Source organism: Diplotaxodon limnothrissa, linkage group LG11, assembly GCF_057381915.1.
Source record: "Diplotaxodon limnothrissa isolate DT_005_m linkage group LG11, D_limnothrissa_male_GT1.1, whole genome shotgun sequence".
NCBI lineage: Eukaryota > Metazoa > Chordata > Actinopteri > Cichliformes > Cichlidae > Diplotaxodon > Diplotaxodon limnothrissa.
In genome coordinates this window covers 39651191-39707415 of record NC_140606.1, presented here as the reverse complement: position 1 = coordinate 39707415, position 56225 = coordinate 39651191, and the positions used below count along the sequence as shown (strand labels likewise).

Below are 56225 nucleotides of genomic sequence, written 5' to 3'. Positions count from 1 at the left end.
CAACAAAAAAGACAGCTTCCAGTCCCATGGTTAAGTCACCTTTGCATTTTGGGTCTATTTTCAATAGTTACTATCGGTACACACAAAAAGGACAATAAAATCAAATTCTTAAGTTATTCCCTTCCTGAGTGCCTGAACAAACATACAACACAGCAAGCATAAAGTTTGCCTAAAGATAATTGCCCTGACAAAATAAAATCCAACCATCTCAGCCTAAAACACGTCCCCATGATTTGTCAAAACCCTCCCTGTCATCATTAATCTTAGCCAAGAATTTTTCGTACGACACCATTTCAGCATATTTTCTTCCCCCCTATTATAGAGATGGTTCCTCCCACACACTGAGAATAACTCGGGCCGCTGCGATCGCCCCCACCTTTATAACCACAAAATCATATTTTGAAACCCCAGGTAACACCGACCGATCCCCTAATAAGCACAGTCTTGGTGACAGGGGTATCATCAAACCAATCCACCTTCCTATTCTGTCCAATACTTCTTGCCAAAAGGGACAAACTTTCCCACATTCCCAATAGCATGCATAAATGTCCCAGGATCTGAACTACATTTCCAGCATATATTACTGGGACTGATTCCCATTCTATAAAGTTTGGACGGAGTGAAGTACCACCTGTGTATTAATTTGTACTGAGTAAATGTACCCCTGACCTCTCTTATATATTTATCAGAGAATGACAAAATTCTGCACCAGTCTTCTTTAGAAATTACACAACTCAGATCTCGTTGCCATATAATCCTCAAGTTCTCACAGATCCCTTTTTTTGGATTGTTAAACAGAGAACAGCTGCTCTGTGTGCTGAACTGGACAATTCTAAAAACTCCACCACCGTATTTGAGCTTTGAGTAAATTTTCCTTTACCCTTATTTGTAAATATTTCCAAAAAAGTTTCTCTTATCAAACCACATTTTTGGGTTATTTCAGTGAATGACGTAAACCCTCCTCCTGAGTAAAGATGACTCATCCTGTGTATGCCTTTGACAAGCCAATTCCTTCCAGAACACCGTGTCTGTACAGCAGTGTTGTTCCATAGCGATATAAGGTTGTCTTAAATGAGATGCCATTTATCTTATAACCTGACAACCTTGAAAATGACTCAACACATGTGAGTAGCGCTGGCAGAGACTGCATGGGATCCGTTAGTACTGCTAAGATGTCGTCAGCATATAGAAATAACGTGTGCTCCATACCCCTGCATGAACACCTCTGACATCCCTGTTAGCTCGAATAGCCAAGGCCAGTGGTTCCAGAAATATTGTGAAGAGCAGCGGGGACGAAGAACACCCCTGCCGGGTCCCGCGAGTGAGATGGAAAAACTCTGACACCAATCCATTTGTCAAAACTGCTGCCCTTGGACTTGCATATACAGTTTTGACCCAGTTACAAAACCCAGGCCCGAACCTTGCAAGGGTTGTCATAAGGAAGCCTTCTCGGCATCAAGACCACAACTGGGGCTAGATTTGCTTCTGTGCATGAGATGAAGAAGTTTAATGTTATCAGCTGAAGACCTATTCTTAATAAAACCAACCTGATCACCATTGATGATATCTGGTAATATGTGATCTAAGCGGAAGGCCAAAACCTTCGTCAAAATTTTGCAATCGACTCCTACGAGTCTTATTGCCGGTAATTTGCCGGGTCGTTAAATGTACTCGGTAAGGAGCCTATTTCTAGTGCATCAAGATAAACTTTATCAAGACTGGAGCTAAAATATCAATATATTTCTTATAATACTCAATCGGGAAGCCATCCAAGCCTGGCGATTTCCCGTTTTTCATGGATGAGATCGCAGCTCTGACCTCTTCTTCAGTTATAGTCTTGTTTTCTGTTCCTCAGAAAGAGTCATTGTAGAGCTGAAAAAATGTCCTCACCTCCTCCTCATGAAGTGCACCAGCAGAGGTGTACAAATCTGATAAAATGATTTAAAAATTGAATTTATTTCTTTTGATGAGTAACCACTTGGCTGTCTTTCTTAATCAAAGATATATTATTTAAATTTTCTTGCTGCTTCGGTTGCCTCGCTAATAGTCTATCATTCTTTGTTTTAAGCCTAAATAAGGCATATTCCGCCTTTTTGTTATAAATGTCATTCAGCTGGTATTTATCATTTGAGTATTGTCTCGCTAAATCCTTCTCCAATTCGCGTATTTCTTTATGTAAAGTTTTTTCCCGTTCTAGATCACGTTTCTTTTGTCGCATATGCAATTATCTTTCCTCTTATATATGCTTCGGACGCTTCCCAAACTGTGGCTACTTTATCTGTGGAGCCCATGTTGATTTCAAAGAAAATTTTAAGCTCGTTTGTTAACTCCTCACTAACTGTTGTTCTGCAACAACATCGTGTTCAGCCTCCAGAGACCCGTCTTTGTTCTGTCTGTGTTTAAATCCATTTGCACCTCTATGATCACTAACGGCAATGGCACCAATCTCACAGTCGACAACTGAATCGACCAAAGACTTTGATATTATGGCGAAATCTAACCTTGAATACTTTTTATGACAATTGGAGTAAAATGTATATTCCCTTGAACTAGGATTAACTAACCTCCAAATGTCCACTAGGCAAAGACCCTCCATCAGTAATCGAATAGCCTCTCTGTCCCTGGGTTTGTTCTTATTGATTATCTCCGGCCAGTATTACCTGCCCCTCACGATCACACATCTTGTTAATTCTGTGAAAAAAATCTGGCTCTTCTTTATTAGGTGCATAGAAATCACACAAAGCCACTCGGACCCCACTGATTAAAGCTTCTTTATCATTATATTTTTCAGCAACACGAAGCTTAATTTTGTATTAATAAGGATCAAAACACCATTTTGTTTACTTGAATATGAAAAACGGAAATATATTCTGATGTTATTTTATTCAGAACATACCTTTTGAATTTTCAGAGTATTATTATATAAGTATATTTATGAACCCTTGAGAGAGATATGTTTACCTGGTTACTCGGGTGGGGGGTGTCTCACAGGAAGTCTGTGTCGAGTCTGCGTGGGTTCTCGCCCACAGGTGTGAGAGTGACTGGTTGTCTCGCTGTGTTAGCTTTAATATATAATAACATTAGACCATATCAAATGTAACGATTGTGTTAATTAATATGGCGAAATAACGAGACTGTGGAATTTTGTTGTTGTGGTTGAGGGCCGTTTAAAATGATTTTATTTTGAAAGGGTTTACCGGAAGCTGTCGGCGCTGTTGACGCCAATTGGCTGCTTGCCTGCTGCGGCTCGTCGGAGCAGACGGACAAACATGGACGTCACATGTGAGAGAATGACCTGATCATGGACCGTAGAGCCCGCCGCGGGAACAACCAGCACCGACACACAGGTACCGGGGACCGGAGGGGCCGAGGAGAACGGGCCGTGTTTCACGCGCGACTCGGAGCGACCGCCGCGCTAGCTGCGGGTGGGACTAGCTTAACGGAACCGCGTTTAATGTCAACATCTACAGCTGCCCGGTGTGCGAACCGGGAGGAACGGAACCGTGCTCCAGCGGGCCTCGGTGGGCTCGCCGTGATCCCGCTGTTCGCGAAAGCGGGTCGCGTTGCGGTAAACGCGCAGAACGGGACTCAAAAACGAGCGCACCCAGGCGGCCATTCTCCGTCCGATAATGGAACCCGCGTCCAGCTGGGGCCGCTCGGCGCTCCGGCGGCGGCCAGCGTCGGTCCGCGGGCTCAGAGAAGGCCTAACCCGGAGCTATGTGGTGGTTTTCACCGTTCTTCAGTCTCGAACCTGTTTATTGAAGCGTGGAAGTGACGCGTGCAGAGCCCTGTCCGATAATGGAACCCCGCTGGGATGTTGTGGAGGAGGTTTTGGATGTCCCGCAGCTGATGTCCCCCCAGCACCAGCACCTGTCTGCACACCTGTCTGTCTCCTTGTTGCACCTACGAGTCATGTTCAGCGGGGGACAAATTAAAGGAAAAGCCTGCATGAAGGAAGCTGCTGCTGCTTTCTCTTCTGCATCACTCCTCCAGCACTGAGCTCCACCATCATCCTCAAACTCTTGAAGGTAGACAGGGCCCTCTAACCTGCAACCACAAAGCCTGAGCTCAGGTGAAATCCACGGAGGCTCCTTCCTCCTCAGTCAGAGCCAAGCTCACCTTCCCGTTCTTTTTCCTTTAATTTGTCCCTGTCTGTGTTGTAGGTTTGCTTTCATGGAGAACGAAATCATCAGATTATTAAAACGGACAAATCAGAAATCAGCACGGTGAGCTCGATCATCTGATCATCTGGTTGCCGGTTCGAGCCCCGGCTCGGACAGTCTCGGTCGTTGCGTCCTTGGGCAACACGCTTCACCTGCCGCCTACTGGTGGTGGTCAGAGGGGCCGATGGCGCGATGTGGCAGCCTCGCCTCTGTCAGTGTGCCCCAGGGCAGCTGTGGCTGCAGCTGTAGCTGCCTCCACCAGTGTATGAATGTGAGAGTGAGTGAACAGTGGGATTGTACAGCGCTATATAAATGCAATCCATTATTATTTATTATTATTATTAAAACTGATCAATACCGATCGATCAGTTTGCTGCTGATACAAACAGCAATCAATAGATTCATATTTTCATTGTACGGCAGGTCAGCGATTAACAAAGGAGGAAAAGTGAACACGAGCAGCAACAATCGAGGAAATAAAAAATAAATGTATTTAAAATTCAATAAAATATAAAAAAGAACTCAAAATAACTCGAACTGAAAATGAAATGTTAATAATTCTGATGTGAAACCAGCTTCATGCAAGTCACATGACTTCCTTCCTGAGGCCTGGCTTGGATGTGATTGGTCCGTGTGACTAGAACAGGTAAACGCAGCAAAGCTGTGGCGGCGAGGAAACCTGAGACGCCCGCAGGACGTGTCGCTTCTTGCAAAGAATTTGTAGCTGCAGAGCGAAGCCGCGGTCATGTGACGGATCACAAAGAACAGGAGCGTGTCAGACGCTGATAACATACCTGCTGCACACCTGAAGGCTGAAAACCGCCCAGACTGTGTGATGTCATCAGAGGGCGTGGCCTCGTAGCAGTTATTTAAATAATAATAATGGATACTTTATTGATCCCCATGGGGAAATTACTTGTTTTTCTCTGCATTTGACCCATTCACTCAGTGAAGCAGTGGGCAGCCCACTAAGCAGGCGCCCGGGGAGCAGTGTGTAGGGACGGTACCTCAGGGTAGCCGTTAAGTGGATTCGAACCGCCGACCTTCCGATCATGGGGCGACCACTTTACCTACTGAGCTATCCCTGCTCCTGATTGGACGTCTGTGGTTTTTTTGCTGACACGCTCCTGTCTCGTGTTAGAAATGAGACCTGCTGCTCAGGGGGCGTGGTCACATTCATCACATTCATCTTCATAATCTGACCTTCGGTGTACCACCTGGATGACCTTTGACCTGACTAACTGTAAATAGTGATGGACTGAATTTGTGGGTCGACTCTGAGACCCGGTCAGGAGCTGGTTTAGTTTTAGTGGTTTGTGCATGAGGACTGGTTAGTGCTGGTTTTAGCACTGGGTGGTTTTAGGGGTGCAGAATGTGGTGGGATGGGAGCGTTACGAGCCGACTGGAGCATAAACTGGAACGCCGCGTCTGCAGACTTGGGGCTCAGCATTCTTCCTGTGATGCGTTCACTGCCTCCGCGCTGAACTGGGACGCGTGAGCGACTCTGTTTCCAGGACATTACGCAACGACTCAGCCTCCATTTGGACGGTTTCATGTCCCGAACGTTGCTGCGGGGCGTGAGCTGACAGTTATGTAACGGGACTGGTCGGGCTGACCTCTGACCTCTGTCCTCCTGTGATGGAAGTGTTTTTGAACGGTCGCCACACGTCCTCGTTTGTAAAAAGGCCTCGGAGGTTTCCTGAAGCTGAAGTCTGCAGGGACTATTTTCAGCAGTGGATTGATCCACAGTCAGTGCAAGATGACTTCCTGTGACTGAAGTGGACTCAGAAGGGGGAAGCTGAACTTTGACCTCTGACCCGTTAGCTGTGCGTGTTGTCATGGATTCAGCGGTCTGAGCGTGCTCTGCCATGTTGGCCGACGTCCAGAGTTTTTTCCTTTTTCCTTTAGAATAACACGAGTGAACTTGAGATCGATTTAGTGTGGCCTTTTAGAGCAGAGTCTGAGAAATGACCTCTGACCTCGGTGGGGAGGTGGGTGTCAGCCATGTTGGAACAACAACATGCAGAAGACACAGCGTGCGTGTTGTTGAGGAAAACGCCTGATTGGTCTGATTCTTGTGTTGCTCTACAAGGCGCAGTTCCTGCCCAACGCGCACGCTGCACGCTCCCGTGGATTAGCTTGCTGCCCCATATGTGGAGTAGACGGGATCGAACCAGCGACCTACAGCATCACCAAACAGAGGTCAAAGGTCATTTTTAGTCTGTTGAACCATGCAGGAGTCGCTCAGTCAGGACGATCACACCGCACACTCGGTGTTTGCCTGCAGCTGTCGTGTTTTGAATCTGTGGTTTTATTTTGAAAGGGTAGCATATTTGTTTTGGGCTGGTATAACTTCCTGTTTTAGGGCAGACAGGAAGTCTGACTGCTGGCTCGGAGGAAGCGCAGGTTTGCTGCTTGGTGACGGTCAGCTGTTAGTTTCGTGCTCTTCAGTTTTTATTCTAGCGGCTCACCTGTGCACAGGTGCGTCAGCTGCTCTGTTTGTCCTTCAGTTTATTGCTGAGCCTCCAAACCTTCAACACTAAAACACACACACAGACACACACAGACACACACACAGATCCTGTTTCAGGATGTCCTCTGTAATCCATTCCTGTCTCCTGCTGCTCTCTCGTGTCCTCCATGTTTATCCTCCGGTTCAGGTGCTCACCTGGACTCACCTGACAAATATGACACTAACAATAACAACATGATCTGATGACTGTTTGTAAGCAGCAGACACTGTGATGAATAGCGTTTTATTTCCTGTGCTGTCATTGGTGTTTCCTGATGTCATCACTGTTATCCGTGATGACATCATCGTCCTATATGGGACCAGGAGCTGTGGTCTGAGGTGTGACTGAAGCAGACGCCGAAGCTTCGTCCTGCTGCCTGTTTGTGTGTCTCGGTTGTTCTTCTTCGTCACGGTTGCTGCATCATCATCATGTGACTTAATTTTGGAAGCTGGCAGTGTGTCCTCGGAGCTCCGGCGCTCTGTGGACAGACTAAATTTAGCCTCGTGTATCTGGACCTCCTTCCGTGCTGTCTGTGTGAGGAATATTCTGGATGCCGGTCAGAGTTTAAGGAGCAGCCGGAGCGTCGCTGACCGTCCCGGGCCTTTGTCACGATGCTTTAAATAGCTCGGCTTGCTGGGGGATTCTAAGCTCCGAGGGCCGAGGACGGGTTGGGATACGAGAGCAGCTTCAGTCACACGGAGTGAAGGCGACTCAGAGTAACAGACAGAGTTCTGGGAAATTTCAGCTCCCTGCTGTCATCAGATCGAAGAATTCATTTAATTATGGACTGAATAACTTTGCTGCTGTGGATTCTGAGCGACGGCGGCTGCGCTGTGGGGCTCTGAAGGAGCTGAGAGCTGCTGAGCTCAGGCGGCCGTAATGAAGAGTTTTAGTGTTTGTTTTAAAGAGACCACAGAAGAAGAAGGCCGGTGCAGTTGGAGTGACAGGCACTCAGTGACATCACGATGATGATGATGCCGGTCGGCTTCACTGAGGTTGTTCTTCAGAAAGCTGCACATCCCTGAAGCTCCAGAAGTGTGGAGCAGGATCAGAAGTGCGTCCTTCACTGTGTCCCCGTGAAACCACCTGATGACCCGATGACCTCACCTGTGCCTCAGCGAATCTCACGCACACATCAGAGGTTCTGGGTGGTTCTGAGGGCGGTCCCAGTAAGCTGCTCAGGCAGCGTGCTCGTTAACCTCTGATGCACGCTCTGTGGTTTTGTGCCGCTGAGTAATCACCTGACATTTTTCGAGGGTGCAGAAAGCATCCAAGTAAAACTTGAGTGGGCGTGGTTCAGGTGCACATCAGCCCAGCTGATCACCGACGGTCAGGGTTAAAGGTCGGGGTTTTATCCGGGTTAAATGTGTTTACGGTGTGGAGGTGAACTACTGAGCATGCTCGTACGGTTCCCTCGGTCTGCTCTCTGCGGCGTTCGGTATGACTAACGTTAGGTAACGGGCGCCGCGGCCTCGGAGCGGTGGACGGGGGGAAGTTTAATGGTCTGACAGGAAATAAAAAATAAAATGCCAGACTGGGACTGGACGCTTCCTGATTGGACACAGGGTCACATGCTCGTCCTAACAGACCAATAACAATAGTGTTCTCGTCACCGACGCTCACGCAAACACACGACTCTTCCTGGGCTCACGCCCTTTTCCTGAGATCTGATTGGTCAGCAGGTGATGGTTTCTTACCTGTCGATCTCTAATCTCGAAGGTGTGCGGCATTGGTTACCATGGTGATGTACCTGGTAAGAAGTGAAGCACCTTCGTAACACCCAGAGCCTGATGGGAAAATGTGAGCGAGTGACCGCAGCCGCAGGCAGTCATGTGACAGTGACGTCACTGAGGCTGCTGATGCCAGTGAGTGACTGCAGCGTGACGCCCCGGGAGACACAGAGGCGCTGTGATTCAACAAACCCCGCCCCCAGTGGCTAGTACCAGTTACCAGTTAACACACACACACACAACCCCGTTCAGCTATCTTAGTGAGGACCTTCATTGACATAATGGTTTCCTAGCTGCGAACCCTAACCATGAATGAACGCCTGACCCTGAACGTAAACCTAATGGTCACCCTGACACTAAAACCACATTTTGAGCCTCAAAAATGTCTTCAAACGTGTGAGGACCGGGCACACACACGCACGCACGCACGCACACACACACACACACACACACACAGACACACCCACTTCCTGTTTGCTGTCACCTCTACTTCGGGGGAAACAGCGCTGCTTTCACACCTTCCTGCCTCGCCGCTCGCGCTCACACTGGAAATGAAAGCTCTATTTTTCTCCCTCGCTGCACCGCTCACTTCCTGTGGCAGCCGCTCGCTCTAACGCGCTGCAGCGAGCGAGGCGTGTGACTGACAGCTCGTCAGCCTGGACGCACGGACCGATCCACGATCGCAGTAAGAGCCCGTTTGTGTTTGTTCGTGTGTTAGGCTTCGTCGCGCTCGTGGTCAGTAAAACCTCGCCGTCGTCTTAGCTCGGCACCTCGGCACGGTCCCGCCGGAGCTGCCAGATTGGTCGGTTTGGTGATCGATGCGTCGCTCAGCAGGAAGTGAAGCGTGCAGTCTGTGGAAGCTAGAGACCCGAGCAGAGCTCAGACACTCCTCTCACACACTCACGCTCACACACATGCAGTGAGGGTAACCTCTGGGTTCGAACAGAACAGCACACCTGAGCCTCACCTGGGCGGAGTCAGGCATCGACAGCTCAGGCGTTTGGCCCAAACAACACACCTGACATGTGGCTCACATCACCTGAGTCAGGTGTGACAGGTGATCAGCTGATGTTTGGTTTGCACAGGTGCAGATGTCTGTGCGGCGCAGGACGATGCTGGGATAGGAGCAGATGGAGGCAGGTGATTGGCTGTACCTGTAGGTCAGGTGACCTCCTGCTCATGGTTCCACGTTTGTAGTACATAGTTTCATGTACTTTGGTGACCTCGTTACACACCTGTGTTACTTTCCCTCACGCCGTATCATCGCAGCGCTGACCTCTAACCAGCGTCAGGGAGCGTGAGAAAACCAGGCGCTTCTTCAGGTGTGCGAGACAAACCGCCGCTCGCAGCGGAGGAGAGGTTCCGGTTTCAGCTGCGATCGGGATTATTATTAACCGTTTCACTTCCTCTTAGGTGCTTCACTTCCTGCTGCGCTCGAACAGTTTGTTGAAACTGTTTAAAGGGTCAGAGGTCAGACTGCTGCAGAGGGAGGCCCGACACCGACAGCCCCACCGTGTTTGTGCCGTTTGGTGCGTTTTAATGACAACGGGCTAGGCGAGCCCAGAGAGGCGGAGCTCTGGTTTGATGAGAGGAGTTTGCTCCACCCTTTTGTCCAAACTGCTGGAGACGAAAAGCTCAAATGTAAAAAGCAGGACCTCAGGAGTGACTTAAACCAGCGGGTGATGTCTGTGTTCCGGAGGTCAGAGGTCAGAGTGTGTGGTTGCCCCTCACGCTTGGCAAGGGCGGGGTTTTAAAGGTTTGAGTGTTTGATGCTGGTCTGTGAGGAAATCTAACCCGTCTCTGGGATTTCCAGTGTGTGTGTCTGTGTGTGTCTGTGTGTGTGTCTGTGTGCGTGTGTGTGTGTGTCTGTGTGTGTGTGTGTGTGTGTGTGTGTGTGTGTGTGCGTGTGTGTGTGTGTGTGTGCGTGTGTCTGTGTGTGTGTGCGTGTGTGTGTGTGTGTGTGTGTGCGTGTGTGTGTCTGTGTGTGTGTCTGTGTGCGTGTGTGTGTGTGCGTGTGTGCGTGTGTGTGTGCGTGTGTGTGTGCGTGTGTGTGTGTCTGTGTGTGTGTGTCTGTGTGTGTGTCTGTGTGTGTGTGTGTGTGTCTGTGTGTGTGTGTGTGTGTGTGTGTGTGTGTGTGTGCGTTTCCACTGTTGCATATTAAAAAGGGAACTGACTGATGAAAGCAGCTGTTTCAGCTGAAATGTCTGTGATAACTCAGCAAACACAGGCTGGTGCGTTTGATTTCAAGACCAGGGCGCGCCTTCTGATGTCACATTTTATTTAACCAGGTCGGACCCCTCAGGTGTGTGCAGACAGCAGGCGACACGAGCAGATTCTACCTGTGAATCAGCTGCTGCTCGAGCTCCGCACCCGAGCCCGTGTTCACCTGGTGCAGACTGGGTTTATGAACTGGTGCAGACTGGCTCAGTGTTGGTTTGGACTTTCAGCCCATGCACGTTCCTGTGTCACGGAGCTGAGTGGGTTTGTTTCATGTTTGATGTTAAACTCGTGTTTCAGGCTCACCGCGTGGGCCGGGCCTGGTCTTGGTCTGAAGGTGTCAGGTAACGGTGTTCGGGGGTTTTCCTTTCCTACTAAACGGTTATTTTGTCACCGGGGGAAGTTGTGTCGTATCTGCACAGGATGAAGTATTTTAGTGTTTACCACAGCAGCTGACTGTGACTCACTACAGCTCAGTTTCTCCTTTTCTTATTCTGCTTTTAGATCAGCTCAGGTCCAGCTGAGGCTTTTCTGACTCTTACACAGAACCTGGTGACAAACTGGGATTGTGCTCATGGAGGCTGGTTTGGTTTTACTCTGGGTTGGGATGGGCTCATTTGGGGTCTGATTCATCTTGGACCTTGGTTTTGGACCAGTTTCAGGCCGGTTTAAACTGGTCTGGCGAGCTCCTGTAGGCGGGTCCGTCTCTGATGCTGGGATGGAAACTCCTCGGTGGGCGGTGTCGTGTGTGGATGTGCAAACTGCTGAGGGGGTGGAGGTGTGCTCGGTGACGACGGACAGCAGGTTTGTGTTAAAGAGATAACGCCGTGTTTTATCACCTCGCTGCGTGACGTCATTGATGAACAGGAAGCAGGTCGCCTGTCCGCTTCCTGTTTGCCAGCTGACCTCTGACCCTCCGATTGCTGAACTTCCTCTTCAACTGGTCCCTCTCACTTTCACCTTGCGATGACAGCGACGAGCGCGGCGCCGCCCTGCGCGACTGAATATCTCCTCCTCACAGAACAGGAAGGAAAGCAGCTGTTTGGACGTCTGCTGACATAAGCTGTAAAAGTTTAAATCGCGTCTGAGCTGAGGAAGCGGCCGTGTCATCAATAAACCATGAAGAAGAGTCGCTCTGATATTCTCAGGTGAAACGGAGACGCTGAGCGTTTATGCTGAGGTGGAGCGCGACTGAAAAACGCTCGTTTTAAACTTAAAGCTGTGATCGGAGTTTGTCCGAACGCCGTCGCTCACGCTGGAGTTTCCCGGGTTTCCCGAACGCAGCGCTCAGCTGGTCTGTAATTCATGTTTGATGTTAATATCAAATGATTGTTTACCTTCGCACGGCGGTCATGTGATCATGTGCCTTTTAAATCGATACTAACCAAACTCGGCACACGGCTGTGCCCGCTGATGGAGATGTCTTCAGGTTGCCTAGCAACCAGCTAATCACAGCAGTGTAACGTGAACATTAGGGACATCAGCAGAATCAGTAAAAAGTTTTTATTTCACGTTTTCCTGTCATTTGTTTGTTTTTTCTTTTTAGCAGATTAATTTTCTGATTATTGTTTATTTGGATTTGATGGTCTGTTCACTTCCTGTCCGTTCACTTCCTGTCCGTTCACTTCCTGTCTGATCTGAATGAGCAGTGATGTGTCGAGATGACGTGAAAACATCAGTGAGAGGCTCCACAGCCAATCAGAGGAGAGTTTACAGTTAGAGAAGACTGATTTGAAACACACACACACACACACACACACACACACACACTCTTCAGTTTAATCGCACGTCGTAGCAGAATCAGCGTCGGTGTTTACCGTCACGCTCCGTCAGGGCGGATCCACACAGCAGCCTCTCTGCTGCTCTCTGATTGGTTGATTCGGGGCTGCGAGTCATCGTCCCGACCTCCAGTGTGTGTCAGATTCAAGGTCCAGTAATAATCTAACTATTTGAAAAAGTAATCTATTACCCTGGAGCATATCAGAGTTGGTGTAAATACCGGCGTTGGGCCACGCCTGCTGGTGATGTCACGTTTGCAGTAATGTATTTGGTGTGACTGACTGTATTTTCTGCTGCTGTTCATCTGCAAGCTGCTTTGCAGCCCGCCTGCTGTGGTGACCTGTGCTCTCTGTCCTGCAGTGGAGGATCGACAGGAGGCATGACCGAGGAGAAATGTCCCCAGCTGGTGGACTACTTTGTAGTGGCTGGCCTGGACCCCGCGGGGCCGTGGAGGCCCCTGGACGAGGATGGGAAGGCCGCCGCCTCCTCGACGACGTCCTCGCCTTCTTCCTCGACGGGCCGGGCGGCAGAGCCCGTGACGGACCTGGTGGTGATCGCCCGGGGGCTCGGGGAGGACGTTCCCGAGGGCTTCACCTGCATCGAGAAGACGCTGGGCGGACACTCGGCCGAGCTGAGCGCCGGCCTCATCAACAACCCGCACCTGTACCTGTGTTACCGCCGAGGGCGGGACAAGCCGCCCATCCTGGACCTGGGGTGAGACGCACACACGTTTGTGGTTATGAGCTGTGATGTGTTTAAATCCTCAGACTGGTGCCGGCACGATTTCCACCTGAGAGCCGACTGATTTTGTCGATTCAGAGTTGAAGCTGAATGAAAAAACGTTTTCTTCGTGAGAATTTAACGTTAAAAACATTCGACGTGTTTTATTTTGCGTCAGCTGTATATCAATAAGAAATCCTCGTTATTCTTTTTCATCCAGCGCTCGTTTCGTGGTGTCTGTCAGTAACAGCTGGAGCGTGCGAGGCTCTGATGCAGCTGCAGGGTCTCTGGCTCGTGCGGTGCTTATTAAAGCCGAGGTTATGTCATCCACAGGATTATGTAACACAGTGGGCAGGCCGTCGTGCTCGCCTCGTTAGTTTACACTCAGTGTTGGGAAATAACGAGCTTAGTCCTTTCAGATTAGGTGGAGCTGCAGGTTTGGACAGACCTCCAACCTCGGAGGGAACCCAGCCTTGTCCGCCTCCTGTTAGCAGGATAGGTGACAGTGGGGAGGAAGAACTGTGTTTAAACAGGAAGGACAGTCGTCTGAGGGCCTGGTTGGGGTGAGGGAGGGAGAGGGTGAGAAAAGGTGTGAGCAGCGTTCCTCCCTGCGGCGGTTCAGGCTGTGGTTAGCGATCATCGCACTGATGGTGCGACCGATGGAGGCGCTCTGATGCACTGCCCTGTCTGCAGGGTTCTGTACGAGGGGAAGGAGCAGCTGAAGCAGGGCTGGTACGTTATTGAAACCACGCCGTACAGCCGCTCGGCGAGCCTGAGCGCGGGCGGCGCCCCCACGGCTCATCGGGTCTTCCTGACGTACCGCCGGGCTCCGGACTCGCAGGGCCTCCACACGCTGGGCGTCACCGACATCGCCCTGCTGCTGCCCAGCAAGGGCGAGGTGGCGCCGCACACCTTCTGCAGAGTCGACAAGAACCTGAACACGGGCATGGTGAGTGCGGGGAGGCGGGGGTGTTTCAGGGGTTTGAGCCCCCTGTGAGTGCTGCGTCACTGACCCTGTCGCTGTTTGTGTGTCTGCAGTGGGGCCCAGCACTGCACGTGTGCTACAAGAGAGCCGTGGCTACAGCCAACGCCCTGGTGTTCGAGGCCGGTGAGTACCCGCGTGACCCCGTGTGTTTTCAGCCTCCTGCAGGAGGCGAGAGTTAGAAACGCTGCAGAGACACGGGGAGGTTCCCCCAGTCTGTGCAGCACAGCTCCCAGCTGCTCACATGGGTGATGGTTTTCATCATATGGAGCTCCCAGTACGCTCCCAGTGGAAAACCAGAACTAAGGGTCGCAATAAAGCCAACAGGAAAAGTCAGGATCTGTGCTGGAGTAATCAGAGTATCGCAGGATCTGTGCTGGAGTAATCAGAGTATCGCTGCCCGCAGATCTGATCAGCCGCTACCCGGAGGAGGACCTGGACTCGTTTCCTCTGCCCGAGTCGGTGCCGGTCTTCTGCCTGCCGATGGGCGTCACCGTGGAGAGCTGGCCTCAGAACACCAAGTACCAGCTGCCCGTCTTCTCCACCTTCGTCCTCACCTCCGCCTCCGGGGACAAGGTGGGTTAGCTGGAACCACAGATGATCAGCGGGTGGAGGTGATCCGTTGTGTTGTTTACTGTGCAGTTACAACTTTGATGCTTTAAACCATTGTTACACAGAGCAGCGAGGTCGTCTTTCAGTCCGACCTCTGAACCATAAACTAGCTCCTAACTCGAGCATGAACCGCTGTTACGTCTCCATCTTTGCTTCGTCCCTGCAGGTTTACGGCGCCGCCATCCAGTTTTACGAGTCGTTCTGCAGAGAGCTGCTGTCGGAGCGGCAGAGCATCCGCCTCGGTCTGCTGAGCGTCGTCGACCGGCGGCCCATCACCAACCGCAGCCTGCAGGTGAAGAAGAGCATCTGCGTCCTCTCTCACTGGCCCTTCTTCACCGTCTTCCAGAAGTTCCTCACCTTCGTCTACAGATACTCCATCTCCGGGCCCCACGTGCTGCCGATCGAGAAGTCCGTGAACCGTCTTCTCTCTCGGTCAGAGGCCTTCACACCGGCCTCTGACCGATAAACGCCTGCCAGCTGATTAAAAACACGTTATCACGTATGATCTGTGCACAGAAGCGATGTGTGCTGATGTCCGTTTCCTGTTTTTTTTTGTTCCCCTCCTGCAGACACATCTCCAGCTTCATGCACAACGTCCCGTTTCCTTCCCCGCAGCGTCCTCGAATCCTCGTTCAGGTAAGACCCAACGAACCGACCGTGCAAATGTTTCGCCTTCTGAAAGTTCACAGCGCTGTCATGTTGTTCCGCACTGATACAACAAACCTGACGCAGGTTTGTGTGAGCTGGAGCAGGAAGTGTTTGTCCTCCAGGTCATTGCATTTGCATTAGATTTCTTCCTGCAGAGCGCCTCGACGCTGCACGGTGGACAAATGTGTTGTTTGTGTGACTGCTTCCTGTGGCAGCTCTTCCTCCCCACAGTTGCCAAGTTTTCCCTCTGATGGACGGTGTCAATAAAACTGAGATCAAACGTGACTGACGTTGTGTAATTATCCTCACTTTGTAGATCGGATCGTGTTTTTCTGATGAAACACGTAGATGGACGAAAACGCTGTGACTTTATTCTTTGCTCCCTCCTGACAGGACGTAGGAGGCGATCTGTTTGCAGAACAAACCGGGTAACGGCGCCCACTCAGAGCCTCTCCATGAATCACTCTCATCCTGAAATCATGATTTTTAACAAGAAACAAACCTGGGTGATGATCAGTGAGGGCTTCACGTGTGATTTTACTTGATTTGGATTAATCACGTCACAGTCGCTCGTTTATTCCTGGACTTTACCAGTGCGGCTTTGCATGAGTCACAGTTCAGAATAATCCTTCTTTGTCTGGTACTCGGTTCAAAGATCCTTTTAGTTCTTGAGAAGATGGTGTGTGTGTGTGTGTGTGTACTGATGCCAGCTGTGTGTGTTCGCAGCTCTCGCCGTACGACAACCTGCTGCTCTGCCAGCCTGTCTCCTCGCCGCTCCCGCTCAGGTGAGTGCCAGCTTTATCCAGACGAACCACAGTACCTTTACCGTCACGCCTGTGTTTGACCTTTGACCCCTGTGTGTTTACGATAGTGGCGCGAGCTTCCTGAAGCTGCTGCAGAACCTCGGCCCAGAAAACGCCTGCACGCTGCTGCTCGCCGTCCTCACTGAACACAAGCTGCTGCTGCACTCGCTCCGACCTGACGTCCTCACCTCCGTCAGCGAGGCCCTCGTCTCCGTAAGACGCGCACACGCCCTCATTCCAAATGACAAAAGTCCCAATGCTTCATCTTTATTCTCGTGGGCCAATTAAAATGAGGGCCCCCGCTGGCCCCTGAGCCACGGATTGAAAACACTGAATCCAAAGCAAATCTAGAGTTTGTTCCGGGCGGGAGGATAAATCTTTCCTTGTGATCCCGTCAGCAGGTTCATGGTTTGCAGACAGGCCTGAATCTGTCCTGGAAGTTTGTAACTCCGGTTTCTGTGTCCAGATGACGTTCCCGCTCCGCTGGCTCTGTCCCTACATCCCTCTGTGCCCGCTGCAGATGGCAGACGTGTTGCTGGCACCGATGCCCTTCATCGTGGGCGTCCACTCCAGCTACTTCGACCTGCACGACCCCCCCACCGATGTGGTGTGTGTTGACCTGGACGCCAACACCATCTTCCAGTGAGTCTGACGCCACCTGTGCACCGAGCCCAGGATAGATGGTTAAAAAGCTCCCTTTATTCGTATCTTCAGCAGTCTTCTTCCTGCATCTGCTCTGATAATCTTTGATTATCCACAGGAACCAAACAGTTTGTGTATCCGGCTGTAAACATGTTTATTTCTGCTGAATAGTTTTAACACGGGAGTCTATGGGGCTGCCTCTCTGCTGCCTCTGCTGGACGTCAGAGGAACTGCAGCATTTGATGTTTCAGCATTATCTTCATTGGAGAAAACTTTCCTCCTCCTCTTCCTCGTTTCAGGTCAGATGACAAGAAGCCACTGTCATGGCGTTCGTTACCCAGGAAACACGGCAAGATGCTGTTCAACGTCCTCACCAACCTCCACAAGACGCTGGAGAAGAGTGAGCGACTGCAACGGCTGAACACATGAACCAGTGTGTAAACAGGGTTGCGTCATTTAGTGACTCTCACTTCTTGTGGCTGCAGTTTGCACTCCCGGCCAGGAGGAGGCGACGCTGGAGTTCCTGCTGACCGACTACGACCAAATCTACAGGCGTCAGAAGCAGCTGGAGCTGGAGATCCAGGAGGCCTTCCTGCGCTTCATGAGCTGCCTGCTGCGAGGCTACAGAGCCTTCCTGCTGCCCATCACGCAGGCGCCGTCCGACACCACCACCGACTGCAGCTCCCTGTTCAACCTGCAGGGTGCGCCCTTCGTAACGTTGGCGGCTTTTGTGTGCAGAGCTGTGAATCGGGGCGTGTGATGCACACGCTGTGAGTGAAGCTGCGCCTCTTCCTCTTTGTGCCGCAGGTTTCCTGAAGTCTCGCGATCGAACGCAGCAGAAGTTTTACACCCAGCTGACCAAGACGCAGATGTTCACCCAGTTCATCGAGGAGTGCTCGTTCGTCAGCGACCGCCACGCCTGCCTCGAGTTCTTCGACGAGTGCGTGCAGAAGGTCAGAGCGGCGATGCTTTCTCGCGTTGCTCGGCTAGCGCCCAGCTAAGGTTTTGATTGGTGTTCTCTTGCTAAGCAGGTGGACGTGGAGAAGCCGGAGGAGGTGAGGCTGATCGATCTGGACGAGACGCACAGCGGCGAGCACACCGTCTTCATCATGCCTCCCGAGGAACCGCAGGAACTTGATGGGTCTGAGTGCCCCGCCCTCTACAGGTACAGCTCCGCCCTCAGGGGCCATGGAAATGGGTGGGGTGGCTTGTTTGCTGTGGAGGTGGGAGGATGGTCAGGATGTTAACCCAGGTGACCCGTTTCCTTCTGTATGTTAGCCAATGAGCTTCCATCCTTCTGCCATCACGTAGCGTCTCGATGTGAACAGACCGTTTCAACACTTTTCATTAAACACGTTTTTATTTGCTGCGTGCAAACAGACTGAATGGCGTCCTCTCGGGGAGGAGGAGCCACGTCAGCCGTACCACCTGCTCACACTTGTTTCCCTCTCACCTGTCCAGTTACGAGACCTTCCCCACCCTCAAACTAGAGCTCTTCGACCAGCCCCAGGACCAACTCCGCGTCCCAGCCAAGGGCAGCGCTCCCAGTAGCCCCGCCCCCCGCCGCACCAAACAGGTAAGACAAAGATACTGAGCAGAAATGATCTGGTCCCGTGTTGTGTTCATTCGTGTGTACAGAGCACGCTCCGACGGGAGCAGCGATGCGTTCAGGGGAGCGCCGCGCGTGGAGGTTTCCTCCCGTCCTCTGAGCTGAAGCTAGCTGTGACCCAGTTTCCCTCAGAGTGGAGGCGAGAGGAGGAGCTTTAACAGGCGTCCATTCATCATTGTAATTTAATGAACTGGTATCAATATTTCAGCACTCATTAAACATGCAGAGGCCACAGACGGCGTGACTGAGAGCGGCACAGACGGTGTTTTCTGATCTGAGCAGGAGGAGAGCATGCTGGGAGGATTTAGTCAAGTACACATCGCAGCAGTGCTGTTAAAGCTCCTCCTGCAGGAGAGCTGCAGTTTCATCAGTGGGAGTGAATCTCATTTCTACTGCTCGCTGAAAACCGTCACAGCCTGCAGTTCCTCCCATGTCCACTTGAGGCTCCACGCCTAGCCTCAGCCCGCTCTCTGCTGTCGTCGAGCTAACTCACTGGACGCTCTGCAAACACAGACGACAGGCATCCTGATTAAACTAATAGTCATAATATCAGAGCTGTGATTGGTTCCTGTGAGCGATGCTCCTGGAAGTGCTGACACTCTGTGCGCAAAGAGCTGCATAAGAGCAGCGTGCTGCTGCGACGCCGGTCAGCTGTTAGACCGCTAACATTCAATAATGCGTCCGATCCTCAGCTGGACTCTGAGTGCTGTGAGTTTAAAGTCTGAGATTATGACTCAGGTCAAACTGTCACAGGTTTGTAGGCTGGCGTCGGTGCTGGGAGCAGAGGAAGGGATCCTGATTCTGCTGGTCGGAGACCAGTGCAGGCTTCCACTCTGTAAACCCTGCAACAGACTCGGGACCGTGTTCTGATCTGGAGCTCCACAGGGTTCTGTCTCGGGACCCCGTCCTGTTTTCTTTGCACGTGCTCTCTGCAGGTCGATCACCAACATTTACAGCTGTATTTAGTAGGGCTGCAACGATACACAAAATTCACGGTTCGATATTTTTTCAATACAAAAAAATGTTCATGCCTTTTTAATTTGTCATTTATTAAAATTATAAATATATATTTTAACTCAAAAGTACAGTTTTTAAATGTAATGTTGCTGAAACAACAAAGGGATAAAAAAATAAATATCTGATGGAGGAATCACTCATCTTTGGAAAAGAGAGTTTATTACAGAGAAATGGCTCTTTCAAAATAAAAGCTCTACTATTTTAAAGTCATGATTCAGACGCTGAACACCTGCTCTGACCTCCTCCTCCTCCTCCTCCTCCTCCCTCCAGGAGATCAAGTTGGCTCAGAAATGGGCCCAGAAGTACTCGGCAGTGCCGGACATGTGGTCCAAGTGCCTGCTGGGTCACTGCTACGGCCTCTGGTTCATCTACCTGCCCACCTTCGTCCGTGCGGAGACCGCCAAGGTCCGCGCCCTGCACACAGCCTACGACGTCCTCAAACACATGGAGAACCGCAAGGTGGTGCTGCCGGATGAGGTGAGGCTCAGACGGGGTCAAAGGTCGCTGCTGTGACATGTTTATTTGACTTGTTGACCTGAGACGTTTAGAAAAATCCACCCGAGTTTCAGCTGTGACAAACTCGCAGATCGTTGGAGCCCCGAGTGCTGACACGGAGGACTCGAATATGATGATATGAGCACCAGGTTACGCTGTGTGTGTGTGTGTGTGTGTGTGTGTGTGTGTGCGTGCGCGCGCGCGCAGGTGTGTTACCGGATCCTGATGCAGCTGTGTGGTCAGTTTGGGCAGCCAGTCCTCGCCGTCAGAGTCCTGCTGGAGATGAAGAAGGCGGGAATCACACCGAACACCATCACCTACGGATACTACAACAAGGTCACACACGCACAGACACACAGTGACGTGGCGAGGACGGTGCGCGTCACCTGTTCAGGTGTTTTCCTGATGTTACGGCGTGAACTCTGAACGTCCTCGCTGACGCCGTTCTCTCTCCTCAGGCGGTGCTGGAGAGCAAGTGGCCGTCGACCAATCAGGGCGGGCGTCTCCGCTGGGCCAAGCTGAGGAACGTCCTGCTGGCTGTGGCCCAGTTCAGACAGCCAATCAAACGGCGGCAGAAGAGCGGCTCCGTGGGTTCGCGTGGAGGTCAGACATCTTTAAGTTTATGATTTTAATTTTCAGACGGCGGGGAGCGTTGATGGCTGACCCCACCATTACGCAGGAAGTAGCCCTGACCTTTCATTTATACGTTTGGTTACAGAAACGGCGGCGGAGTTTGACCGAAGGCCCCGCCCCCACTCCTCTCTGATTCGTCAGTCCAGTTGGAGCGGTCTGAGTGAAAGCTCGAGTCACGAGTCTCTGACTGGCCCGCTGGTGAAGAGCAACAGTCTGAGCAGCATGAAGATGGCGAGCGACAGTAAGAGGCGGCCTGCTCAGCTTCGCCGCGTCCTCCTCTTCCTCTGTGACATCATCGTCTCACTAATTCTCCTTTCTGCCCCACAGAGGTCAAACCGGGTAAGAAGTCCGTCCTCCGTGAGGCGGGGGCCAATGGCTGCGCAGACGCCGTCTCCCGTAAACCCCCGCTGGGACGGCGGGACACGTCCACGCCGCCTCCAGCGCCCTCCGGTGGAGCTCTGGTTCAGCGGAGTCAGGTCTGCCTCTCCAGCTTCTACAAAGAGTGCGTGGAGTCGGCCGACTCGGAGCTGGACTTGCCCGCTGAGGCAGACAGACGGTCAGTTTCACCTTCACCTGTCTGACATCGATTCTGGCCTCTGATTGGACGTTTCTTCACCCGTGTGCGTGTTTGATCCTCAGACCTGCCGACGTGCAGGGCTCGTCCGGCAGGAACAAAGCTGTCGATGAGAACTACAACAACGTCTCCTCCCCGAGCCGAGGAGGACTGGCGGGCAAACTGCAGCAACTCCTCACGCCGACCAAACACCGAGTGTCCGTGCGACGAGCCGCCAGCGTGGGCGACCGGCGCCCGGGAGGAGGGGGAGGAGCGGGAGGAGGAGTGATTGGACGAAGAGTGTCGGACCAGAGGCCGTCGAGGAAAGGTCAAGTGGCCGAAACTCTCCTAAAAGCAAAGGAGAAGCTGGTCAACGCCACATCAGAGGTAACGGCGGCGTCTTCGCGTTTGCTCGTGTCAGATCGTTGCTCGGAGGTGTGTGATGTGAGCCTGCAGCTGTTTGCTGCTGTTGATGGAAGTCTGTGTTGGTTCGTGAGCATCGTCTGCACACATTCCAGTATTAAAGTGTTCCTTGTTTTTGCTCCTCGCAGGTGTTAACAGACTCTCTGTCACTAATCTACTTCCTGTCTTCTCAGAGCTCGCTGTCTGTAGGAAGCGACCTCGACTTGATGGATGTGCCGAGTCCTGCGTATCCTCTACGCCGGTCCTGGGACGCCAATCAGGAGGGGGTGGGAATAGAGGTAAATGGAGCGTGTTTAGGAACGCTGCAGCAACTGGACTGGTCCCGTCGGTTAACCTGAGCCCCTCCCCCCGTGTGTCCAGGTGTTGATGTCCAGCTGCTCGCTTTGTCGTAGCTGCAACTCGCTGGTTTACGACGAGGAGATCATGGCGGGCTGGACATCGGACGACTCCAACCTGAACTCCTCCTGCCCGTTCTGCGGCTCCTCCTTTGTTCCCTTCCTGAACGCCGAGATCTGTGACCTTGGACCCGTCAGCAGGTACAGCTGGTTTAGCACGTTGCTGTGGCCTAAGGTAACCAGAGGTGTTCCTGCAGGACGGACGGCTGCTGGTGGTCAAACTCCAGAAGCATAGATCGTTTATGCCGCATTGACAGGTGTTTCCTTTCCGGAGCTGACTTTTCTTTGCCTTGTCAGTGCGGACCGCTGCAACTGGAACCTGGAGGACGAGGTGGAGAGTGCCGTGAGGCCCCCCAGTGGTCACGAGGCGTCCGTGCGACCCCAGTGTAACGGGCTGAGCGAGGACTCCAGCTCCGAGACCAGCAGCTACTCCGAGACCAGCAGGACCACCACGGTAATGCTCCGCAAAGCCGTTTCTCTCACACATCATCCTCACCGGACGTCTCACTCACAGACTCCACCCCCTCCATCAGGGTTCGTCAGTGGGCGGCGTTCCCCAGGTGACCGTGGCCTACCTGAGCCCTCTGGTTCTGAGGAAGGAGCTGGAGAGTCTGCTGGAGAACGAAGGCGAGGCGGTCCTGGCCCAGCCTCAGTTCCTGGACAACCACTCCATCATCTTCTGGAACCTGGTGTGGTACTTCCAGCGCCTCGGCCTGCCCAACAACCTGCTGCAGCTGGTCCGAGCCTCACCGCTGGTCAGCCAGTTCACACAGGTAACACAGTTAGGCGAAGTTATGGCAGCCAGGTGGGCGTGTCCAAGAGGAGAGAAAAACAAAAAGGGCAAAATGAGGTCGACTGTGGTGAATGTGGGGTCGGCTCGGTGCTGTGTGCCGGCTGGGGTTCGATGTTGAATTTGAAGCCTGCACTTTGGCATCACGTCCACCAGCAGCGTGGCTTTTTTGTCTGCATCGACAGACTGTACAGGACACCTGCTAATCAGTGACATCCCAATAAAACCTGAGCTCACGCCGCGGTGACCTCACAGCAGGCATGTTATCGGTTAGATGACGCCTGGCTGACTCTCGTCGTTTGTGTTTCCCAGTCGGAGAACTCGGCAGTGAGAGTGAGACTCCTGTGGGACACCCTGACCCCCGACACAGACCAGTGGCCCCCCCTCTACGTCCTCTGGAGGATCCACAGTGAGATGAACACACGTTTATTGTTGAGTTGTTGACTTTTTAACATTTAAGCATTTAAGCCGCCATCCTTCTTTCCTTCCAACAGGTGGCGTCCTGATGAGAAGCTACAGCTGGCGGAGGCACAACCACCCGTTCACCCTGTCCTTCCTGGAGGAGGTGCTGCGGTGGGTGGGCATGAATGAGGTGCACAAGGCCGTCACGCTCTTCCTGGACACGCTGGCCAAACAGCCGGGAACCCCCAGGATCCAGAGGTGAGCCGGCAGGCGCAGAAGTTTGTGAAACGGAGACGGGCAGCAGCGAGACGACCTGAAAAACGTTCAGCTGAGGTTTTACTTTGATGCGGTGAGATGTGAATTTTGTGTTTTCTGTCTGGCAGGAGTCTGTACAGAGAGTTCCTCTTCCTCACGCTGGCAGCCATGGGCAAAGATCACGTCGGTAAGAACACGCCACAGGCTAGCAGCTAGCATTATTATTATTAGTATGTTCTGCATTCGTGTTTGTGGGCGTTTCCTGTGAAGCTGATGTCTGTGAATAAATTACAGACATGGACCAAAGGAAGAAATGTTTAGATTTTGGAGGTCAAAGGTCGAGGCTGCCCGCCCGTCCATCCACCCAATCCACTCATCCATCCACCAATACATGCATCCACCCACCCATCACTAAATTGATGGTGCGAACTCTTGGAGTCCACCATTTAATCTCCTAACATGTCATCAGGAGGTGGAGCCTGGTTTCAGATGATCGCCACACAATCAATTTAACTTTATTCATACAGCGCCAAATCACAACAACAGTCGCCTCAAGGCGCTTTATATTGTACAGTAGATCGTACAATAATATAAAAAGCAACAAGAGTACAATAACCTCAGTTTGATCTGAATGAAGAAGCAGAAAGTTAGCGGCCGTCCGGGCCTTTATGTCTTTAAGACACTCAGGGAGTAAGAGCCAAACCGTGAGGCCCTGCAGGGCTCGAAGATCGCTCAGGTCCATCCTCCTGTCGTGTCACTCTGCAGTATGACTGCTGAGCTCCTCACGGCACCATCAGCAGACGTGTTCATGCTGCGTGGAGACTGCTCCCAGCAGAACAGAGTAACTGGTCAAACAGTGTTAAATCAGGAAGCACACGACTTTGACGGCTGTTCCTTTACATGGGTGTGGTCTGTAGTTCAGTCACAGACTCGCAGATTTTAACCTTCGACATCTTTGAGGTCAGCTGTTCGATGGTAACTCCTCCTCCTCTCTCTCTTACAGCGGCGTTCGATAAGAAGTACAAGACGGCGTACTCTCGGCTCAGCGGTACTCTGGGTCGGGAGGAGCTGCGGAAGAAGCGAGCACAGCCTCCCAGCCCGAAGGCCATCGACTGCAGACGCAGCTTCCACCCGCCTCTCGAATGCTGAAACGGGTCCTGGTGACGTCCCCCGCGCTCGTTCATCCCTGCGAAGGGAAAACGGCGAGCCTTTGGATCCCCGCTGCCTTCACCTGCTCGTGTTCTTCACCTCTCTGCTGCCTCCAGGTGGAGGTCGGAGTGCCGCACTCCTTCCTGTCCTGTCCTTCTTTTGCCTCGTCGGTGTGAATCCAGACGCTCTACGGCTCCATCAACGATCCTGAAAGTAGATCCGGCAGCAGGAGACAAAAGGAACGCACTTCTCTCAGCAGCACTCTGAGCCGTGATTGGTGCAGCGTCGAAGGCGAGGGCTGGTTAGAAGCTCGGGCCGGGCTGCCTGATTTAAAGATGCACTGCATGGTCACGGGCGAGCCTCACAGTTTGTTTTTAAAGCGTGGTCGAGAAGGACTTTCAGACGTTTTTTATTAGTGTTTTTGAACGACTCGTTGTGCTGGGAGTCGTCCAGAAGATGGTCGGCCTGTCACAATGAAGCTGCAGTTTGAGTCTTTCCATGTGACCACAGAGGCCAAGGTTAGGACACAGGAAATGGCAAAAAACCCAAACCTCTCACATCCTCCAGTCACCGCTGGATTCCCTCTGCAGCTTTGTGGTGCTGGTGCACATCAGCGAAGCACGACTGAAGCAGGTGACCTGACACGAGCTTCCACGGAGGCGGAGTGAAAGTCTCGGAGAGCGAGTTAGCAAGCTAAGTACAACAGCGGTCACCTGTAAAACCCGACCGGCGACAAAGATCACCGATCATAACGAGTAGAGTAACCTCCCCCACACACGGCTGTAATCCTCTCATCCACCGCCCGCTGCCTGACCTCCACGATGAAGCTCGAACTATTTCCTGTTAGAATCCAGATGGCAGTACAGGAAGTTCCCCTCTGTTTGGACCTGGAGACTCACCTGGAGGCCCGACGCACTCATTCGGGAAGTGCTGTGTGATGTGAAATCTGTATTATAACAAAGTGTAGATATTTATGGCTCTAATAAAGCAGAGGGTGTAATAAACAGGTTGTTTCAGCGGCAGAATGCAGAGCAGAGCTTTTTGATGGAGCTCAGCGACTCAGCGTTAAGGCTGAAGAGGAAAGAGGACGATTTAATGCACGCTGTCATGTGTTGATGCTCGGAAGCTTCGCTGGTTTCAGCTCAGAGCGTCTGGTTTGGGACAAGCGAGGTCAGAGGAAATAAACGATCCAATTTACAGACAAGTTTCCCTTGAAGGCGTCGCCTTCTCCTTACGGTCCGCCCTGCGAGCACCAGCAGCTACCCTGACCGAGGAATCCGCAGGTCCAGATGATTTGAATCCTGACTCGCTCCGTCACGTCTCTGAGGGTCTTCTAGTTGTACCTGGAGCATTTAGCCTTGCATGGGGTCTTTTATTTTGAAAGGTGGCTTGTTTCTGACTTCCTGTTCTCTGCTCTGAGTAGCTTGGTGTGGTTTCTGTCAAAAATAGCACCCCTGCTTATTTTGAGCAGCAGGAGTCAGGAGTGCCGCATCACTGTGCCCACGGCATTCTGGGTAACACACCTTACCTGATCTGAGAGCTCATTGGTTGTTCAGATAAGCAGTGGGTGGAGCCTCTGCAGATCTTTTGTTAGTTTTTTTTAAATATTAAAAAACAAAAAACTTCATATTTCCTTTTGAGGCCACGTTTGCTGCACGGCTGATGTTTTTGTTGGGTCGTGTGTGATTGTCCTGAACCAGATGCTCAGTTTGTGACCTGATGCCCGTTCACGTCTGGTCTGTCAGCTGACCCACAAAGCTAACAGTTTGCTCTAGGGCGTCTCAGCAGCAGCAGGAATCAAACCGGCGACTTCTCACTGATATTTCCAGCTTCATATTTTTAGTGTCATGGAGCAGCTTTGCATGATTCACAGTTCAGAATAATCCTCCTGTGTCAGGGCTCAGCCCCTCAGTCACCCTCTGCTTTGGCTACTGTCTCTTAAGCTGCCAGCTTTCCTCTGATTGGACAGCTTGCAGAAGCATGCGGGGGACAGATGGCTGAATAAATGTGAGTTTTTGGTTTACAGGGGGGGGCACTGTAACGTGTTATGAGACTAAAGCACGCTCACGCTGATGATTGCGTCATCAGTGAAATAGTTCCTGCTGCAGCTGAGCGCCCCGGAGCCAGGCGTGAACTTCAAGCTGTGGTTAAACTCGTTTGAGTCTGTAACCAGCCAGCTTGACCGCCTGTGGTTAGAGCCGGCTCAGGCGGGCGCATTTAAACTGATATTGTGTTTGCTGTTGTAATTTATAAATGCTCGTGATTTCAGTTGTAAATGTTTTTTAAGAAAACAAATAAAAGTGAGCAGAGTTTGCAAATACATTAAATTTATGATTATTTTGGTGTGATATTTCACAGCTGGTGCGGGCTGCTGGACTTCACCGCTGTGAAACTTCCACGTTAGCATTTTAGCGAATCTCTCTTTGAACTGGAGCTCCGACGTCCGTAACCTCACAGCATCGTCACATGACGTTATTAAAAAGTCAAAAGCTCAGAGTGCAGGTGAAGCTAGCGGATGGAGCCGCCGCCTGTCAGTCAAAGAGGCCACGCCCCAAATGCCAACTTTCAGCCTTAATCCGGTTGTTCAGTGATGACGCGACGAATCCTACTTCCGGGTCTAAAGTAGTCTGCGTTTAATATGGCTTTTGTGTTGTTAACATGTTTAATGTTATGTATTTTCTTCTATTTGATCTCAAAAAGCTCCTAAAACAGTCAGTGATCACTGTTGACCTCCCTCGGCTTTTATTACCGCTAATCATTTATTTAAGCTCAGTTTTTAAAACCTTAGGATGTAACTACAGCCCAGCCCATGCAGCAGTATATGAATGACTAACCTCGTATTGTGGATGGATTATCTCAGTTGTTCTCCTGGTTGAAGTTTGGTCCTTTTACAGCATCCTGCCATGCGATTACATTTGTTCCTGACCACCGAGAACACTCACGTTAACTTTCATCGAGTGGAAAAAAAGTTAGCTTGTTTATATTATGCTAACATAGCTATGTCGCTAGCGGTCACGTAGCACATCATTATATAGCAGCTAGCCCAACTTCAGTAACCCTACAAACGTCACTGCTGTTTAGTTTTCTGTCTTCATTTATGCTGGAAGTGATAACAGAGCTGTACGTTTGAATTTGTTTCCAAAACCCCGCAGTCAGGACATGCTATATTGTATTTAGATAGCAGGAAGTTAGCTCGCTAGCTTCTAACTTCTAACTCCGTTAAATGTCATAAATTCCGTTTTCATGGATGCCTGGATGTTAAACTCAATTGTTACACCTGGTAGAGCAGAACGCTGATCATTTTATTAAAGATGAAAGACTTTAGACAGTTTTTCAACTCTCAGTAATGCCATAGTGATCGTTTGATATATGGACCTGCAGCAGAGTTTAGACCCAGACACTGCTAGTGACGTCAGACTGAACAACCGGATACAATTTAAGAATAGAACAGAATATAATTTATTTTATTTTTATTGTCATTTTGCTCCAAGCCAACTGTGCAGGAATAAATAAAGGCACACAATGGAGGGCAAGGGGCAAATTAATGCAGTTCATTTAATCCGCAACGGAACTCGCACAGTATTCCCGACAAAATAAAAGCATAGTTGGGTTTTGAAATTTCCAGTAAAGGACAAAACTTTTCAAACAAAGATAAATGTGTTAAAATTGCGTTACATGATATCCAGATATCCACAAAAAAGCGTCCAGTGTATGCTCGCTCCCTGTTCATTTCCCCTGACATGGTGCTGATATAACGGTTTCATTTCAAACACTAGGATTTGTAGGCTTTATTTTGAAAGGTATGACCGGATGTGTATGCGTGTGATTTTCTCGGACGTACGGCGCTCGTGCTTTCTCAGCATCGCAGTGTGAGCAGGTAAATCTTTGTGGTTGAACCCCCAGCGCTGAGTCCAGTATGAGGCCCGCGGGGCTGACGGGATCCGGCCGGGAGGAGCACTGAGGAGCCGAGAGGCCTGCTGGGAGGCCCGGAGCGCCGCAGGAGTCAGGTGCGTTACATCCAGGTTAATAACCCGCGCGCCGTTTGCGGGTTCCATAATAAAAACCTGCAAACGGCGCGAGGACGGTGTAATCGGTGAAACGTGCGAACACTGAGACGTCTGCTTTTGTCTTGGAGCTGTAAATGTTAAAAACAGCGACCTGCGACGGCAGGTGTTGGATTCTCATCGTAATCTGCGCTGTTAGCCTTCATCATGCAGAACTACATTTAAAAATCTGCAAAATTAAAGATTTTTATTCAGCAGAACAAAAAAATCAGATGACTAACGTAAATTCAGTTTTCTTTCACTACGTGCTGCGATTCGGCTCGTTTATAAGTGGTGGTGCTTTTTCCCTGCCTCGTCCTGTTTATCAGGTTTCCCTCAATCGGCCTCACGGAGTTTGATTTTTTAGCGCAAGGTTTCGGGTTTACTGGCCTAAACCTTTGCCGAATTAAAGGATGACTAATTTGGGCCCTTCAATTTTTATGAATGAAGCTTAATCTTTTGTGAATATTTACTTATAAATAATGAAATATAAACTAGTCATTTTCTGAATGGTACCCTGAGGAGCGTGGAACAGCCAGAGCGATGCCTAGAATGGATTTTTGCGCTTTTAGCTACTGATAAACAAGCACGTGTTTGCTTCATGGGGAGATTTTTTTTAATATCAAATTGGGTTTTTTGGCATCGCGGGGCCGAAGCTTTGTTTTCAGTGACAGCGTGGCTGCTTCGTGCTGCTGGGCGGGGCTCCAGGTGGCGCTGTCCACCGTGACGGTGCTGAAACCGTGCAGGGAGGACCACGTCGCTGCTGTCAGGTGTGTGAGGAGCAGCGATGATTTTTTAACCTTCTGTGATCGATCGTTTCAGGCTGACGGACCAACCATGTGGGAAAACATGCTTCTGCTACTGATCCACGCGGTGGAAGGTAAAACCATTCAGAAATGTGGACGTGTCAAAAATGTCAGCATGGATTAAAACGTGTCATACCCAGGACTGTTTAACCAGTGTTGGGAAGGTTACTTTTAACATGTATTCCACTACAGATTACAGATTACATGCCCCAAAATGTATTCTGTAACGTATTCCGTTACGTTACTCAATGACAGTAACGTATTCTGAATACTTTGGATTACTTAATATCTTATCATGCTTTTTACAACTACATGAATGTCCTACTGCCCTTTGCAGTATAAAGCTCAGACGTCTGCAGGCTGCGGGTGTCTCTGCAGCGAGCGGACGCCCGCAGTTCATCAGGAAAAATGTAAAGCTGTCTCTCTTCGCATGCATCTTATTAAACCCGTTTCTCTTGCAGCTGCAGTGGCATCTCAGTGCTGGCAGGGGGCGACCTTCTCCGAGGCCGTGGTGTCTCCCGTGGTCGAGAGCAGCGGTATTCTGCGGGTGCCCAGCGTGTCGTCCCTGCCGCAGTGCGTGGCGGCGTGCTGCGACCTGCCCGGCTACGACTTGGCGTGGCTGTTCGAGGGCCGCTGCTACGTGCTGAGCTGCCAGCAGAGGGAGAACTGCCAGCCCCGGCAGACGCCTGGCGCCGACTCGTTCCTCGCCTTCCTGCGACGCCCGTCCCCGCAGACACTGGTGCTTCAGTCCTTGGTGAGGGGGGAGCCCTACGGCGGGCGCTGGAGGCCCCTCTCACGCTCGTCTGAGGCGCCCGGCGACTTGGAGGCCCTGAAAGATCTCTCCCTGTTCGACACGCCACATCGAGGCTTCCCAGACCCCGGGATGCTGGATGTCGAGTACTCAGAGGACAGCCAGGAGGAGAGGGGTGGAGCCAGCCCAGAACAGGAGACCAATCAGCCACCTTTGAAAGGGGGGGGCAGCTTCAATCAATCAGAGGCTGAGGATGGTCCAGAGAGGAGGCCGACAGAGAGCAGCGCGGCCCCGGGCGTGCGCCAGGGAGAGGAGGGTGGGGCCAAGAGACCGACGGAGGTGGCGCCACAGGAATCAGTGAGTTCAGAGCGTGAGCTCATATGATAACTGTCTCCATGGAGACCAGTCTGCAGCCTGTCATTGTTCTCCCTACAGACGCAGAGCAGCTCCACCTCTCCACCCCTGACACCCGAGGCCAGCTCAGAGCCAGCCCACACCTCCAGCAGCCCCACAGCAAACCCAGGTAAGCACCTCCGTCAGGTCAGGTCAGGTCAGGTCAGCACACCTCCGTCAGGTCGCAGGTTCACTCCAGTTTATTGTTTTAAAGATAAACTTTAGCAAACGTGTCTGAAGAGCCTCACAGGTCCTGTCCCTCTGACCAGTGGAGCAGTAACTTGTCCTCCACATGCAGCTCCACCCCTGCTGGTGTCTCTTGGAAACCCCGTAGAGGCGACCACAGTGAAACCCGCCACTCCAGCCGCCACTCCAGCTGCTCCTGAACCTACCACGTCAGGTGAGTTTATGACTAAAAAAATGTTTGTTTAGATCAACATTTGATCTTTTTTAATATTTTTATTTAGTCTTTTTTAAGGAAAAACAGGTTATTGAGTTCATGTCAGGCAGTGGAGTCGCCCCCTGCTGGTCACTGTAGATGGTTCATGTTAAACCAGAGACTGTCACGTGTAGGAGTGTAGTTACTGCCCAGGAGAAACTTTGTGGTGGTTGGAGGTGACTCATTTTAGTAAGTGGGTGGTGTTCACCTGAGACAGTGTGAAGGTCAAAGTTCAGTTTAAAGACAAACAGGTGACCTCAGAGAGACCAGGTGAGGAAGCAGGTAAATGAAAGGAAGAATTTAACCTTCATTTCTCGCACAGACGCTGTGAAGATGCTTCAGTCTGCAGCCGGAACTCCACCTTCCACCACCCACCTGACTGTGACCTCTGACCTTACTACCCCGACCTTGTCAGCAGCCAGCTTTAACCCTACGACTGCGACTGAGTCAGCAGGTAAACTCGACGGGTTTAATGCTTTCTGTGGCTTCACACCGACTCTTTAAACCTCCTCTCGCTTTTCCAGCTTCAGCGTCACAGGTTGGAGGGTCAAACCGCGGTCCGGTGGCCGTCGTGGGCCCCGACAGGAGCCTGTCTCTCCCGGTGAGCAGCTTGCTGCTCAACGGCAGCGGCAGCAGTGACGACAGCGGTATCGTCAGCTACCGCTGGGAGGCGGTCAGGTAAGTCTGGAGCCTTTTTTCATGTTCCTGTGACTGAAAGATCAAATTTGTTCAGTCGGGTTTCGTGTTTTCCAGCGGGCCTCCCGGGCTGAGGCTGGACGACGCAGATCAGCCCGTCGCCACAGCCTCGGGGGTTCGGGCGGGGCGCTACACCTTCAGACTGACCGTATCTGACCAGGAGGGGGCGACAGACAGCGCCTCGCTGACCGTCAAAGTCCCAGAAGGTGAGCGACTCGGTGTTATTTGTGGAAGGCGGAGCTCTTCCTGTCAGACTCGTTTAAATCACAAACACGCTAATCTAAGGTCGTCTGCTTCCTCCAAACTCCAGCCGGTAGTTTTCTTCCGGTCGCCCACGCCAGCGGCAGCCACTCGCTCACTCTGCCCAACAACTCTCTGGTTCTCAGAGGTTCGGTGACCAACGCCGATCAGACCGCGGTGCACTTCCTGTGGACCCGGGACAGCCAGAGTCCTGCTGCCGGGGTGAGTTCCGACCGGCGCTGTGACGCTTCAAATCAAACTTTATTAACGAGCGCAGGTGACCCGCGGGAAACTAAACTTCAGTTTAAATCAGTGGCGGCTCATCGACCTCACACTGTGTGTGTGTGTGACGGAGTGACCTTTGACCTTTGCTGGTTCCAGGACGTACTGTACGGCTCGGATACTCAGCCCTCGCTCTACCTCGCCAACCTGGTCGAAGGCACCTACCTGTTCCAGCTGAAGGTGACCAACGCGCAGGGGCGCTCCAGCTCCGCCACGGCCACTGTGGAGGTGCGACCAGGTGAGGCTGGATGCTCGCCGTTCGTCCCGTTTTGTGTTACGCAGGCATGCGCCGACATAGATGTGTTGTCCCACGTGTCTGCAGAGCCCGGCGGCGGCGAGCAGGTGGAGCTGGAGATGCTGGTGTCGGTGTCTCAGGTGAGCGTGGCTCAGAGAGACACGGTGGTCCGACAGCTCGCCGCTCTGATCCACGTCCTTGACAGCGACCTCCACGTGCGAGCGCTGCAGGGACACTCCCACATCAGGTACCTGCACGCACCGCGGACTTGCCCCTCCACGTGCCGGCTCGCCATAACCTGTGATGTTTTCTCTGCTTGCAGCACCGTGTTGCGGTTCTCCGTGCACGGCCCCTCGGGGCCCCTCTCTGCCTCCCGATTGGTCGGCGTGCTGCGCAGCCAGCTGCTCTTCGAGAAAAGCGACTACCTGTTGTTCAGAGTCCTGAGGGTGGACACCGTCTGTGAGTCCAGCCGGGGCACGGCTCACCTGTGACATCTCAGAAAGGGGCGGGGCATTTGTCTGTGTTTAACGCGCTCGTTTTTCCCTCAGTGTGTCTGCTCAGCTGTTCGGGGCGTGGTCAGTGCGATCCAATCACCAAGCAGTGTGCCTGCGACCCCTTCTGGACCGAGAACCTGATTCGTCGTTACCTTGGCGATGGAGAGAGCAACTGCGGTAAAGTATGATTTGTAGTCTTCGGTCACGGCAGCGGGTCATTCCTCACGTGACGGCGAGAAACGACAGAAAACTTCATTTACATTACAAACTCGTTCACAACGAATCCTTCAGTCGTTTCTGTTTAAACAACTTTCACACAAACTTGTGACGTTTGTCCCTCGACTGCTTCGTTCGTCTGCAGCAGCAAGTTGAACAGGATGTGAAACAAAGTTCAGTCTCAAAGTCCAGAAACTTGTGAACGGAGATGAAACATCATGTAGTGAGTTTCATACTTTTCTGTCTTACTGGCTGCAGTCAGCCTGTTTCTGACTGCAGAGCTGGGGCGGGGCCTGTGAGCAGCGTCCCCAATCACGCCTCGCTGGCTTAAGACAGAAAGAACTGGGTCCTGTTGTTGTAGCCGAAACGCTGCAGCTGCGCGTGTAAGGCGACAGCCGCACACGGTGCTGCAACCCGGGACTGGGGCGTGACAGACCCGCCCACATGTTCGCACTTTTCACGACACTTCTTTATTGCGGCTGTCGACTTACACGCGCAGCTGCAGCTTTGCAGCAGATGCGCATATTATTAATGTAACTGCAGCGAATTTCTTTGTTCCGCTGTGAAAGCGATGCTGATGTTAAACATGAGCGCCGCGGGACTTTTCTGCCTGGTAACTGTGCGTGTTAGTGTCGTCACTGATCCATCATCACCTTTATTTATAAAACCCTTTAAAACAACCCCAGCTGAGTGCTGTACATTGGAACTATAGAATAAAATTAGATATCAATAAAAGCCAAATAAAAGAAAGTAAACGAGGCCGACAGCAGCAGAGACTAATGCAGGAACCAGATTTGATGGTAAGCTGGTCTCCGAGTGCACGGAGGGAGAAAGAGCTCTTTATTCAAACTGGCCTCCAAACGAGCAGTGAAGCCTGTGCACACACCTGTAAATGTACCTGTACGCATCACACAGCACACATTCAGGTGAAGCTCCGCACGAGCCGCTGACCTGTCGGCTGTGCTCCTCTGACAGAGTGGAGGGTCCTGTACGTCATCCTGACCAGCTTCGTGCTCGTCGTCCTCATCCTGTCACTCGGCTGGACGTTCATCTGCTGCTGTAAGAGGTGAGGACGCCGCTGCAGGTGATAGACTGATCCCAGGTGTGCTTCCGTGCGTGAACTGGTCTCTGCTGCTTTCAGGAGACGACAGACCAAAGCGAGGAAGAAAACCAAATACACCATCTTGGACAACATGGACGAGCAGGAGAGGGTGGAGCTCCGCCCCAAATTCAGTGAGTCACATTGCCATAGTCCGCCTGCGGAGGCTGTCGGGGTCGGTCTGCGGCGGCGTTCTCGTTGGTTCATGAAGTCGTTTCACTGCGGCTCAGTTAGTCGTCACCTTGGAGGCGGTCCTGCGGGGTCGCTGATTCACTCTGCAGCTATCACGTGACCAGGGTGTGGTTCATCGCTCTTGTCCTTTCCCAGGTGATCCATGCGTTCTCCTAAAGGACTCCCACCTTGGGTCATGTGACTGAGCTCAGCTCAGCGACCTTCGGGACCTCAGGTAAGAGCAGAGTCGTCTTCATGAACCAAAGCGAAGCCGCTTCCTTCTTTTAAAGCACCTGACTGTTCCCACGTTCCTGGGAATGTCCCGCTGTTCTTTAGAGCAGACGTTTCCCCGGAGCGGCGGGAGGTCGTCCTCCATCTTTATTCAATGACTGAGACTTAAACCATGACCCCCGCTGACCTTTCCCCTGTGCAGGTATCAAGCACCGCAGCACGGAGCACAACTCCAGCCTCATGATGTCCGAGTCGGAGCTGGACAGCGACCAGGACACCATCTTCAGCCGCGACCGGCCGGTCCGCAGCAGGAACCGCATCAGCACCATGGCTGCCCGCAACGGCGACGCCTTCGGATGACGGGGCGGCTGACCTCTCGCAGACGCAGAATGGTGCATTCTGGGACGTGTATGAGGGACCACATTACCCAGTTTTCAAGAGAATGCTAACATGTCCCATTTCAAAGGACGCAAGGAACTCGAGACCTGGAGGACGGACGCGCGTCTGCTCGGACATAAGAGGAAGAGCAAGAGGGCGGGACACATCAGGCATCGCACCACCGCCACGTGCCCGATTCACAGCTGTGAGCTCGTTAGCTAACAGAGCGCTCACCAGGAAACACGGCAGAGTCAGCTGACGACGGCGTCCAATCACACGGTCGTGGTTCGTTTGAGCCCGGGTCACAGACGCCGTCCGCCGGGTTAAACTTCATCAACGTTTGTTGGCTAACGAGAAGCAGCGTGTGAATCAGAGACGAAGGATGTGAGCCGACACCTCCGACATAAACACACCAACACAGAAGTAACACAAACTCGTCTTTAATGTGGTCAGAATACAAAACGCACACATGAACTTTGACCCCATCAGCTAAAGTCACAGACAAACATCCAGGTATTAAACTGCTACGAGAGCGTTTCACACGTAGACGAGCCGAGTCGACAGGTTTGCACCCGTTCGTGTTTTCATGGCTCGATGCGGCGCCGGCTGTCGCTCTGTCGGCTTCGTTTCCAAAGGCGCGTCGCTCATCACGCACAATTTCTTTAGGAATGAATCAAGTTTCACGATTCAGGAGGATTCATGCGAGTTGGAAGCTTTATGGACACTCGCTGCGCCACGGGTGAAGCAGAAAATAATTTTTAAAAACAAGTTTCATCACAATGTGGCGGTTTGTTAGCCCCTCCCCTTCAGTTTACAATCCCTTAACACTGATAGCCAATCACAGCAGACAGGGCAGATAAACGGACTGAGTAGCGCCTCCTACTGGTGTGAGTTTGGGCAGTTCAACCAGTCTGAGACGGGTTCAGATAAGTTTAAGCTTCGTGCTGGTGCCGAGTGTGTGAGCGTAGAAGCGACAGCTGATTCAAAATGTGATTTATAAAGTCCGATGTTGGATGTTTTTGATCCTGCATGAATTCAAACTTTATTGAAGGAGTTATCACGTGTTAATAAAAGAATCCGACCACCTCCACCGAGTCACAGCTTTTGTACCGCCTCCTCTTCCTCCTCACGGTTTGAGGCCTCCAAAGCACATGTACTTCACTTCCAGGTACTCGTCGACGCCGTACTTGGAGCCCTCGCGGCCCATGCCGGATTCCTTCACCCCACCAAACGTGGCCTCTGGCGTGGACAGCAGCCCCTCATTGACGCCGACCATCCCCACCTCCAACGCCTCCGCCACCCGCCAGATCTGACTCACATCCTGTGAGTAAAAGTAACCTGAGAACAAAGGAGGAGGTTAGAACTATGAGGCGCCGCCACATGAACCTTTCTTCTACTGGGTCAGACGTTAAAGTCTAATTTACAGCTCTGAGTCCTGCTCTCGGAAACCGACACGTCTGCGACGACGCATGAACAACCCGCGATCTGCAGTCTAGGAACCAATCGGCTGCATGCACGCAGGTGGACTCACCTGCCAGCCCGACGCTGGTCGCGTTAGCAATAGCCAGAGCCTCCTCCTCCGTGTTAAACCTGCAGATCAGACACAGGCGAGCTCAGACGGCTTCACGATGAACAAGAATCTGCGTCTAGCCAGGATTAAACCCGCAGATCAACAAATCCCGTCTCGATCATCTGTCTGGACTCACCTGATGACGGGCACGAGCGGCCCGAAGGTTTCCTCCTTCGTGCACAGCATGTCGGCGGTGACGTCGGCCAGCAGAGTCGGCTCCATGAAGGAGCCATCGAGGCGCTTCCCGCCTTTTACCACCTTCGCCCCGCGGGACACGGCGTCCGAAATCTGATGTAGCACCTGGGAGGCAGAGACGGCGTTCAGCGGCGTGCTGGTGCGGTCTTTAAACAAACTTCAGTCATTTATCGTCGGCAGTAATGTGGTGTCATGTAATTAATATATCCTTAGTATCCTTATTTTATTGCTTTATGTATTTTAATAATGAAGGAGAAACTAAGCACTCAGCCAGGCTGAAAACAGGAAGTGTAGAGCTGTACAGCATGTTAATAAATACAGGAAGCCAGACAGAAAAGAGGAAGTTTGCCATATAACAATGTTTGTATTGAAACTGTGACGTGTAAAGTACCAAAATAACACCAATATGAGGCACAGGTTATGATTCTAATGTTAGAGATGCTGCAACTGGCGTCTGGGCTGTGCAGGCGTCTCTTCAGAAGATGATTGAATAAAAGAAATAAATGTTCTAACGCTGAGTCGGTTTTCTCTGCTCTGTCACGGGGACGAAACAATCCGGGTTAATAGTGGAAACGGCGTTTACCTTCTCTGCGGCGCGGGTGTTGATGAGCGGCCCCTGCGTGGTGTTGGGCTCCGAGCCGTGACCCAGACGCAGCTCGGCATCCATAGCTCGCCCCAACTTTTCCACGAAGCGGTCGTAGACGGCGCTCTGGACCAGAAACCGGTTCGAGCACACGCACGTCTGCAGGAAGAAGAAGCGTTAGTGTGCACAATGGTGGCGTTCACCTGTGGAACAGGTCAGCAGGAGACACCCTCACCTGGCCTGAGTTCCTGAACTTGGATGCCATGGCTCCGCCCACCGCTTTGTCAAGGTCTGCGCTGTCAAACACAATGAAGGGGGCGTGGCCACCCAGTTCCATGGATACCTTCTTCACGGTGTCAGCGGCCATTTTCAGCAACACCTGAAACCGAAGTTTTATTTAAAGAAGAGTTTCTGCTTTTTATGTGGATCTGCGGGCGGCGGCGCTGCGGGCGGCGCTGCACTCTGACCTTCCCGGTCGCCGTGGATCCAGTGAAGGAGATTTTAGCCACCAGAGGGTCTGTGCAGAGGACCTGCCCGACCGAGGGCGTCGACTCTCTGGAGCATGGAACCACATTGACCACCCCTGCCGGGATCCCCGCCTGCTCCGCCAGCTGAGGGGGAAAAAAACACGCCAAAACACAGGAAGTGACTCAACAATGTGTGTCCCACGAAGAAACAAAGTGCCGACCCCTATCCAGATGTTTGACGTACTCACCTCTGCCAGAGCGAGAGCCGAAAGTGGCGTGTCCTCAGCTGGTTTAACCACCACCGTGCAGCCGGCAGCCAGCGCGGCGCCGACCTTCCTGGTGATCATGGCGCTGGGGAAGTTCCACTGGAAACAACCAAAAGCAAATTCTTTGCGGGACGTCATGTGATGGATTCATTAGGGGTGGGTTTTGATTATCGATTAAAATCGATTCTAGCTTGGATAACGTGATATCAATTCATTAACGAGCTGCTCACCGGTGTGATGATGGAGGCCACGCCCACCGGCTGCTTCAGGAGGAGGAGCTTTCTGTCTTTGGCTGGAGATGGCACAATGTCACCGTAGACTCGCCGCGCCTCCTCAGAAAACCACTCGAGGAAGGAGGCGGAGTACGAGATCTCCCCGAGAGACTCGCACATCGGTTTACCCTGCAACACACGCACGCAGACGCAGACACACGCAGACGCAGACACACGCAGACACACGCAGACGCAGACACACGCAGACGCAGACACACACGCAGCAGGATAAAGATGAGTGTTTGTTACAATAAACACTTTTACAAAAACTTCTTGAGGTTTTCTTATTTCGTCAAACAAACATTTTAAAGTAGTATTTATTTGAAAAGTACTACAGTACAAGTACTCACTCGTTGCTGACATGTACTGCATGTTCAGGTGTCCTACAGGTGAGTTCATGTGTCATACTCACACATTCAAACGTGATCAGCTGGGCGAGCTCATCTTTGTGCAGCGTCATCAGCTCAAACCATTTCCTTAGCAGGACGCTCCTCTCCTGCAGGACGACCAATCAGAGCAGAGCACGGGTCACCTGCACGCCTTCATCGTCACATTTAACCGTTCGCCCCTGTCCCCCGCCAACATGCTTCACATTGATGGAGACTCGGAGAGAGAACTTTAGTTTCATCAACAATACACAAACAATTCTCTCATTTACAAAAAATCTATATAAACTTGAGTGAAGGACCAGAGTGAGGAAACATCCCGTCCTGAGTTTGTGTGCTGGAATGTGCAGAAAATAGGTTTAAATGTTAAACTAATTTCTTCCAGTCAGAGAATGTTGCAGATAATTACATTTTTGCTTGATGCATAAAGTTAAAAGATTAAAACTAATAAAACAAGTTTTAAAAAGAGACTTTTCCATCTGATTACATTTTATATGATGGATTATGCAGAAAAAGTAGAATTGGGCTGAAAGATCTATCGCTTTATCACCTCTTCAGGTTGTAAATCGTGTTTTTAAAAAGCAACTAAGTAATAATAATAATAACAATAATAATGGAGTGGATTTATATAGCGCTTTTCAAGGCACCCAAAGCGCTTTACAATGCCACTATTCATTCACTCACATTCACACACTGGTGGAGGCAGCTACAGTTGTAGCCACAGCTGCCCTGGGGCAGACTGACAGAGGCGAGGCTGCCATATCGCACCATCGGCCCCTCTGGCCAACACCAGTAGGGTAAAGTGTCTTGCTCAAGGACACAATGACCAGGACAGGGAGCCCGGGGGATCAAACCGGCAACCTTCCAGTTACAGATGTGCTTCCCACCCCCTGAGCCACAGTCGCCCCAAGTAACTAAGTAATGAATTACTTCTGAAAATAAGTAATCAGTAAAGTAACGGGATTACTTTTTGGAGGAAGTAATCAGTAATTAGTTACTGATTACTTTTTTCAAGTAACTTGACCAACACTGGCAGATACCTGCATTAAACACCTGCTGTCCACCAAACTCCGTTCAAATACGGCGTAATTGTGCTGTCAGCGGGGAAACCGCGTCTCCTTACTGCAGCTTTGTTTTGTGACTGTTTAAGGGGCGGTGCTCATCTCGGCTCACGTGTCTGTCTCCTGTCTGCGAGTCATTCTTCACCTTTGATTTGTGCGCATCCGCTCCGAGTGGCGCGGCAGCAGGAAGACACTTGTTAAAGTTTGGGTTTAGTCTAAAAACGGATTTCTGTGAATTATGAGTTAACCGAATAAACATTTCCAAACATTTAACGGTTACGAAAGCTGTTTGACGCCATACTCAGTCAATACTTATAATTTAAGGTAAATTTTGTTTTTTAGTGGAGTAGGGAGGGCGGAGAAGACCATGAAAGAAAGTTTTGGATTTGTGTGAAAATCCGTAAATCAGGTGGTTTCTGTGTTAGCCGTATTAAAGTCTGACGTGTGTGTATAACATCTTTGAGATAAACTCCGTCAGTCAATGTCAATCATTTGCGTAAGAGTTCCAGGCTTTGAGTTGACTACGGAGGGCAGAAAGTCCAATTTAAACAGTGAACCCTGCACATATCGTAGTATCCGGTGAATTTTATGACATCCGAATAAATGTCTGGCTTCTGTCAGTCGGGAAGATGCCAGCGTTGGGGTGTTTCGTTTAATTTTCAGGGCGGAAATGGGACATTAATTTTAAATAGTCGGTTTTTAAAGTGGAGTTCTGTGAGAGCGCAGCCTACCTTGGCCGTGTACTGCTTCCAGGAGTGAAACGCTTTGTACGCAGCGTCCACCGCCTGCTTGGCCTCCGCGGGGCCGCAGTCCGACACCCGGGCTATCTCCTGCCCGGTGGCCGGATCTAGGACGGGGAACACCGAGGCAGCGGAGATCCAGCGGCCGTCCACGTAGCCCTGCGTCCGGAGGAGCGGAGCGGAGACATCCAGGCTGTAGCTTCTGTGCATGGCGACGGGCAGGCCGGGGAGGAGCTGCCGGAGGAAGCAGCGGGTCTTCAGCACGCAGACAGCAGCGGACATACCGGGGGGTGTGCAGCCGGGGAGCCGGACTCTATGCTGGATGTTTGATCCGTTCGTTCGCGCAGGTCTGCAGCTGGAGCCTCTCGCGGGTTTCCGTCGGTTTCAACCGGTGCGACAGTCACGTGACTCCGTTCAAACGCAGTGAGCCTTCCGCCCGGAGCCAGTGTTGCCAACTTAGCGACCTTGTCGCTGTATTTAGCGAGTCTTCAGGCCCCTTAGCGACTTTTTTTCTAAAAAGCGACTAGCGACAAATCTGGCGACTTTTTCTGGTGTTATTGGAGACTTATTTATGACGACTTTTTGACGTGAAAGAGCGTGTTTCAAATTCAAAATTCAAATTCAAATTTTTATTTGTCACGTACACAGTCATACACAGTACGATATGTAGTGAAATGCTTGGAAAACAAAAAAGGAAAAGGCTATGAATAAGAAAGGAAATAAATATGAAAAATTAAAAAGGGTAAATTTAACTAGGAAGGAATAAAATATAAATTAAGGTTAAAAATGAAATAACTGTACAACACAAATTAGAATGAAGGGTAAATTTAACTGGGAAGAATAAGATAAAGATAAATATATAAATTAAAGTTGAAAATAAAATAACTGTACAACAAAATACACAATATAGAACTATATAAGAATGTATGAAGAAATCTAAATATAAATAAATATATACACAATAACAGCGTTGCTCTTACTCTCACCAAGCAGCGGTGCTGCCGTGGGCACCTCACCCGTGCCAAAGCGCTCACGGGCGGAGGACAGTCCTCCCCCCGCTGCTACCAGGGCAGGAGACGTTCACACCTGTGCGTCCAAACGGCAAATGAATCGCGCATGAGTGAAGCCGCTGCTCCGCACTGACTGTAACGCAGTCAGTTCTTTTACTGTTATGCTGTTTTGGGGATCACAAGGTTTAAAAGTACTTATAAACACACACACAGTAACTCCACCAGAGCGCCTATCTCGGGTCACTTTTGCCGGTCCAGGCAAAAGTGGAGCAGTGGCATAAAGGAGCAGGGTTGGAATTGTGACATTAAAAAAACAATAATTGCTAAAAGAAATTTAATTCGTAGTTCTAAATAAACTATAAATGCATTTAGGACGTTTTTTACTCACTTTGTCTCTTCCACGATGTTGTTTCTCTCTCCAACAGCGTAGGTTACAGTTACATTAGCATGACCAATTATGCAAATTAGGCGATGACGTCATTTGGCGACTTTTAGGACAGCCAATAGCGATTTTCCTTACTGAGGAGTTGGCAACACTGGCCGGAGCTCCCTGTCTCTGCCGGGGACAAGTTTGTTTTTGGAGGCGGTAGAAACACACATACCCACACCAGTACCATCATCACCATCATCATCGTCGTTGTCGTAACATGATCAGAGGAACAGAATAAAGGTGAAAAAGAGTGAAGCTCAGTGATGGTTACCAGCAGGTCTGAGGTTATGCTGATGATATTCTCTCTTCAGCCTCCATCAGCATCTCCCACAGTGGTCTATGAAGCCGAGCCAAGGCCTAGTGCAGCTGGCACAGTCTGAGAGAGGAGTCTCATCCACACTCCGAACCCACGGTGAAGAAGGTGTGCAGGTGTGTCAGGGACCTTTCTGTAGGAGGACAGGATGGTCTCCTCCCAGTCCAGATACACCTGCGCCCTGCAGCATCCCGATGTAGGAACTGGGATGCTGATGCTTTTGATCATGTGATGTTGTAGGTCCCGGCCCTTTCTTTCCTCCCCCCTCCGCCTCCCAGTAACAGCAGCCTGCTGTCACCCAGTCGGGGTATGACTGCCCCTCCCTCAGCGGCTCGGGCCCTAACCCAACACGTTTAAGCTGCCAGACACAGGTACTGGAACCCTCCAGTGTGATCATGTCTGTGGGTTCAGTGGTGGGATCATCACCATGACAACCTTAGTCCAGATACACAAACATTGCAGGTTTGTTTAGCATTAGCATCACCACTAAACCAACATGACTTGCTTAAATTTGCCTGACAGCAAACCTAGATTGATATTAGGTATGTTATAAAGATAACACTTCCCATTGGTTCCTGAAAAGTGTTTGATATAAACAAAGGTCCCGCCCCCCACATTGCAAAGGTATGACATCATAACAATGCGATTGATCCCTTGCATGGTTATGGTGATGTAGGAACAACACAAGCACTCTGGGCTCAGTGTTGCACCTTCTTACCGCTCAGTGCACACTGCAGCATCTGCAGCCACCTCATCCAGATTCATCAGAAACCATCACATCATTTTTCTTCTTACAGCTGAGACAGTGTCTGACACGTAGCGTGCGATTCTTAAAATCCATGTAACACCCTGATACAGGGCCGTGCAGAGAGGTTTAAAGGGGCGGGTGCTCAAAGTTAAAAAGGGGCACGTTGAACCAGGCTGAATAACAACAACACACATTCATCAAAAATCTAATATGGGAAGGGCAGGGCTGTGTTGAACTGAGACTGTAGACATTAAAAAGTCCACAGGAGAGATGGTAGCTGATTAAACAAGTGTCATGAGATAATAACAAAATGCAAAGATTGGTGACAGCGCTTGGAACCATAAGGCAACAAAAACTGTGAGAAATAATTTAGGCTCTGCCTGTGAATCACTCTTTGCTTCTCTTCTTCCTTCCATCCCATCATTTCATATATCACTCTCCACTTGCTGTCCATCTGAGAACAAGGCACAACTTGCTCTTGCAATAAACTATAATCTAATTATCCACACCTAACAACTCCAGCACTTAATCTATAATAAAATGATGACAGAAAAATGTTATAGCCCTGCCTTTAGTAGCCTCACACAGCTCCTACTGTTTCCTCCTCATGTCCTTACCAGCCATGTCTGGACAATGTTATATCATGAGTAATATATTTTTTTAAATCCATATACATAAAACACACACATGCACGCACACACAGTGACATGTTAGACCTTCTTCAGAATACTGTATATACTATGGGCATCACGGTGCTGATCCAGAATCCTTACATTATTATTTATTACTAGAGCTACAATAATAAAGCAATGAGGAGGGGGAAGTAATAAATATGAAATAATGTATTTATGATGATTCCATTTGTTTCACTATCCACTCTGTGCAGGGCAAAGCTTATTACATCTTTAAACTGTAGAGATACAATCATTTTACTGCTGTAAAATCCAACTTTTGTCTTATTTAAAATATAAATCTAATATAATCTGCTTCTTAATGTATGTTCTTTAAAATACAGTGTGTTTTTAATATATTATAATAATGCATAATTATGTGGACATGCATATTAGATCGTTTTTTAGTGAAATATAATCCCTCCAGAAAGGCAGGAAAAGCCCGGAAACTTACTTTAAAACTAAACATGTTCCCTAAAACGGTGACACAGCTACAGACCCATGACAGCCTTACACAGGTAGCCAGCAGCTATGACCAGCACTACCTGTGCAGTTAATAAAAGGACAGGTAATGTTTGTCGCGCTGTTGCACACACAGCACGCTCGTTTGTTTCAGTTTCAGTTTCTCCTGCAGCTCCGGACCGCTAAAAATGCGCGTGCTCTTTGTGAGCTCGTTCCCGGCTCGTAACCAGCGCGTTCTGCCGTCAAGGACGATCATTGGTTAAATGTGGTCATGTGACTGATGCAAGCCAGATCCTTTTATTTAGCAAAACTGTGATTAATAGTTAAATATTATTGTTGAGGGGCACAGACAGGACTCCGCACGCACACACACATAAAAAAAAAAAATTAAAAAATTTTTTTTTTAAAAAGTTGCCTCAACAAAAGGGCACCTTGGGCACCCATCAGGAAAGGGGCGGGTGCTCAAGCCCCTCCAGCCCCCCCCCCCCCCCCCCCCCCCTCTGCACGTGCCTGCCCTGATAAACACGAGGTCCCGTGTAACTTTATTTCATGTAATCACTGACATTACTGTACATCTCTGTAATGAATGTTTTTCTATATTTCTGTCGAAGGGCAGGAGGACGTTGTTTCCATGGCCACACATTTGGGGGGACACAGGCACGTGAACACATATGATCAGTGTTGGTCAAGTTACTTGAAAAATAATAATAATGATAATAATAATAATGGATTGCATTTATAGAGCGCTTTACAATGCCACTATTCATTCACTCTCACATTCACACACTGGTGGAGGCAGCTACAGCTGCAGCCACAGCTGCCCTGGGGCAGACTGACAGAGGCCAGGCTGCCATATCGCGCCATCGGCCCCTCTGGCCAAAAAGAGTAATCACGAAAAAAGTAATCAGTAACTAATCACTGACGCGTTACTGCCCATCTCTGCATATGATATTTCCGCTGTTGCAGGCTGACTTTGGTGGATCACCCAAATATCACCCAGCCCCTCTCAGCGCGTGCACGCTGCTATCAGCTATAATCAGCTGATGTGAAGAAATGAAACTTAAGAAAACACAGAGCGGAGGAGGCGCAGTTAGAGATCCGCGGCGCACTCACACCCAGGATGGGGGTTCAGGGTCTGACCACCTTCTTAGACAACCACCAGAAGATTTACCGGGACGTCCAGTTCGGCAGGAGCCGGCTGGTGATCGATGGATCCAACCTGTACCACTGGCTGTACTTTGAGTCAGGTGAGCAGCTCCGGTCTGAACTCCAGGAGTCTGTTCAGTTTGTGAGCTGCAGGTTTATGCGCACCCTCTTTACTGACGTCATTAAGGTCACTGATTCTGCTGATAAGAAGTATTAGTACTATTACTTAATACTGCTGTTAATACAAACGGACGACCACCGGACAAACGGAGGTGTGACCGGCAAAAAATGTGTGTGTGTGTATTATGGTGCGTGCGCGTGTGTTTGTGTTATAGAAGCAAGAATTCGTTTTAAAATTCTTGTTCTAACATACAGAGCATTAAACGGCCGCAGATTATTTATCCAAGCTTCTTCTAAAACACTCTGCGGCTCGTGTCTCCGCGCACAGACTCTGTCGGTTGTTCCTCGGAACCCGTCTGAAGACAACAGGGGGCGGAGCCTCCAAGTCTGTGGCACCACGGCTGTGGACCAGTTGATTCTGTGGATTCTTTTTAAAAGCAGTTAAAAACTTTTCTGTTCAAACAAGCCTTTTGTTGATCTACGTGTTTTATATTCTTCACATTTTTAATTTGCATTTAAACTTTTTACCTTGTGTATAATGTCTGTTGAGTGTACTGTTTATTATAATCTTTGTGTACAGCACTTTGTGACTGCCTGTCTGTGAAAAGCGCTTAATAAACTTTACTTACATAGTGCACGCGCGCACGTCTTCCCATGCGCGCACGTGTGATGAATGTTAAAACAGATAAGATTTTAAACGTGTCCGAGTCATTAAACCGCAGAATTATGAAACCTGACCGCTGCTGTTGAGCTCTGCAGATGTTGCTCTGGTGTGTGATCTGGATGTTTGGCTTTCAGCTGTTTTACACTAATGCGTTACTGTAATAAAGTAAGGGATTACTATTGCAAAAACAGTAATTAGATTACCGTTACTTTCCCGTAGGAACGCTGCGTTACTGCGTTACTAAAACCGTGATTTTTTGCGAGAATGTCTCACGACAGTGACGTAAGCGAGTGCAACGTTCGTGACAACAGCTGTGTGCAGATCAACAATGGATCATATATCGAGTGCAGAGAGAGTATGAGCGTGCAGCGTTTAAAGCGTGGAAGTACTGACCTTACTTTGAGTTTGATTCCATAAAAAGTGACAAAAACATTAGTGTCCGCTGTGCGTGGGAAGAAAACTTCTTTTTACAGCGAAAAAACCCCTAAACTTCCAACAAGCACCGAGTAGCTACGACGTAATGGGAAACTCACAGAGAAACTCGCGGATTCTTCCACTGACCGCGGCACACCTGCACCAGGGTAAACCTCCGCCTGCCCCACTCCTGCTTTACAGGTGAAAATAGAGCAACAGGACCGCTGAGTCTTTGACTTTCTTTATTTTCTGCTGTGTTTTACTTGCATCTATTTGAAAGACTGAGTGTAAACACAAAAATATTTTATTTTATGTGCTGGAATGTGCAGAAAATAGGTTTAAATGTTAAACTAATTTCTTCCAGTCAGAGAATGTTGCATATAATTAAATGTTTGCTTGATGCATAAAGTTAAAAGATTAAAACTAACAAAACAAGTTTTAAAAAGAGACTTTTCCATTTGATTACATTTTGCATGATGGATTATGTAGAAAGTAGAATTGGGCTGAAAGATCTATCGCTTTATCACCTATTCAGGTTGTAAATCGTGTTTTTAAAAAGTAACTAAGTAACTAAGTAATTAATTACTTTTGAAAATAAGTAATCAGTAAAGTAACAGGATTACTTTACTGACTACGTTTTTGGGGAAGTAATCAGTAATTAGTTACTGATTACTTTTTTCAAGTAACTTGACCAACACTGCTCCTAACCAACCACAAAGTCACAGAGTTCAGAGTTTAGTGAGTTACTGACCCAGAATCAGCTGATGGTGCACTAAACTCAAACACCTTCAGACTGTAGACAGTCACGTTTGATTCAGTCAGATCTGAACCCACAGACTGAGCTCATCAGGGGAGATTACTAAGCTCAGAGATCATTTTCCCAACCTGAGGAGTCGCCCCCTGCTGGAGGCCTAAGTCCCTACAGCTTCACTGTTCAGAACCAGAATCTATAAAAACCACATTACATTTAAATATGTGTAGTATGGAAGCCTTTAAGGTGCTGAGGGAACATCACAGGATCAGTATCTGAAGTACTGGTTTGAGTTCATGCACACTTTCATCACTCAGACGTGCTGAACATTACGCATGTCCTGGATATGTAAAACTACTCGCCTCAGTATTCTTTGACCTTCCTGACATCTTCTCGAGCTTCCTGATGTCACAGCATGGTGACAGCATTTGTTTCAGACAGTTTCTGCTTGATGTCAGTTCAGCATGGTTTGTCGCCACGTGCAAAACTGACTCTTGGAGTCTCTTTGTTGTGTTTGTTTTGGCTGATTCTTCAGGTCTGGACCAGAATCACGGCGGGGAGTATGCTGCCTATGAAAGCCTGATTGAGAGGTTCATCACAGCCCTCAGAACCTGCGAGGTCGATCCTTACATGGTGCTGGACGGAGGCTCGGACCACACCAACAAGAAGCTCGAAACTGTGACAAAAAGGGCAGAGCAGCGGATCGAAAGAGCCCATCGAGCAGCAAAGGACGGGGGTAAGGAAGACATCCGGCCAATTATGACCAAGTGGGTGTTCAGACAGACGCTGACCCGGCTGAAGGTCCCGGTCGCCCAGTGCTTTGGCGAGGCCGACCGGGAGATAGCCGCCCTAGCTGATAAGTGGCAGTGCCCAGTGCTTTCCAACGACAGCGACTTCTACATCTTCAACCTCTCAGCAGGATTGTTGCCCATCTCTTACTTCCAGTGGCAGGATGTAAAGGGGAATGGCTCAAAGAGCTACATCCCTTGTAAGAGGTACTATACCTCCAGCTTCTGCATCTACTTCGAAATCCAGCCCCAGCTCCTGCCCACCTTCGCTGCCCTGGCTGGGAACGACTACGTGAAGCTGCCGAAGTTTATCTGGAGTCGGTTTGCCCCAGACGCCAGTAGGCCTCAGAGCCGCCTGGAGGGCCTGCTGTGCTGGATGAAGGACTTTGAGCAGCCAGAGGACACCTTGAAGGCAGCAGTGGAGCTGATGGGAGGAAAGAGCCAGAACAAGGAGAAGATGCTGCAGAGTTTGTCTGTGGGGATGGAGGAATACAAACTACCTCGCAGCTCGCTGGTGGAGTTCTTCGTCCGTGGGGTTGTTCCTCCGTTCCTAGATGAGGTAATGATTCTCATTCAAGGAAAAATGTCCTTTATTGAGGTCTGTCGTTCCACTGTGGAGACCAAATGTCTTCCAACCTGGAGTGCAGAAGGTCAGTTCTGTTTTCTCATAGAGGCAAAGCTGTGACAGCAGTCATTGGTTTTTGAAGTCTTGCTTTGAAGCCTCAAGAATGCATTTACACAGTGCAATAATGTTTAATTTAGTAAAAACCTAAAACGAGTTACTGATCACATAAACTCATCTAGAAAGTGTTTACAGAGGTAAAGACAGGAAGCCGCTTCCCCCTACAGCTATCGCCACCTGCTGGCTACTGACAAGAATGCAGACATGACGGAGCTCCTCACTGGCCTCACTTTTCAGACCTGGAAACTGTGTCCATCTTTCCTGATGTCTGTGGCTGTTCCCTGATGAAGAACAAGACTCTGTACCATCTGAGTCTTTGACCCTTTGAAGTCAAACACTGTTTTAAGAAGTTTTTAGGTTTATATGTTGAGGACCTAGATCACATGTGAACTCAGGGATGGTTCAAGTTGTGGACGGCTTTTCTCCCCGGACCCAAAGTCTAGAAAAAAGGACTTTGGGTGATTTCTTCTTCTCAGAGACAGAGGTCCTCAGACGGTCTTTAAGTATAACGTGCTGGAAGGGTTCAGTGCTGCAGATGCAGGTGGAAGAGTCTGGAAATGGGAGCAGAACTCAGGACCATGGCTACAAGTTCAAGACTGGAAACAGTCTAAATGTCCATCTGACCATCGTCAGGTCCAAGAAGTTAGTGTTACTGATGGAACTAAGGCAAGCTTCTGTAGGGATCGGGCAAACGAGCCTTCAGATTAGTTCGTGACGATCAGTACATATGTTTTCTGACATATCCTAAACTCAAACGCCATAAATATCAGAATGGTTTTTGTTCTACCAGCATCTGCTCTGATCTTGATGCTTTATAACCAGAGCTGTAAATTTACAGACAGCTACTTTCACCAATTGCTACGAAGATTTCAGATACGAGCAGCAGAAAGGATGTTCCTCTGAAGGGTGTCCAGGCTCAGAGACAGGATGAGCAGTTCAGGCACTCAGGAGGAAAATAGAGCTGCTGGTCCTTTACATCTAAAGGACGTCTGGTTAGGATGTGTCCTGCCTGCTGTGCCTGTGAGCTGGATGTGGATGTGCTGCAGAACATGGGTGGACTGGAGGATTCTCCTAGCTACTGGCAATTACACTAGAAAAAAAACACTTAAAAAACATCAAAATGTCTTTTTTCCCACCAAAATGACAGTTTTACTCTCCTGAACAAAGGGTTAGGGAGTTGGGACATTTACACCTCAGAGGGTTTGTAAATGTAAATGTTACTTGAGGTAAATGTCTGGTAAAACCTTCGTGTCCTGGTCTCCAGGAGCTCATTGGTCGCATCCCAGATTGGATGCAGCTGTGTGTGATGCAGGCCCGGCTACCCGGGGACACCCTGGACGTACTGCTGCTGCACAGGCTGAGCCTCGGCACCCCCGTGGACCACAAAGACCTGCCCAGTGCTAACTTGACCTCCAGACCTCTCCGCCAGGTGATGTATGGGCTGCTGCTGGGCAAAGAGACGTCATATAAGGTGGAGGAGAGAGACAGGGAGGACCTCCAGCTGAAATTCATCCGAATCAAACCAACCTTCAGTCGAGTGGCTCAGCGGCTCCAGCTGAACTCACTGCATGAGGTGACAGTTTTAGTGGAAATGAACTGCGGTTTGTGTTTTTAATCCTCAGTGCAGCAAGCTAACTTTAATGTCTGTCACAATGTCGTTTCGACTCTTCGTCCGGCTGTCTCGTGGCCCCAGGCGCAGCTCTCTGAACGTCTGGAGGTCTTACTCGAGGCTCTCGGGGTGAAAGAGGAACTTCTGAACGAGCTGCCGCCTCAGCTGCGCCTCCTAGTGGCTGTGACCTGTTACTGGTGGAACAGAGCTCGGCCTCGTCCGGACCTGAAGCTGCTGAAGTCGTTGCTGCTGGGAATGAACCTCAAAGACACATCGCGACTCAGCGCAGGTAGGAAACACAACCAGAGGAGACGTTACCAAAGCCTGCAGTTCCTCTGGTGTCCAGCAGAGGCAGCAGTGAGTCAGTCCCCATAGAGTCCCATGTTAAAACTACAGCAGAAATAAACATGTTTACAGCCTGATACTGTTCTGTTCTCGGACATTCTCTGGACAGTGCTCACCTGTTTAAACTGGATTAAGGCTAAAGGTTTATTAGCAGCAGAGACGTGTGTGTGGACTGTATCATGGATATTATTACCTGTGAAATAATCTCCAGGCTCAGTTCAGTCCAGAAATAACAACCGTGTTAGTCTGTTTTACATTACACGACAAAGAAAGGTTCAAATCTACGATTCTGAAGATAAAATCAGCTTTTAAAACTTTGATTCTTCTGATCTTAGTTTTTATTATTATGTTTAGTTGAAGGTTTTTCTTCTTTCGGTGCTGCAGAAATCTTTTTGGTTTAAAAATGTTTCTAAATAAGTCCCTCTGTGTGTGTGTGTGTGTGTGTGTGTGCTTTGCAGTTGTCCAGGCTTGCTGTCATCAGAAGCCTGATGTGGGCGTGGCTCACTCCTTCAGCCAGTGGCAGGTGTGCATGAAGGACAGCATGCACCTGAACCAGCTGCTGGGCCTCCCTCTGCCTGAACCAGACGTCGCACGGTGAGGCGTTCTCTCAAAGCGCTTGTTCACGAGGTCGTTTGTAGGCATGGGGCAGATCAGTGTGCCAAACGTGCATAGGCGTGTTTTTATTATGGCGTGCTGTAGAAACCGTTACATGACTTCTTCTATGTGACGTTTGTGTTTGCGGAGGCTTTAATCAGTACAGTTCTGTACAATCGCTCTGCAAGATCAGTGACTCGCAGCTGTTTCACAGTATAAATGTGCATATGCAGGCAGACTCACACAGCTGTGTGTTTGCATGGAAAAGCCTCAATTGGCTCCTGATCCATGGATGGATGGAGCCCCTCCCTCACAGTTTGATGAAAAAGTGGCAGCAAAGAGCGGGGACTGTGTTGTAGAGTTTCAGGAGGTTCTCACATGAGCTCAGAGCGCTCTGGACTCGCCTGCTTAAACCAACATGTTTGTCTGGAAGGAGAAAGAGAGCAGAGCTTAGTTAAAGGCTGGTTTGGACAAATGATCCAGCAGAGCGAACATTCTCCATCTTCTCTTTATGATCTCCAGGTTCTATCAGGGGACGCTGGTCCACCAGCTGGTCCACATGAGGAGGACAGGGAGCAGACTGAAGCGTGTCCTGAAGCCAGATCAGGCCAGAGTGCAGCAGTACCGCGACATGCTGTCAGCCATCCGCCAGCTCCGGCCCCGGCCCCGCCAGGGCTCCGAGTTCTCAGAGAGCGAGCAGGCAGAGAGGCGGGCTCTGAACGACCACACCAACCTCAGGCTGTTCCAGCTGGACTACGACGAGGAGACAGAGGCTCGCAGCTTGGCCCGGGCACAGGAAGACCTGCGGCTGGATGATCGGCTGCTGCTGAGAACTCGGTACAAAACCAAGGAGAGAAGGAATCGCTGCAACAAAGTGGAACTGAGCCGGAAGGAGGAGGGCCGAGGCATGGACCTCCTCTGACGGACCGTCGCTGGAACCGCCGTCAGCATCCACTCTGTCTGGCTTCAGCCCACTTTTTTTTTAATTTTTTTTTTATAACTTTTTATTTATCATTTTACAGTATGGGAATACAAAACTTAAGGTCAGCATGGGAGACATTCACAGTTCCAGTAATAGCATCTACTTACATCATGGTAATATTCATTTATTCAGTGCAAAGGGGAGTACACAACCCATTTTTCCCAGAGCTTCTTAAATTTCTCGAGCTCGAGTCTAAGGACAAAGGTAAGCCTTTCCATTCCAAAAATTTCTTCCACTATCCCACGCCATTGGGCCGGAGTTGGAGGGTCTGCCTTTAGCCACCTACGGCTTCAGCCCACTTTCTCCTCCCTCTGTTGGCTCCTGTGCTCCAGACTCTTTATGGGACAAATATCTGCTAGTTTTTCCACAATCTGGGTCATTTCAGAGGATTTTACAGCCTTTTATTTGTGATTTTACAGGAAGCATGAATGTAAGTTTAATAAAAGGAACCTCATCAATAAAGATTTAAATGTTTCTGACCCCCAATCTTTTTTTCCTGTCCTGTCTGAAGGATAAGAAAAATGCCCAACAGATTTCTTTTACTGCTCCTGCTATACTGGTCCACTTGATTGTCATATTTATCCAGTCTTTATTATTATTATTATTATTATTATTATTAATTTTGATTTTATTTGGAGTTATTACAGGACCGGGCGATGGGAAACAGAAAGAAAGAGGGCAAGAGAGAGAGAGAAGACAGCAGGGAAACCATGGCAACAGCCAACCTCAGCATCAGCAACAGTCAATACTAAACATGAATGTTACTGAGCAGCACACAGGACTGATAACGCACGAGATGTTTGGAGACAGCAGCCAACCCAGACAGTGTGTGTCTGTTTACACCTGTGTGTGTGAGCGCTTGTGTTCATCAGGTTTCTCCATGTAAGTGTCTGATAGTGGGAGTGGGGAGCCATGGCCCCGCCCCCACAGGTCCTTAGGCAGGCATGGAGGAGATCCCCCAGAGCCCGAGGAGGACCGACTCCCATCCAGGGCCGTCGTCTGTGGCTCTTCTGTGCAGCTGCTGTCTCTGCTGCTATTTTCGGGGACTTCTCATTTTAAGGACAAATTTGCGTCACACTTGGATCAATTCTTGCTTTTTCAGAACGTCTCACCGCGCTCTTCATTTCAGTTTGTTAGAACATCACATTTGTGACAAGTTACTAAACATGTGGACACCAGATGGCGCTCTGCGGTGATCACAGCATCGTAAGTGTTTGTTTGGACCCGTGCAGCTGCAGATCATAAATCAGCTTCTGAAAAACACATCTGGGTGTTTCAGCTTGTTGGAAGTGCGTCGGGCATTTTGCAGTATTTTGGTTGCAGACTGACGTAATATGACGAAGGTTTCAGGCATTTTACGAAACGCACGCGGCGCCCACAGGACATCAGAAGATCTGTCCGGTGGGTTGATTCTCAGGTTCGTGTTTGGCTCGGTGCTCTCGTACTGTCAAGTACTTGTAATCCTTTACAGTTTTTTCTGATTGCTTAAGCACATTTTTTGTAACTATTGGCTAATTTTGCAAAACTCTTCACACAAATAAGAAAACCTGTCACCCAATCATCAAAACATTGTAGTTCTCTTGTAAAAGCAAACACAGCTAGATTAACTCTACACACCTTCGTAAAAATGGTGTTTCCGTATCAAACAGTACACACAAGCCATCATCTACTAAGCACACAATGCGCCAACTGCACACTGATGGTATGAATATAAAACACATCTGGCTTTTGCTTTCTCTGTGCACAAGGTAGGCTATGTCAGTGTGAGCTCATACTTCTGTCATAGATCCATAAGCATAGAGGGATCCAAACTTCAAGTACTGGTGTTTATTCACACACATCAAAACAAACACAAGTGTTTATTTCCAAGTATAGGATTATTTGCAGTCGCCATAATGACTATATGGGTTACTTGGTCTGCAGTGAACATGCTTCCTCTCCCCCCTCCTCGTCTTCCTCTTGCTCCTCCTTGTCCTTGTCGTCCTCTTCATCCTACTTCTTCACCTCCACGTCCTCTTCTTCGGCCTCCTCTACTTCTCACTCTTCCTGCTCCCTCCATTGTACTCCGCACACACAGCTTACCTGGATTATAGTGCTTAGGCTGATTGCAAAGTGAACTAATTATCTAAAGAAGTTTTCACATGTGAAAGTGTGCCAGACAGTTGGCAGATTAGTGTTAATGATAGCCATACATGTGTATACTTTTGCTAGGAGTGTGTTGGAAATTTGATAATTGAGTGTTGTGCAGTGAATTGTGCCTACAGTTTTGCAAAGTGTGTGTTACAAAATTGCAAACTGAGTGCAAAGCAGTTTTTGTGCTTTTAGTTTTGCAAACTCAGTGAGTGGTTTTGCTATAAGTCTGAATAGTTTTACAGATTGTGCTACAGGAATCACAGTTAGGGTTTAAGCATTCAGAAAAAACTGTAATAACAGCCATAACCTTAGGGAAAGATTTAGTATTCAAAAACACTTAAAGTCCATAAAGCAGACGCACTGATTCTGCAGAATCCTAAACAGACATTACCTGATTCATGAATCATCCCTTTAGTGTCACAGCTGGAAACAGCTGGATAGTTTTATATCTAATAAAATATAAAGAAATGAACATTTTCAAATCAGCGGTTTGCAGAACAAAGAACAAAAATTTCCACACGAATCCTAGAAAGTAGCAGAAAGGACATAAAAACTGTACTGCAGTGCATAAATGTACAGCACTCCTCGCCTCTGTGCACGTTGATCTGAGCGTGCTCAGCTGCGTGCGTGAACGACGCTCTGCTCGTGTTTCCATTAAAGAAAAATCGATTCGATTTTAGCAAAGAGTGTGAAATTCAGAGCAAACAGAAGCAACAGTGTGAAGACAAAGAGTTTGTCTGCGTTTGCTCTCTCCGGCCGTCACGTCGTCTAAAACAAGTCCTTAAAGCAGCCGACTCTGGTTGTGAAACAATAATCACAATAACTGATGATTTAATTTATTTTTTACCTGAAAACAAAGAAAAAAATCATTTTTATGAGGTTTTTATCAGACTTAAATTTGAAATGGAATAAAATAAATTGTGTCAAAATGTTTGAATTAAGTTTTAATTAAAAGTGGGGAAAAATCCACTTCATATTAATCAAGTATCAATCAAACCAGATGGGGACATTTTTGACCCCTGAGGACCACAGCTGTGATTATGTGCTGCCATTTAAAATTTATAAACGCTTCAAAAAAAACTTTCTCACTAAAGTTCAACATACAGCACTCTGTAGTTGGACAAATAGTAAAATTTATCTAAACAATTAAATATTTTATTGTGTCATTTTGTTTTCGCTCAAAATCAAAGTATGCTTTATGTAAACAATGTCTGGTGGCCATAGAACAAATAATGTAGGGTAAATTTTGTGTTAATGTGTTGGTCTTAAGTTAAACTAAGGTGTAACACTGAATTGATTGACAATTTATACTTTATACTTTAAAAAACACTCGAAGTGGGGACATTTTTGACCCCTGAGGACCACAGGTGTATGGAAATCGGGAGGACATTATGAGGGTTAAAGAAGCTTCTTTATAGAGCCCGAGAAGTGAAAACACATGAAGGTAACTGCATGTAGTGGCTTCTCCTTCCTTAAGTAGTCGTTCTGAATACTGACTTGTAAATGAGGTGGTAGGAACAGACGTGCTTTTCCAGCATAAACCTCGTGTGCAGAGATGTGTTGTTCGAAATGAGCTCATGGAAGCTGCTATGATTTCATTACAATGTGTAAGTGTGTCTGAATAAACACAAAATAACCAAAGTTAAAGATGAATTTCACAGTAACATCACAGTGAATGATCCAGGCTGCGATTACTGTTTCACGCAAATCTGGCTGCGCTCTGCACAAGACAGACGTTAGAAAACAAAGAACTCAAGCAGCTTGTTTGTTGGCGGTGGTTCATCACCTCGAGGTGCTCCAGCTTCCTCCCACAGTCCAA

General features: G+C 49.6%; 4 protein-coding genes across 6 annotated transcripts; 3 read left to right on the top strand and 1 right to left on the bottom strand.

Annotated features, from left to right (window-relative positions):
- The first annotated feature begins 3260 nt into the window (after positions 1 to 3260).
- On the top strand, positions 3261 to 26829 carry dennd4b (DENN/MADD domain containing 4B). Its single transcript, XM_085366747.1, has 29 exons — positions 3261 to 3347; positions 12763 to 13116; positions 13816 to 14071; positions 14161 to 14230; positions 14511 to 14680; positions 14883 to 15124; positions 15286 to 15352; positions 16091 to 16149; positions 16236 to 16380; positions 16634 to 16809; positions 17109 to 17209; positions 17295 to 17510; positions 17617 to 17762; positions 17841 to 17974; positions 18271 to 18385; positions 19706 to 19912; positions 20138 to 20266; positions 20389 to 20533; positions 20649 to 20804; positions 20891 to 21119; positions 21203 to 21503; positions 21713 to 21817; positions 21900 to 22075; positions 22232 to 22388; positions 22468 to 22707; positions 23037 to 23133; positions 23219 to 23384; positions 23510 to 23568; positions 24385 to 26829. The coding sequence occupies exons 2-29, from the start codon at positions 12782 to 12784 to the stop codon at positions 24528 to 24530; spliced, it is 4545 nt and encodes a 1514-aa protein (XP_085222873.1). The 5' UTR covers positions 3261 to 3347; positions 12763 to 12781; the 3' UTR covers positions 24531 to 26829.
- Positions 26830 to 29407: 2578 nt separating this feature from the next.
- kiaa0319 (KIAA0319 ortholog) lies at positions 29408 to 36088 on the top strand. Its single transcript, XM_085366742.1, has 15 exons — positions 29408 to 29453; positions 29841 to 30487; positions 30566 to 30653; positions 30822 to 30923; positions 31285 to 31416; positions 31487 to 31640; positions 31716 to 31864; positions 31969 to 32120; positions 32280 to 32418; positions 32503 to 32662; positions 32738 to 32874; positions 32964 to 33086; positions 34101 to 34191; positions 34267 to 34358; positions 34829 to 36088. Exons 1-15 carry the CDS (start codon positions 29411 to 29413, stop codon positions 34984 to 34986), a joined length of 2367 nt encoding a protein of 788 aa, XP_085222868.1. The 5' UTR covers positions 29408 to 29410; the 3' UTR covers positions 34987 to 36088.
- Positions 35297 to 40974, bottom strand: aldh5a1 (aldehyde dehydrogenase 5 family, member A1 (succinate-semialdehyde dehydrogenase)). Its single transcript, XM_085366746.1, has 10 exons — positions 40536 to 40974; positions 38770 to 38853; positions 38316 to 38486; positions 38068 to 38184; positions 37820 to 37963; positions 37588 to 37731; positions 37353 to 37511; positions 36711 to 36874; positions 36536 to 36594; positions 35297 to 36342 (listed from the first exon to the last, which is right to left on the bottom strand). The coding sequence occupies exons 1-10, from the start codon at positions 40824 to 40826 to the stop codon at positions 36131 to 36133; spliced, it is 1545 nt and encodes a 514-aa protein (XP_085222872.1). The 5' UTR covers positions 40827 to 40974; the 3' UTR covers positions 35297 to 36130.
- A 4293-nt stretch (positions 40975 to 45267) lies between these two features.
- Positions 45268 to 52213, top strand: aste1a (asteroid structure-specific endonuclease 1a). 3 transcript variants are annotated; one of them, XM_085366744.1, is made up of 6 exons: positions 45268 to 45425; positions 47809 to 48620; positions 50011 to 50316; positions 50437 to 50641; positions 51156 to 51291; positions 51814 to 52213. In XM_085366744.1, the coding sequence occupies exons 1-6, from the start codon at positions 45299 to 45301 to the stop codon at positions 52211 to 52213; spliced, it is 1986 nt and encodes a 661-aa protein (XP_085222870.1). In that variant the 5' UTR covers positions 45268 to 45298. The 3 variants fall into 3 exon arrangements, with proteins under 3 accessions (XP_085222870.1, XP_085222871.1, XP_085222869.1); XM_085366745.1 differs by having other exon boundaries at positions 50008 to 50322; positions 50443 to 50637; positions 51179 to 51291; XM_085366743.1 differs by lacking the exon at positions 45268 to 45425 and having other exon boundaries at positions 47679 to 48620; positions 50008 to 50316.
- Positions 52214 to 56225: the final 4012 nt, after the last annotated feature.

What these genes read in the sequence shown, in the direction of transcription:
- aste1a (XM_085366743.1), top strand. Translation starts at nt 47,679, where the DNA reads ATGTCACAGCATGGTGACAGCATTTGTTTCAGACAGTTTCTGCTTGAT. An exon ending in AGCTGAACTCACTGCATGAG is followed by an intron (nt 50,317 to 50,436) that starts GTGACAGTTTTA and finishes TCGTGGCCCCAG; the next exon opens with GCGCAGCTCTCTGAACGTCT. An exon ending in CACATCGCGACTCAGCGCAG is followed by an intron (nt 50,642 to 51,155) that starts GTAGGAAACACA and finishes TGTGCTTTGCAG; the next exon opens with TTGTCCAGGCTTGCTGTCAT.
- dennd4b (XM_085366747.1), top strand. Translation starts at nt 12,782, where the DNA reads ATGACCGAGGAGAAATGTCCCCAGCTGGTGGACTACTTTGTAGTGGCT. An exon ending in TCCTCGCCGCTCCCGCTCAG is followed by an intron (nt 16,150 to 16,235) that starts GTGAGTGCCAGC and finishes TGTTTACGATAG; the next exon opens with TGGCGCGAGCTTCCTGAAGC. An exon ending in GAGTGCCCCGCCCTCTACAG is followed by an intron (nt 17,975 to 18,270) that starts GTACAGCTCCGC and finishes TCACCTGTCCAG; the next exon opens with TTACGAGACCTTCCCCACCC.
- kiaa0319 (XM_085366742.1), top strand. Translation starts at nt 29,411, where the DNA reads ATGTGGGAAAACATGCTTCTGCTACTGATCCACGCGGTGGAAG. An exon ending in CAGGGACACTCCCACATCAG is followed by an intron (nt 32,663 to 32,737) that starts GTACCTGCACGC and finishes CTCTGCTTGCAG; the next exon opens with CACCGTGTTGCGGTTCTCCG. An exon ending in TTCATCTGCTGCTGTAAGAG is followed by an intron (nt 34,192 to 34,266) that starts GTGAGGACGCCG and finishes TGCTGCTTTCAG; the next exon opens with GAGACGACAGACCAAAGCGA.
- aldh5a1 (XM_085366746.1), bottom strand. Translation starts at nt 40,826, where the DNA reads ATGTCCGCTGCTGTCTGCGTGCTGAAGACCCGCTGCTTCCTCCGGCAG. An exon ending in CGGCTCTCGCTCTGGCAGAG is followed by an intron (nt 37,964 to 38,067) that starts GTGAGTACGTCA and finishes TTTCCCCCTCAG; the next exon opens with CTGGCGGAGCAGGCGGGGAT. An exon ending in CCGCTCGTGCCCGTCATCAG is followed by an intron (nt 36,595 to 36,710) that starts GTGAGTCCAGAC and finishes TCTGATCTGCAG; the next exon opens with GTTTAACACGGAGGAGGAGG.